General features: G+C 25.6%; 1 protein-coding gene across 2 annotated transcripts; it reads left to right on the top strand.

The window, feature by feature from the left end:
• The first annotated feature begins 12726 nt into the window (after positions 1-12726).
• LOC145838006 (uncharacterized) lies at positions 12727-22284 on the top strand. Of its 2 annotated transcripts, XM_082945520.1 has the most exons (16): positions 12727-12841; positions 13117-13199; positions 13579-13682; positions 13904-14031; positions 14299-14416; positions 14639-14850; positions 15309-15344; positions 16068-16198; positions 16915-17038; positions 17264-17362; positions 18164-18346; positions 19586-19808; positions 20218-20306; positions 20666-20825; positions 21095-21228; positions 21590-22283. In XM_082945520.1, exons 1-15 carry the CDS (start codon positions 12784-12786, stop codon positions 21222-21224), a joined length of 1878 nt encoding a protein of 625 aa, XP_082801646.1. In that variant the 5' UTR covers positions 12727-12783; the 3' UTR covers positions 21225-21228; positions 21590-22283. The 2 variants fall into 2 exon arrangements, with proteins under 2 accessions (XP_082801646.1, XP_082801647.1); XM_082945521.1 differs by lacking the exon at positions 15309-15344 and having other exon boundaries at positions 21590-22284.
• The last annotated feature ends 49805 nt before the right edge of the window (positions 22285-72089 follow it).

Below are 72089 nucleotides of genomic sequence, written 5' to 3'. Positions count from 1 at the left end.
CAAAATATATGTCTGCTAAATTTTGTTCATTAAAAAAACCTAGAAACAAATTAAATTAACAGGTTTTTTAAGTATCAAAGTCTTTTATTTTTGCAAAAATAGCATGTAGAATTTCTTGAAAACGTTTTCATTTACTTTTTATATGTACTTTTAAAAAGAGTAATAATAATAAAAATTTAAGTGTCACAGAAACACTTATGCTTTTTAAATAAAATCAATTTAAAATAATTTTAAATTTTTTGGTCAGCGGAAGAGTAAAGAGGCTTCTTACTCTAATAAATTATTAAACTAAACATCGATGTGGAAAATAAACATATTTCATAGACAGGTAAATTCAAAAACAACTGCTTATATATTTGCCAATTACTAAATAAAAGTTTTAGTTTTCAAAAGCTGCTTAACAAATGATGGCTAATTTAAATTTTTCCATGCCAAAACTTCAAAAAAAAAAACCTTAATGAAAAAGAGTCACAATTACTTATAATACTTAACACAGCTTAGTCACAGCTTATTAATATATATTGTATATTATAATAATAATTAAGTAAGCTGATATTCTTTAATTTTCAAAGCAGAAAACTCTAATGTACAACAAAGTTTTAAAAATACAAGCTTTAAAATGTTGGTCAAAAAGAAAGATAGTTTTAGGATTTACAATTGTGTGTATTCTTGCGCTGTTTCACACTGCTAATATGTTTTAATCCTAACTTTCATATTGATCTTGCATATTGATTTTTTGTTTTACCATAAACTTTAAACTCCTAATGAGTTTATGAACTTCAGTAGATATTTCAAGCTCTGTTATAAGTTTTCTTTCCTATGTTTATTTCGGACTGACCGTTACGAAGATATAATAATTGTAGTAATCAGTTCTACTTTTCAACTTAAAAATAATTTACTCAGTACATTTATCAATGCTTATATTGATTGGTCTTTCAAACTATATTTATCTATATTACAAATAACCGTTATTTGGCTTAAAATTAAAGAAAAACTTCATGTTCTTTATAAATTTTTTACGATATTTAAAAAAAAAAAGTTTGTATAAAACTGTTTTTAAGCAAAGTTTTAGAAGTGTTTCTGTGAGTTTAAACGGCCAATGAAAAAACTGTAATTTAAAAACTGTTTTAATTTTTTTTTAATTTCTTCGATAGTCTGTTCTTACTTTAAGATGAAAAATCAAGTATTCAGTTTTTAATTTAAAAAGCATCAAAATGAATAATTTTGCCATAAAGTCTAGCGCCACATGCTTTTAAGTGTCATAAATCAATTAAGCAGTTAGCAAATACCTTGCTCCAATTGGGCGAGACTCAAACGGAAAAATTGTATTAAATATTAATACTTTAACGGTTGACAATATATTGAAAAAAGCTTAACGCAGTAGTAGAAATTTTGTTTTATTGCTCTGCTGTTTTTTATTTCAACGTAATACTGTTTGCATCAAAATAACTTTTTAAATTTTAATATACTACCTTAAATAAACTACCTTGAACACTTTTACTTGAAATTACTATAAAAATATCATCATATAAGAATTGTTTTCTTAAAATTAACAAAAAAAAAGTAAAGTAACATCTATTGTTGTAAAAGATTGAAATTTTTGATGCTTTATAATTTAAAATGAGTTTCAATTAGGTATATGAAAAGTAAGTTATTAGTAAGTATACTATGACTTTTAGTTAGATCCTTATTTGTCTATATACTTCTATCTATAGTAAAGCCTCTTACAAAGCTCGACACTAATTTTTCAAATGTCACACGGGTGTTTATTTTAAAACATCTATTGATCTTTTTCATCCTTTGTTCTTGTTTGAATTTTATTAATGATAGAATAAGGTATACTTTACGCTAAATTTAATATGAATGCGTATTTTTTGACTGATAAGTTTAAGTAAGTTAGTCGTAAAACCTTAAGTTTTTTATTAACAATTCAGTTTTTATCAACAAAAAATATTATTTTTAGGGATGTTTATTGAAATAACTATCTTGTGTTTAAACAAGTTTAAATTACATTAATACTTTTACCTTTTTAAAGTTTTATCGCTCACTTATGGTAGTTTACTTATAGTGAGAGTCATATACTTACTTGTACAGTACAAAAAATAAATAAGCTGAAAATTTTTTAAACATGTTAAAGTTGTTGTAATCTTGTAACTGTTTTGAAAATGAACAAAAAGTTAAATGTTGGTTAACAGAAAATAGCTTTTAAAAACTGTTCGCTTAGTTAATAAGAGGGTTTAACAATTAAACTTCCGTAAAAGTATAGTATTAGAAGTTTACTTATGCATATCCATTTTAGTTTAATAAAAAAAGTATAAGTGTTATAAAAAACTATGTTAAAGTATTTTTTTATAAGGTAGTATTAGTAGTGCAGTGTATAAATCACTGTAGTTCATATTTAATAATTTTGGTTTTCTTTTTAGTCGAATTTAGAAAGGTTACAATATAATTACAAGAAAAATTAACTAGTTTTTTTTTGTATATTTTTTTGTACATACTAAATTGTTATGAGCAAAATGGTAGTTTAGTTTACAATAAGTAAGTTTTTAAAAAGTAATTTATTCTTTTAGCAGTGTATTTTAGCACTTATTATATGTTCGTATAGCACTTAGTTATGTTCATATAACAATGCTTTTTGTAAATAATTTAACTTTTTTGTAGTATGTTCATGAATTAAATATGAAAACATACATTTCGAAAATAAAAGTATTGTTTGAAAGTTTAATAAAATTTTGGAATTTAAATCAACAACTTTCAAAACTTTAATGTTTTTACGTTGAAGTGTTAAATTTAAAACTTTTTTGAAACACTTAAATTGCAGTGAATTTTTAAAATAATTTTTTAGTTTAAACGTTATAGTTTTCATTAAATAGTTTTTTATTTATTTTACAAACTAAAACTAAAAAAAAATTATTAAAAAAAACTGTATTTAAAGCATTTGAAAAAAGTTTAAAAGTTTATACAACTCGACAAGGTTCACAAACTTATGTGTTTTTACAAAAACGGAAGGATACCTTTGTTATAACAACAGAGTGCTAAATTACTAGCAGCTTGTACAATAAAACCTGAATTAATTTTAAATAAAGTTTTTACTTAAATGACTTTATCAATAAACTTTTTATGTTAGATTTATAAGAAGTATAACTCTTTTTGTTTTAGATTCACCTATGGTTTAACTGTAGTTGTACACAGACTCTATAAAACTTTATTTAAAATAAGTAGATTATATTTTTTAGTAATAATTCATGTTTAAATCAAGCTATTGAAAGGATTGTAATTAAATATATACAATGTAATTTTTTTATTAAAGTATAAGTAATAATTATATGGTTGCGACAATTAAAAAATTAAACATATACATCATTTAATTACTAATGTATATTACAATTTTCTCTTTTATCATCTACGTTGAAATAACTAGAAAAGTGAAATATAATTTTTATACGTTTTAACCTATCTGTAGTTAGCACAGACAGGATTTATCTTCGTGTAAGAACACAATAAAAAAAAACAAAACATTATGTAAATACTGAAAAAAAATTATATGCAAATCAATAACGAAGCGCAATTGAAGTTTACCAAAAAGAGCACTTACGATTGCTAAAACGTTCATTTGCATTCAACAAACTAATTTCATTATCTTGTATAATCGCTATATGCTAAGCTGAAGCACAAACTTATATTTTCTCAAATTAAAATCAAGTAAACAGCTTGTTTAAATTAAAAGTTGTATTTTCAATCTTTAAGCGAAAAGCAATTCCCTCGAAAAACAGAATTACAAATAATTGCCATGCGCTGCACCTAAACACAGCGACACTGCTGCAAACGGCACATAAGATGTTTATCTTATTATGCGCGTCGGCTGCCATATAAGGGCGTGGGAAATAATCGCAGTGCTGTAATGACTCATGTCAGCAACACAAACATTTTACACTTTTGTACGGAGGCCCGTACATGTTCGCTGTGACTTTGAGTTTGAATTGAGTGCGCTTTCTGTGTAAACAACCTTACAATTAAGTACCAGAAGGAAATTAAATTATGTCTTTTAAGCAACTTTATAAAAATCTATAACTTTTAAAAAGTTTTTAAATAATTTTTAGGACAACTTTTTATAGTCAAACGAATTTTCTGAAGACTTTTAAGTTTTTATTTGAAAAAAGTTCTAATTAAACTAAGGTTATGAATTTTCAAGATTATAAAAAAGTATATAAACTGAAACTAAAGTATATGTAATAAAAGTTCACATAAAGTCTTTCTTTAATATCAATCTTTTTTCATTTTTTTATATACAATTATACTTTATACTTTTATATAAAAACGTGTAAAATTTCTTTTGAATATTTTATAGCTTTAAACATTTTTATTGAGATTAAAACAGGCGCCAAAATGCTTGATATTTTTATGATTCAGCATAGTTTAAATGCTATGTTTTAATAAAAACTTTACAGCTCACTTTTTGATAACAAAACTGTCTGTATTTTTTATCGATTCAAACTTAATTAGTTTTTCATTGCTTCAATTTTAATATCCAGTGAAATTTAATATTTTGAAACTGCTGCAAAGAATAACAAACAGTAAAATCGTTACGGTCAGGTATTAAGAGCTTTGCGGTTGTTTATATTCTTCAAATTGACGACTTTCCGAACAATACACACTAAACCAACTGTTTGCATTGAGATTTAGTGTAAACAAACATTTGTCATCAGCTTACTCGAAAAGTTTTGTTTACATTTCCTGTTTGTGCGGTGTTGCTTCCATCGTTTATAATGAACAACAAAAATAGAACAAGAAATTGTTTAAGAATAAAAATGATTGTAAAGCAGTAAGATTTTAGCTTAAACTCAAAGTTTTATAACGTTTCAAAAACACTTAAAAAAACGTGGAATAAACTAAAAGATTTACTTATCTCAGATTTCAACTAACAATGCATGAAATTTTCGAATTTAGACATTACTTTTAACATAGCAAAAGTACTAAACTATACAGATAAAACAACAAACAAGTAAATTTGGTAATATTTAATAAAGTAAAATATCGTTTATGTAAAAAATATTTATATCTTCTCGCTCAATAAAACGAATGGATTATTCATCAAGTTTTTTATATTGATGTATTTTCATTACATATTAGTCTCATTTTTTGCTAAAATATTATTTCTAACAAAGGCTAATTTCAAACTTTATTAATTTTTACCGACACTCTTTCATTTCCACCCACAGAAAGTGTGCGGGGCGGCCACATTGAAGTTCGGCTGCGACCCGGACACCAACTCGTTCGACTCCCGGGCCACCACCGACTACCACACGACCAAGATGGACTCGTTCGTGCCGATGAGGTACCGGCAGACGTTCAGGAAGTGGGTGGATGCCAACCAGATTCCGATGTGCAAGGATGCGGAACACAAGAGTGTGAACTACAAGGTAAAATGTTTTGTTTTTTTGTTTAGGCGGTTTATTAAAAGTTTTTGTAAGATTTGACTAAGGAGCCTTTGTCATAAGTACTTTTTTTTTAATTTAACAGCACAAATAAGTAAAATAAACTTATCTTACTAAAACATTTCCAGCTTTACTGATAGTATAAGTTGATAATATTGTAAAATTGTACATAATTACGATTTTTTTATTAAGAATAAAACTTAAATATAGCTTTCATTACTTTTGGAACACAGATATCACACTAATAAATTTTTAAAAAATGTCTAGACTCAAACTTGCGTTTGTTTTTATTACATTCCCTTGACATTTCTCATCTGAAATGTTTTAAAAGTTAGTAATTAGTTAAACATCTTATAACAGTTCTTTTACAAATGCAAAATTTTACTGAAATAAATATTAAAAATTACTAGATTGTTTGTCATCATTTGAATCATCTTTTAATTTCGAGCGTGGTATCTGAGTTTAATAATACTTGAACTTCTTACTTTTCTTTTTTGTCGCATTTGTTTTGAAAGTTTTTCTTAATGTCGTCTGTAATTAAGTAAATGACGATTAAAAAAAGTTTCCACATTTCATCAAAAAAAAAAGTTTAAAAACAAAACTGAAATGTTTGTAATAAAAGTAAATTATACTTTCATATAAATCACATGCATCTAGTTTTTCATTAAACAAACACCTATTCTAACAAATTAACAGTTACTTTATATTTAATCCCTATTGTTGTCTATAGCATGTATCAAACTTTATTTAATTTCGAATATTCTCATTTAAAAAAAAACTTGTTTTCAAAAAAACTTTAATACACGTGAATATGTTTGCAGTTTAGAAAAGTATATTAGCTAAGTAAAAGGAAATTAAGTATTTTTCAATCTATTTTACCTATTAACAATTTTTTTACACACTTATATACTAATAAAAATTAAGCAATGTCTATTTGTCTTCTTAAAAGTTAGGCTTTAATGGGATTATAATTAAGTAACTGTGTTGCTAAATAAAGCAACTAATAATAAACATGTTCTGAATTAGTTATAACTTGTTATCCGTCGTAGAAATTTAAGTGCTCTAAAAGAGTTGTCTAGTATATTTGTAATAAATTTGTTTGCATTTTTAATATTTCAATAACCATTTTTCAACACCATTTTATTAGACACTTTTCTCTTGTTACTTTCATCAATATTGCTTATACTCTGTTTAAAAGCTAATTATGGACAGACTATAAGGTCATATTTTCTTTTATTATTGTTCTTATTCGTTTAAAACTAAATAAAACGCTTTTCAGTATATTTTAAGAGAATATTAAATTTTCTTTTTAAACAATATTATTTAAGAAGTTTAAGCTTATTGCACTTTTATTTGTTTAATTAATTTTATTAAAGACAGTAATTTCAATTTTCAACATTTTTGTTATATGTAAGCTAAACAAATAATAAAAAGTACTTTTTAATACTATCTTTTTACCATCAAGTTAGTGACAAAAGTTTAACTTAAAATTTTACAACTCTTAAAAAAAATAAATTTTTAAAGATCTTAGTTTTTTTAAAGCTTAAATTGCTATCACATACATTAAAAAAGTTCAAAAGTTTTATATTTTCGGTAATTAGGTAGGAAATGCAATAAAAATAAATACACTCACACAAATTTATTTATTAGCCAAGTTTAAGTTTTGTTGTAAATAACATTTTGTTTCCTGTTATAAAACTTTTTCGAATGTAGTATAATTATCGTAAACAATTTATTGATAGTTTTAACAGTTTAAGTTGTCTTTTTTCAATCAGTAGCAGTAAAACAAAAACTGGTGTAAATTTTGAACTTTATTACCTAAGTAATAACTGTAAAATTAATTTTATTAAAAAGAAGAGCTTACAAAGCTGTTATTTTACTATTCAAGAAGTTGAGCTACAAAAACCGCAAAACATTATATAACTTGAAGTCACATTTCATAAAAAAATCAAGTTGCGAAAGCATTAAGCGATTAACAAAAAAAAATTCTGGATAATATTTTCAAAAAGTCATAAGCTCGTTACAAAGAGCTAATTCTCAGCAGATTTGTTCGAATGAAAAGTATTTGAAACTTCACGCTGGGCTTTACATCTCTATAGGATTATTACCAGTTCACTTGCAATAAATATGCTGTAAGAGGTTTATGAGTTAATTAAACCAAATTAATTTAATTCACATGAGGAATTGTGACTGTGTACAAAGCGCTTTTTTTTGTTGTTGTACATAAAAAGTTATACATTGTGCTTATAAAAGTATGTTTTAATAAAAACCACGTAGTTTTTAAAGCTTGAACGTATAAGTTCCAAAATTGTAGATTGATTAAATGCGTTTACAACCTGTGCAATCAAAGGTTTTAACTACAAAAGTGTTTTGCTGCCACTTTTTGACTTTGAATTAAAACCTATGTCAAAATTTAAACCTGTTCTAAAGCTATAAAAGTGGACCAGGTATCGGCACTAATAAATTGAGTTGTTTATTAGTTACTTTTTACCCTACAGCTAAGTAAATTTTTTTAAATTTCTCACAAAACGTAAAAAACAAGTACTTAATACTCGTATGAAAGAATAAACAGAATAAGCTAAATGATAATAGCGGTAAAATTGATTTAAGATAACTAAGTTTTGTAATCAAGATAAACAAATTAAATATATATTCCACAGAACAAGAAGTTGGAGCCACTGGTAACAGAGAACATGTACAGGTACCAATGGCCGTACAAGGATTACAGCAACATTTATCGCTTCGGTAGGCAATCGAACAACAGACGCAAGGAAAAATTTGTCAAATTTCAGCAATAAACTAATTGACTGTTGACTATTTCTTACTGATAACAAAGTAGAGTTAATAACACTTTAATTGGGTTACAAACTTTATATTGGGTTATGTTTTTGAAGTTAACTTAAATAAAAAATCTTCTAATTAACTGCAATTTTAAGAAGCTACACGTATTTATTTTAATTCGATGGCAATTACTTATTGTTGAAATTAGTTTACCACAGTAAAAAGCTTTATTTTTTTTAACATTTGTGATTGTTGAAATTATAAAAATAATAAATTAATAAACTGCTAATATTAAGTCAGCATGTTACGATGCGCTGTGTTCAACTTCTTGATAAGTGTTTTTCAAATTGAATTAATTACGGATTTTCCACAGAAATTCCTTTTTTTTTTTGTTTTTTATATTCTACAGCGCATTTAGATTGTTAAAAAAATGCCGCATATTTTTATAAGTTTTATACAGAGTTTTATGCTAGAAACAGTAGATAATTGCAAAACTAAAACTCTCACAGTGAAATTAAGTAAATAAATTTTGTAATAGTAGTTTAAATTATTGCAAGTAGCTTTTCAAACGCAATGATTGACTTATTTGTAATACTTTGATTAGTAAACTAAGAAACCTTAATTTATTTTAAAAGTTATTAACTCGATTGACTTAACCTTAACATTTTTAATGGATAATTAAATCATGCATTATGTTAAAATTTATTTTTGATAACTAACAAAAAATAAGTAACATCTCTATATTTTTCTACAATTTAAAGTTCACAGGACGAGTATTAATAAAAAACACTTTGTATGTTATCGGTTACAGCTAAATTACTTTTAAACCCAACAAAAAAAACATTATTTATTCACAATATAAATAAATTTTTGATAAAACTGAGAAGGTTTAAAGTTTCGAAAGACATTTTAATTACTAAAAAAGAAAAAAGGATAACTTTGTGAAGCAGAAGTTAATCCAAAAATAAATTACAATCAATAAATTGACGCAATTTCTCAAAGCCGAGCAATCAAAAGGACCATGTAACTAGGCACTTGAAGTTTCCAGGCAATTATAAACAACAGTGCTTGAAAAGCGCGATTAAAAGGACTAATTAGGGGAGTTGAAAAAAAAACGAGCAGCAGTTTCAACGTTTCAACTAAAAAGACCACTTTGGGCTGCGGCGCGTTGTCAGGGCTTCACTTCAATACCCACTTGACAACCGAGCTGAAAAACCCCACCCTTCGCAGCTTCAACTCGCTGCTCTTCAGTTTATAGTCGGCTGGCAGTAGGAGACACAAAAAGTTTCTGTTTGAAATTGCGCGCAATTTGTGTGATGTTCGCGCGATGTAGATTAAATTGATTTTAATCTGCGCTAATAAAAGTTTTTATTGAAGTGTTTTTTGTTGTCAAGCTTTCGTTTTATTAGCTCGCTGTCTGGGTTGTGCATTTTTGATTTTTTTTTATTGCAAATTGAAACTAATGTGTTTCTAAAGTTTAACGTCTTTAGTATCAAAAAACACCTTTTTGAAAATATGTTTTTGTAAACTGTATTTTATTTTTTGTTGCAATTAAATATGGTCTTGCAGTTATTTTTTCAAGTAATTAATAATAAACTAAAGTTGATTTTTTTAATTATAAAGTTATTAAAAATATACGAATAATTTTTAAAGCATAAATTAATATTACTACGCGAGACTAGTTTTAATTTTCACAAAATAATACTTACTCGTTTGGTATAAATGAACAATTTAGACTTAAAATTTTTGTTATGTTAATTTAATTTGTAAACAGTTAAACACTAAAAAAAAATTTATTGTTGTATTGTGTTTTGTATAATATATAATTAATTACTTAGTAAACTCTTTAAAAATGAACTTTTGTAATCTTAAAAAGTTATTATAAAATTCAAAGTCTGATAATCTATTTTACACACTCTTTATTGGTAGTTTAAACACATTTCATGTTATTTTGTTTTCTAATTAATTTTCAATAATAACAAACAAAAAAAAAAGAAAAAAGTTGTTTTAACCTTAAAAAAGTTTTAAAATTGTTTTAAAATTATTATTGCAACTCAACATTGAGATAACAAAAAGTTGTTAATTCTTTTTTTTTTCGATTTAAAAAAAAATTAACATTTTAAAAACTCTTGAAACATTATCGATTGAAATTAAAAAAAAAGCAAAAAAAAACGGGTGTAAAACTTTTAACAAAAAGAGCATCGCTTTTAAGTACCAGTGTGTCGTCATAATAGGCCGGCTGGTGCTCGAGTCCTGGACTGTGACGTGTCGTCACACCTCAGCGGTTTTTATTGTTCTGTCACAATGGCGCTTCAATAATGGATCTTTCCCATTGTTTGCTGGCTGTAAAAAGTTTTCTAGAATACTTTTGTGATGTTTTATTGTTGAACTTTTTTCTGTTTAAGATTTTATTGTACTTTAAGATACTTTGAGATTACATTTGCTCTTGTGAATTTTTTGTTTTATTTATTTAAATCGGTTCGGTAAGTGTATAAATTTTTAAGTAAAACTTGCTAATTAAAGTTTCGATTTAGTGAGTAATTTGTTGACAAGTTATTGCGTGTTCTTAGATTTTATAAGGAATATTAGTTTAAAAATAAAAAAAAATTGTTTAAATTATTTAAGTATATAGTTAAAGAACGGCAACCGTAAACATTGATTAGTTAATGATTGTTAAAAAACAATAGTCATAGGAAAAGAATCAGTTTTGTAATATAAGCCGATTTTTTCGTACATATAATTGATATTTTGTGTTCATGACGCAGACTAGAGAGTTGTGTTGAAATTTTACTTTTTTCCCCGCTTTGCCTGTTCTGTGATGATTCCTTTTTTTCTGCTTGTTGTCGCTTTCATTCGCCATCCTTGCTTTTACTCTGTTTGAAATGCAACAAGATGACGCGACTTAATCTGTTCAGTTTTTGAGTACAAAAAATATAGGTTTATGTTTGTTTACAACTCTTGAGTTCAGTAGCGCTAAACAAGATGCGTTGAAAGGAGTAAGCAGTATTTTTTACAAGGTATTAGTTTCAGAAAAGCGCTTGTCAGCAAAACCGCTTACTTTCTATCGAGCGATCTTAAAGTCAACGTTAGCAGTTTGGTTTTTGCAGCTTTGCAGTGAACAAGTTGTTGTGTTAGTCAGATTCGTCCTTCTGAAAGCGCACTGCACGCTTTTAACCAATTATGTAGTTTGTTCTATTTTTAGAACTTGTCAATATCACAGTTTTCGTGCTTTTTTGCTGTACATACTGTTTTAATTTTATGTAGAATTGATATATTAAGCTTAAAAGTTTATAGTTTTTTTGATAAAAAAGAATTGTTAAGACTGTTTGGTTTTAAATTCAGGTTTAGATTTTTACGACAAAAGCAATAGAATAAGTAGTTAAATTGTCTGTTTGAAAATCTAATTAACTTTTCTAAAAAAAGTTTTTATGTAACCTAGTGATATTTTTTTATATTTCATTTGTAACAATCAAAAAACTAAATAAAACTCAAATTTAAAAAATACCGTTTGTTTGCTTATACTTATAGTTCAATTAATTGTTATATATTTTTTAAACCATAGAAAGTTAAAACTTAATTTCAGTTTTATAAACTCTATATTTAGTTTGTTTTTTGTTGACATTAAACAAAAATTTATGAAAATTAAAAAACTTGTTTTTTGTGTCTAGTTTAAAAGTTATAGCTTATGGTAGATTTAAAATATGTTTTAACATTACTAAAGTGAGAAACAAACAAACCAAATTTTTTTCTAAAATTTTATTTATGTTTTAGATATTTTGTTGATTCATTCAAGTTTTTTTGTACCAAGTGTTTTATAACCACATATTCAAAAGTAATTACAATATAAGTTTTGTTAAATATTAATTAAATTAGCCGAGAGTTTAATGTTTTACGTTTTTGATTTAAAGAGTTTAAAATAAATACATTAAGAATTGGTAACTAATAAAATATTTTTTTCACAATTATAAATAAAATGTGTACTGTTTGATTGTTTGTTTGGATATAAATTTTTAAAAAATATTATTTGAAACTTTTATATGACGTAAAACAGTTTAAAGTCATTAAAATGTGCGCTTATTTTGTTTTAAAGGACTGTTTTAGTTTTTATATATTTAGTATGCTTTAAAAACTACCAATTAAAAAGAAAAATACTTAAACTTATATAATTATTTTTTTTAGTAAAGTTTACACTAACTACTGTTCGAGCATACCAAATTTAAAAAACGATCAAATTTGTTTAAGCCTTTGACACCTGACGCTAAAATTATCTAAAAACATTTTTGATTACTTAAATGTTTAAAATTAGTTTCCAAGACAAAATAAAGTTATACGACAGCCATAAAAAAAATCTCCATCAATTTAAAAATAACCCAAGCCTCGCAAAACAGTCACAAAATAATCCCACGGCGTAAAAACTTAATTGTGTTAAAATTTCTATTCATGTGGGAATTGCTGCGCGCACTGTGTTACAATCTGATGAAAAATATTTGCTCACGACAATAAACTTTACAGATTCTTTTTATAGATTGTGTTCAAATTAAAAAGAATTGTTACGACATTGTTAAAAATGTGTCTCAAAACGATTTCGTTGTTTTTGATTCTTGGTTTTATTTCGCTTGCACAAGGTTTGTTTATTTGTTTTGTAATTTGATTTTAAATAATATTTTAAACTTTTTAAGTATAAAGTATAGAAAAAAACAACAACAACATTAATATTTTAATAATTAAAAAAAAAAAAAAATTAACTCCTAAATTTAAAAAACACACATTTTTACTCTTTAATCACTAAGTAAACTCTTTAGCACAAACACTACGTTTTTCATAAACATTTTTTTATTCTATTTTTAGCATCATTACATAATATGTAGGCCATAGTGAAATATTTTCATTATTTTCAAAGGTAAACGCTTGAGTGCATGGGCGGGAGATGACGTAGAACTTCACTGTCTTCCCAACCATAGGCCCGGAACTAATGACCCTTTGGTTTGTTTGTTTTATTTTTCATATGACATTTTTTTTCTTTTTTTATTAATATAACACCATTTTTACGACAACAGTTCTGGAATGTCTAAGAGCTGTTTTGATAGTTCTCAGCTTTTTTGAATTACTTTCATTTGTACTAACTTATTGTTTTTCTCTATTTTACAGCTGAAAAGTTTTTTTTAATTTCATTCGTAAAAAAAAATGGTTGTTCTTTTATACATGAACTTTCTAACAAAGATATTTATAAGTCAGATGCAAAGTATTTAATTTGAAGTGTAAAAATCATTCATGCCTAAAAAATTATTTGAATTAATAGTTTTAGTTTGTGTTTAAATTCACATGAAAAAATTATTAAATTATTATGTTAAAACTATACCAGGACTGGAGCGAATTAGTTAAATGGACCGCCATTGTAGACGGGTACCCAAAAAGAATGATCATTCACATTAATGGCAAAGTCGATAAAGAAAACTTCACTAGGCCGTGAGTGTTAAAGCTTTATTTTAAAGTATTCCAATTCAATTATTTATTAACTTCTTTTAGTTACTAGTTTTCACTTACAGTTTACTAGGCTGTTAGTGTTAAGCTTTCACTTAAAAAAACAGTTAGTCAACTTTTTTAATTGTTTTATTTAATTAAACATGAGTGTAAAAGTTTAAATTGCTTAATACTTCAAAAAAATGATAAATTTAATTGCTTTACAGCTACGAGTACGATCCGGACACGCACAGCATTCTTTTGGAAGATGTCTCCGAGGAGGATAGCACGGGTTGGGAGTGTGATCTTGACAACAGCAACTTGTACGCCGGAAAGGTGCAACTCGACGTCTACAGTGAGTATACTGAAGTTAAAATAGGAATTGAAGTATTTCAAAATTAATTTATATAACAAAATTTGTACTGTTTTTTAAGTAAATAAAGTAGTGCAAACATCTTTGCTTTTGTTAATAAATGTTTTACTTTAAAGTATAGTGACAACAGCAACTTATCGATATAAAAACAAATATGTAAGTATATTCAAACTTAGTCGTTATTGTAAGAATGACAACTAAAGATATAAGAAATATAAATTTTTAGTATGATTAACGAATTTTTTAAAGGCAAACCTGAAATTGAAGTGGTTCAGGAGGCGATGCACCTCGAAGACAGTGGTGAACAGACAAAGGCAGTGTGCACAGTGAACAACATGAACAGGAACTTCGACTACGAAGTCTTCTGGTCAGTTTACGAATTCGTGATGTTTTTGACTAAATGAAGTCGACTAAATTAAAAGCTTTCTTTTTGTATTTAATAGTATTATAGTTAGTTTGAAATCAGTACAGTTTAAGAAATTTGCAAATTTTGGACAATTTCATAAAACTTAAGAACATGATCTAAAAAAAACAGTATATTTTACATTTATACACGTAGGTAACTTAAAAAAACTTTCTATTCAAACAGGACTGGAAATCTGGATAAGGCGAGCATCAGCGAGCCCGAAACTGTCGATAATGAGGACGGAACCTTCTCCGTACGGACCTCGTACTCCGTGGACACGGACCAGGACATCACCAAATCGGATCTCACGTGCAACCTGAAGCTGAAGAACTGGAACGGCTCGGCGGGCGTTGAGAACTTCATCGAGAACAAGTCCATGAAGCTGCAAGTCATAAGTTTGTTGAGCAATTAAAAAATATATTTTTTATATAAAAGCAGAGATGTTTTTAAGTTTTGCTTAATGTTTTTCTTTAAAGGTAAATGTGTGTATGTATTAACTAAAGTGTAAACAAATTAACCTTGAGAAGGGAAGAGGTGGTCAATGTTACTTATCAACATTGATTATTAGTATAGCATAGATGAATAATCTACCTTAGATTTTAAAAGATGTTTGAAAAAGACTAATTTTATTGAAAATGTATAGTTTAAAAATTATAAATGCAAATAAAAGTTTTTCTTTTTGTTTTAGAAAAGTATATATTTTTTTATACAATTATTTTTAACGTGCAAGTGTAATACATGTGATGCACTGTTGCAAACTTGTTGCTTTTGCTTCACAACAGTGAACGTATCTTGTTTAACGTCGTAACGCAGTTTTCTTTTTATCTCTTCCAACTCACTTGCTTTCTTTCAGCCACCACCACCCAGGCTCCCACGACGCCGACGCCCGGTAAGTTGCTGCTATGACGTAATAATTCATTTTCACACAACAAAAAATCATTCATGTTTAGTATACAGCTTCAAACTTAATACACATACAAGCAATTGAACATGACTAATGATATGAGCAAAGCTTTTTACAGAATTTTAAAAGATGTTTTTATTGTTAAAGTATGTCAAGCTAATGCTGCAACTTTTTGTTTTGGATTTTTGCACTAATGCTTTTTAAACTATATTGTAAAATTGAATTACATGCCTGCTTTAAAACTTTCTTTTTTGAAAATTACTTAAAAACTGTTTGCTTAAACTGTCATTAATTTTTAAACTGTAAAATGAAAGTGGTGCTTAAAATCATTTTTTTGCATAGCCGTTTTAGAAAACTTAGTCTTAGCTCTAAAATAATTGTAATTAGCTAGCGGTAGTTTTTCAATTATTCATTTAAAATGAAAACTACATGTTTACTGTACTGTATGTAACAATTTTATTGCATCTTCTACTAAAAGTTACTCTTAAAAAAACATATATACATTGAACTAAGTCTGTTTTTCAAATATTTATAAGCTTAAAACCTTCTTTACTCAAAAATTATTGAATTTATCACCAAAAAAAATTTTTTGAAGTTAAGTTTATAACGCTTAAAAAAAATTAACTGTTTATTTTCATTCTATTTTTAATTGAGACTGGTTTTAATTTTAAAATTTCTAACAAATAAATATAAAAATTCTATTCACAGTGGCACCAGTGATCAATAAAAATCATTGGGATGACGTTGAAGTATTCGAGGTGGGCACATCGAGAGAGTACAAGTGCAAGGCGAGGGGATCTCAGGACATCACATACGTGTGGCACAAGAACGGAGAAAAAGTTTGTTTTGTCAATATGTTTTAGTTTTTAAGTGAAAAGTAAACATATTTGAAATATTTTACACGCAACTTAGTATAAAAACTAACAGAAAAATATATATTAGATTTTTTATCACGTGTTCAAGTTAGAAAATTTTTGAAAAGGTTTAATTGAATACACAAGCTAGTTTATATCAAAGAATAAGTTTTGTTTTTAAATTTTTTTTTTAATAAAAAAGATAAAGTAAAATGGTAAAAACACTTTACTTGCAAAGTAGTATGAAATTAGTATGAAATATTTTACAAGCAACTTAGTATAAAAACCAACGAAAAAAACTATTTTTTATCACCTGTTCAAGTTAAAAGTTTATTGAGAGGTTTAATTGGATACACTAGCTAGATTACTATTAAAGAGTTAGTCGGTTTATTTTGATAATTTGTTTTTAGTAACTTTTAATTAAAAAATATAAAGTAAATATGATTTTAAACACTTTACTTGCAAGTTAGTATAAAACTATCAAGAAAATTTTATAGATATTTTTTATTAGTAAGATCTTCAGGAAAGAAGTTTTGTCAATATATCTAATAAAACATACAAGCTTAGATTATTATTCCACTTTTAAACAGTTTTGAAAGTTTGGAATACATTTAAATCAGTTTATTTATGTAAATATAACTTTAAAAGACTAATTGATAAAAAAAAAATTATTATTTTCTCAATATTTAATATACTTTTAGGTGAGTACGAGACAAACTATAACCATAAAAGTAGAATCAATGGAGGAACACGGAGATGTGTACAAATGCATCGCTACAAACCAAATTGGAACCCAATATTCACAGTTCCAGTTGGATGTTCAAGGTTTGTGTGGTTTTGTTTTAGCCATTATGAATAAGTCTTAGAAAGGTATAATTACATTTTTACAAGGGCTTGTACCTTAAGACATGTATTACGCTTTAAGTTTAGGTTCATTTCTTTGCTTGAAACTATTTTTTTACTTAATCCATGCGTTACAAATCAGAAATGGTAGTACAGTGTACATTTTCTTCTTTCTCTAAAAAAACTAAATCAAGTTAACATTTGTAGGAGAACCGCGTTTTGATGCTGCTGAAGAAAAAGTTTACATGGAACCTTCTGAAGATAAGAAAGAAATAGTTTGCGCTGTAAACTCAAACCCTACAGCAGGTATATTAAACAATACTTAAACGTTTCAACACTAAAGTTTTTATTTGAGAAGCTTAAATGTTAGTTAATTGTAGAAAATAAAAGGCTTTGTACCTTCGAAAAACAAAAAGAAATAATCAATGAAATACTGTTTTTAAAATAATTTTAAAGCACTAATATTTTTATTCGAAAACTTGTTTTTTGAACAAGACTAGTTACAAAAAAGCTTAGATTTCACCGCGTTTTGCGTATTACACAAAGTTGAAAAGCTTAATAAGTTAAGTCGTGACTCGAATAAAAGATAAACATTGTGTTCCTAAACAGCGGTACATACCAGATTACAACTTTTTGCTTATTCTCTTGTTCTGCGAGTATGAGTCAGAAAATTGTGTGCGTTGTTTTTCCTTCAAAGCCTGCTAGATTTAGCTATTTTTAGTGGGATAAATTAATTATTTAAGTGAAGTTTCTTGTCGTCCATACAAACTTGCAGTTGTAAAATCTTCTTGCTTTGGTAAAACATCTTATTAAAAACTTTTTTAATAAATTAATTTTGTTACTATTTTTTTTTTATACAAGACTTAAATGGGATTAAACATATACTATCAAACATATCTTAAAGCTTTTGAAACTCATTTTCACTATTAAATAACTTAAAAATTTATTAATACAATTGAAAAACAAAATTTGCTGAAGGATCATAAAAATTTAACACCTTAAAACAATATTTAAAATTGAGGACTAAAACTACTTTAAAATTTACAAACCAGCTACTACAAAGCTATTTATAAGACGTTGTAACTAATCACAACTTTCTGTCTGCAGATAAATTTGTTTGGACTGTGAATGGATCAGAGGTGGAGCTGCAGCACTTTGAAGAGGAGAGCATGAAACAATCAACTGTGATTCTGGTGAGAAGCGAGCTGAATGAAGAAGGTGTGAACAAAATAATGTGCACGGCAGATAACGGAAAGGGTAAAGCGACGAAGACCTTCATAGTTCACTTAAGTTTGTTTGTTTGTAAATTTAAAAATGTACATAGCTATTTATTATTTGATTAAATTAGTACTTCACTCAGAATTTATTGTCAATCTAAATTTATTTATAAAATTTAGTTAAGGGAAACAAAAATTTTATTTTATATGACAAAAACTATCTTTTATTTAGAGAAAACGTTTTTGAAGCAAATATTTTGTTTTAAAATCAACTAAAGAGCTAGGTACATTGTGAATAGTATATGTTTCTAAAACTAATTAAGCACAACTAATCATAAACTAGATATGTTGTAATAATTTAAAACTAATTAGCTGTTTAAAACATTTTCTTTCTGTTAAATTGATTTTTAATGAAACAAACTAATTTATTAACATGTTGACAGCTAAATGTTGCTCAATCAAAACTTTTTTGCTGCAACAATTATTTTACCAATATGCAAACACTGTTTACTATATGAGTACAAAGAGGCTGAAATATTACATAAACTCTTACAACCCACTCCAGAAGTGTGGTTGAAAAATGTTGCTTTGATGTCGTTACACTTAGGATAATTACAAAGCTGCAGCAAACAGAAAAAAACAAAGCTAAATATGTTAAGCTTAATTTATTGTTAACTATGTAATCAAATAGTTAACGAATACGTGTACTTAAAAAAAGCATGGACAGTTTGTAAACTATCCACAGTTGGATAAGCTTTTATAAAATTGAAATAAAATCAACCTAAAGCATTAAACGATTATTTTTTTAACTTCGTGGAAATGCTTGAACGAATGTTCAAATAAGCTCTACCGTTAAGTATGCAGCATTAACACAGCTGAATATTAAAAAAAAACAGTTTAACAATATTTCAAAGTTTTTTTCAGTATCTTTACCAGAAAGATAAGATCAAGTAATTGAAAGCTCTTTTATCTTACACTTTTGAACTATCTAACTTAATATTAAAGTTTAAACAACAGTTAGGATCTAACTATCTATTATTCTCCATTTTTTTTATCATTCAAAGTCCTTTCGAGAGCCGGGGGAAAAACTTCAAGCATTACATTCAAACTTGCACCCAAACATTTTAAGTTAAATACCATGATAGTTTAATCTTGCTTTCAAGAATGCATGCTAGTTGTTATGTATAAAAAAACTTATAAACTAACAAAAATAAAAGTTTAATACAATCAAAATTTCAACTCTTCAACTATAGTTTAGAGATGACTCCAGTATTATTCAAAAGAAAAGATAAAAATACAAATAATATTTCAGAGTCCTCGCAAGTGATGAGCGGAGGCATGATCGCGCTGGTCGTCTTCATCGTCCTCTTCCTGTTCGGAGCGACGGGAGCGGGAGTCTTGGTGGTGAAGAGGAGGCAGCAGCAAGGAGGAGACCAGGACGTGGAGCAGAACGCGTGCTACAGGGGACTGCTCTGCGGCAAGGCGGGAGCTGATGAGAAGGAGAAGGAAGAAGGGGAGGAAGAAAAGGGGGAAGTGTGAGTGGGATAAATATGGATAAAATAAATAATAACTGTAGTTTGTATTTACTTTAGTGAATTTAGTATTTTTTGCTTGAAAAGTTCTTACTATATTTTTAGGTTAAGCTTTTATAGTCGCTTTAGATTAAAAATACTTTTTTTTAGTTGTAATTTAAATACGTTTTACAGTTGACTGAAAATTTTTACCTTTAAAAAATTCTAAAAAGCTATAAAAATTTATGGTATATTTTACCATCTTTATTCAGACGCCGGAAAATATTGAAGTATGACAATATTTTAACTAGCTGTATGTTTTGTAAACATAGCAAAATGTTGAGATAACTATTTTTTTCAAACGATTGTGCAAATTGATAATATCATGTATACAGAAAAAAACTATCAATTTAATTTCTTATTTTTATTTCAGAGGTCCAGCGGAAAACGACGATGTTAAAGAGGAAGGTGACGCGGAGAAACAAAAATTGACTGAAAAATCCACAGAAAATGGAGATACAAGTTAGTATAAAAAATATTCTGTTTGAATGAAATTTTAAGAGTATATTTTTCTAAATTTATTTTCGACATTTATAATTTTTTAGTTAATGTTTATGTTTTGTTTTGTGGATTTTTATTCACTTTTAGACATTATTAAAAAAAATTTTGAATGGAAATTAACATTTAGAGTAAGAAACTTTTAGTTTTATACGAAAAGATAAAACAAGTATTTTAAGAATTATTTTAGCATTTATTATAATATTTTTTGTAAAAAAAAAGTGTAAATTTACAATTCTTAGAAATAGTGTTTTTTATTTCAAAGTTATAACAAAAGTTTTAACCATAATAAAAACGCTTAATTTTAACAATAAATTCATAAGACGAAGAAAAGACCGAAGAGGCGGGTGAGGAGGAAGCCATGCTGGAGAAGGGGGAGGGGGAAGCCCCGAAGAAGAAGAAGAGGTTTCAGGGGTTGAGGGGACCGCTGGGGTGCTGCAAGAAGAGCAGGAAGCAGCTGCAGGAGAACGAAGAAGAGGAAGAGTGAGATTTTATTTTGTACTTAAACGTGAAATTGTTTTTCTTAGCCATGACTGGTGTAGTTGTGGGCAGTTGGAATAAATTTTAACTGGAAGGAAACATAACTAAAAACTTTAAAAATTTTGATAGTTCTTGAGTACAAGTTTGAAGTTTAAAAAGTTATATTATTAAAAAATACATGTTTTTCATAACATTCTTATGTTAAGAAAGGAGCATTAGCTACTTAACTCAAAAACAGTAAAATAACTCATATTGACAATTTATTTAACCAGCAAAGTCAATGAGGAGGGAGATCCTTCTCCTCAGGAGGAAGTGAAAGATGAGAAGGAGGACGAATCTGACAGGGACAGCGGAAAGGGAGACACCCTGAAACCAAACATGGAAGCAGAAGTTGGCAAATAATTAGGTGGATAAATATAATTACTATGAGCTATACATATAATAAATATTATTACTATAAGATTGTAGGGATTAATGATTTTGAAGCTGTTCCTAAACTTAAAAGTTCTTTTCGATTAAACAATCAAACAGAACTTTTTAGAGTACTTGAACAAACTAAAACATTTTTGAGTACTTTTAATAGAAAATAACAGGTTACAAGTGTAATTTATGACTGTGTTTAAAATACTGATAATGCTGTTTTTCAAAGCTTAAGTTAAATACCATAATAGTTTTGTCTTGTTCTCAAGAATAAATGCTAGTTGTTATGTATAAAAAACTTATAAACCAACAAAAATAGAAGTTTAATGCAATCAAACTTTCAACAGTGAATCTTCAACTACAGTTTAGAGATGACTCCAGTATTATTCAAAAGAAAAGATGAAGATATTTAATGTAAACAATGTTAACTTTTCAATAAGCTATTGTGTTTAGTTTTTATTTTATGATAAAAAATCTGCATATCATTAATATCAAAAAAAAAACAGTACAAAGTTATATTGATCAATGAAAACTTGCATTTTAAATTTTAAAATGAATCGTAGTAAGTACAAGACAAAATCATTTCTTGTTTAAATTATTTTTTACTATTTTTTGTATATCAAGCTTTATATAGTTTCATTGTATAGCCTGAAAAGTATTTCAATGCCTAAAATGTGCCCAACTTGAGAACAATGTCGCATTTTATTTGTAAATTTGGAACATTCGGTTGAGTTGTCATCTTATCGTCTTTGTAATTTTACTGTTGTGTCATTTTTGTTTGCTTTTTTTATAGATAACAAGTTTTTAAAACTAAAAATTTCTAACGGCTTGGTTTACTAAAAGTTTTTCAACTAAGAAGCTGCTAGAATAAAAAACAATGTTTTAAGTACTTTTTAGTTCATGACGTTTTAGGTACAGTTTTAAATATTTTGTCGAAAAAAATGTTTTATTGTTGAAACAAAAGCTTATTTTCAGTTACATGCTTTACAGAGCTTTTCCTCTAGCATATGTTTTGATAGATTTCATGCATAAAGTGTAATTAGTACGTTGAATAAAACTTTGAAAATTCAAACCAATTTGAGTTGTGTTCATTTCTATTAACAGCGCAAACATGGCGTTTTGCGAACCGTCGCATATAATGGATCAGATTAAAATGAATAATTCATCTTTTTCCTTCCACAACTCACAAACAAAGAGAATAGGAAACAAACCGACACCTCATAATGCTTCTCATGCGACTCTCCTGCAAATGTGCACTAAGAAATCCTCAAAAACATGAATTATTGATCAGATCGCATATTCTGCTTTTTGCATCACAGCGACCGTTGTTGCACGCTCTATTTTTCTGCGCTTCCCTTGCTTTCGAGTCGAACATCGCCCATCAGTGTTTCGCGGTCGGCGGTGGAAGCACTCGACAAGGCTTCAGTGACGTCACAATAGATCGCTGAGGGCAAACTGCGCGCAATTTTCGAACTTTCGTTGCTTCGAAATTTTGCTTTTCACACACATGGCGCGCTGGCGGAAACTTTTAAGTTTGAAAAGTTTTGCTTGGTTTAAGGATACATCTTTATCTGAGTCAGTTTAACTAATTTACGGAACTTGATTTCTTTTTGATAACTGTTTTGTTAATATTTAGAATCTTAGTTTGAGTTTCATTATTTGAATATTAAAACAAAAAAAAGTTTAAACCGTTACTAAACAAATATAAAACATTGTAGTCTTATTACAATTATTCATATCTTTTAATTTAATTGCTCAAACTCGAAAAGAGTTTATTATTAAATATTTTAAAGGTAAGTTAAAAAGATTATTTGCGTAATTATGATTAATGTTCGTTTTTTTACCATCTTAATTTAAAAATTAGAAGGATAAATCTAGTGATATATAAAAACAAATGCTAAAGAAGATCTTAGCAAAGTACTAAATAACGGTAAATCATCGTCAACTAAAGAAAAGGTTTAAGAAGCCTTTAAAAAAACAATAATTAAACTAAAACTTAAGTCGTTTAGTTCTAGTTTAAATTCAAACTTTTTTTAGTTCAGAGCAAGAAAGATAATCTTAGTTTGTAATAGTGTGTGAAACTTTTTTTTATAGTATTCCTAGATTAGAAATTTAAAGCTAATAAACTTTCATTAAAAAATTCGCATGTAGATGCTTTTTAAAAGTAGTAAAAAAGTAGATTGAGCTAAATAAATTTGACCACAAGAAACTTAAAAGTAAATAGTTTCATGTTCATCCTTAACTTGATTTATTCAAATATAGTTGCCATAGGTAAGAAAAGTTTCAAAGCGTGGTTTATAAACTACATGTAAATTAGTAATAAAAATAATTAATGTTGAAATTTCTACCCTTAACTTGTAGCGTTCGGTGTATCTTTTGCTTTGAGTTTTGATAAAATTATAAACTGAATCTATAATTGCAAGGCTTTAGTAATTAAAAAAAAGTAGCTAAAAACTTCACTCTAAAAAGGTATACAAGTTAAAAAACTTTCTTTCCTATACCATCCTGTTTAAATATACTGAAAAAAATTACTTAACTTCAATTACGAACTTTAAATACTTCAATCACTTATGAATCACACGTAAACTTTATGCTTAATATTTATTTTTGAATTTATGAAGTTAACAAGAGCATATTTGTGGAGATATGTCAAACCAAAATTCTGCAACAACTCATAAATTACCAATAAATTATGCATAAAGTTAGATAATAAATAAATTTATAGTTAATTAAATTATTCATGTTCATGCAATACATCCTGTACAAAAACCTTGAACTGCTTTTTGTTGATATTTTTGTGGGACAAATAATTTACATATACAATAATAACTTGTTTTTGAGAGCTTTAAATTAACTTAAATTAAATAAGACGTTCATTTTGTAATTAACACAATTCAAGGCTAATTGTTTATACGTATATTACTAAAAATATGAAAATTATCTAAATTTGACTGAATTTTTTTGTTGACTATCTTGGTATCTTTTTTGTTAAATTAGGGTTATCATAAAAAATCATAAACTTTTTAGAGCATTTATACTTTTTTTATACATTGATTTAAGTTTATAAAATTCAAAAAAGTTTAAAGTGTTTTTGTTAATAACTAAACCTAACACAAAATACACTTAAAAAAAATTGTTAATTTTAAGCTTTAACTTCAACCTTGCAAATTTTTAAGACGTTTAGTTTATAGATAGAACAAAAGTTTCTAATTTTTTACTTATAATAATTATACTTACATAAAAAAAATTCTACGTGAATTAGTTTTTTATTCACATACTTTTAATTTGTAGTTCTTACTTATCTAAAAAATTTATAAGAAGTTGATAATGAAACTACTTTATTTCAAGTAAAGTATTTTAATACTTTTAAGTCAAATACAAACTATAGCATTAATAAAATAATATAATAAAATATAATAAAACAACATTAATTAAATAATAGCTATAACATTATTTAAAAATTTTGAGATATATTACTAAAAAATAAAATAAACTATTTGAAAATTTTACAAACAACAATTTGTATTAAATGTGATTTTTATTATGCATTTTATTGTCTCAAAAATTATTTGCTTTAACTACATACTGTTTTTCAAATAATTCGTTTTTATTATCTATTGTACTGGTATACAACTTTAAATCTTTGTTAAATTAAATGCTCAAACTTAATTAAGATCAATGTGACCGTATACAAAAAAAATTAAGAAGAATGCATCAAATAATGTTTAAAAAGTTCAATTTTTTTTTCAAATCTTCATTATCAACAGCAAAATCAAAATAGTTTTAAGTTCAGAAGTTAAGAAGTGGAAAATAAGAAATGTTTTTAAAAATGTTGGTTTAGATTATATACTTTTCATTGTTCAAATCGTAACTGTGGTTTTTTTCCAATGACTCCAAAAAGTTTCCTTCTTCGAAACTTCCCGAGCCAGTTTCCCTATCATCTTCATCTTTTTCATCTTCAGTCTTGTTCAACAACTCCTTCTGCCTTTTCCCACCTTCCTTCAATCCCCTCAAGTTCTCCTTGAGCTTCTGGAACTGAACCCTCCTGTTGTTGATCCTCTTCGTCTGGTTGAGCGCCTTCTCCTTCAGCTTCTCGATCGCCCTGTGCTGCTGCCACTTGTCCATGCCCGTGAACAGCTTCACGTTTTCCAACTCCCTCTCCCTTTCGCTCTTCATCCTACTCTGCTTCTGGCTTCTCGCGAGCTGGTTCACCTTCGACTCCGCGAGCTTCACCTGGCTCCTGATCCTGCTCAGCGTCCTGTTTTGAAGTTATGAGAATTTTTAATGAATTTAAAAACTTTAGTACGATTAAGTAGTGGTATGAAATATGAATCTACTTGACAAAAAAAAAAACGTGAATTGAAACTTTACTATATGTTTAATTTCAAAACCTGTAAGAGCTGAAATTGCGTTTAAAAGTGTTTGCTTTTATAACTACTGGTTCAAGCAAGATTTTAAGCTTAACTTCAAATGAACTTTTGCAAAAAAAATTATTCTTAAAACGTTATTTTAACACTGCATCAATCCCGTTTTACCTGTTCTGCGCGTCAATCCTGCCCCGGAGCACCTCGAAGTTGTCTTCCTGCTTCCGCCTCCCGTTCTCTATCACTCCCACCTGCACGCTGTCCGAGTGCTTCAGCTCCCTCAACTTTCCGTTCTGCAACGCGTTCTTCGCCTTGATGCTTTCGATCATCCTTTCGGTTTTGTTGTTCTCGCGCTGGAGCGCTTCCACCTCCCACGCGATTTCTTCGTGGCCTCTCGTCATGTTCGTGAACGCCTCGCTCACGTCCTTCTGCTGGTGCTTGATGCTCAGGAACTTGTTCAAGAGCTTCGCGTCGGCCTTTCTGATGTTGCTGATCCTCGCGTTTTGATCTTTGTTCTCGTACTCGATCCGCTTTATTTCAATCAAGTTTTTCATGCCTTCTCTTTTCGCCTCTTGCGCGATCTTCGTCAAGTCTTCGCCGAAACCGGACGCCATCTCTTCCATTCTGACGTCATAAAGCAAAAACTTTTGGTTTACTTTTTCGATCTTTCGCGCGAACCCTTCTTCTTTTAGCAGCAAGCGTTGCGCCTTCTTAGCGTACTGGTCATCTAAGTTCTGCAGCTTTTTCATCGTCTTGTTTTCAAAATTCTCAATTGAGTTTTTGATCTTGATGCTGGACTTTTCAAAGTTTTCGAACACTTTGGCGCTCTTTGTTGCGTTTTTGCGAACTAAGGAAAACTTGTCGTTCACGTTCAGTTTCAAAGTTTTGTACTTGTCGTTGAGCTTGAAAGCCGCCTTCCTCACTTGCTCAACTTTTTTCGTTTTGTTCATCACGGCTTCGATGTTCACGTTCTGCCTGGCGTTCTGCACCTGAAGGTTCCTTATCAACTTGAAGTTGTGCAAACTGCTGTTGCTTTTTTTCTTTTTGAACATGTTCAAATTATCCTTGTACGATACTCCGACTAACTTACTCTCGAAGAGTTCGAGCTTCTCGGAAAGCCTTTTTATCTCCTCCTTGTTTTCCCTGTCGCACTGCAGAACAAACTTGAGGTAGTTCTCCTGGTCGTTCAAGCGGAACTCCATCAGCCTCAGCTTGATATTCATTTCGTTTTCAGATCGGATCAGGTCCCTCATGAGAACCTGGTTGTCGCGCTCTATGTTTCTGAACAGTTCCAGCAGGACTTTGTTGTCGGTGAGCAAGCTGTCCTGGTTGGAACTGTGGGTTTTTATGGTCGCAATTTCACTCTTTGTGACGTCATTTTCAACGTCTAAACTTTTAAATTTAGAGACCAACACGCGGTTTTCGTCTTCGAGTAGTTTGACTCTTCCAATAAGTTTATCGATTTTTGTTTTAGCAGTTTGACTGGAAATTCTTTCAGATTCAGTTGAGGATTCATCGAAGGGTGTTTCAAGTTTTACAGAAGAAACGCAAAAAAGCAAAAGTCCGAGACAATGTAAAATAAACGTTTTCATGTTTTGTAACCGTTTATAACTGATTTTTTTTCAAAATTTTATTTATTTAAAAGATGAAATTCTGCATAAATGTTTGAATTTTTGTTCAAGAATTTAAAAACGTTTTTTTAGCCTTTGTGTAAATTAACTTTTTCATTAAAACTATATCCTCGTAAAAATTTTATTCAAACTTATTTAAGTTGAATAGTTTTTAAAATGTTTAAAAATGTTTGTAAGCTTAGAGTATACTAGAAAAATAGTTGTTTTGTTTTAAAAACAGTTAGTTTATTTTATCTCAATTTTTCTTTTTTGGTGAAACTATTTCAAAGTATATAGTCTTTTTACTATCAATAGCTTGGGAAATAAAGTGTTTTAATTAATACGGTTATTTGATGACTGAAAACCTTAAACTTCAATTTAAACAGTTACATGACTTTAGAAATTTTTAATCATTTTGTATAATATATTCTTGTTTATAAAAAAGGTTTAATTTAGTACATTTTGTTTAGTTTCCACTATAATATTAACACAGTTGTTTACAAACTTACTATAACTATATTGGTATGAGTTGCAACTTTATTTACTTACAATATATAAAAATTTTAACTAATTAATTATTGAACAATTAGCAGTTTTAGCGTTATATTTTTAAGTAAAACGAAATCGGTCCAAATTTTAAGTAATTTTTTTTGAAATTTTCTTGTTTAATCTTTAGCTTAAAATTATGCTTAATCCAGTAGCTTTAAAAACAAGACGCTTGAAACATAATTTCAGCTGTTAAGAGTTTTAAAAATTGAAAATAAATTAAAGTTTCAACTTACATGTTATTTTTCAAACTTTTTTCAAGTAAATTCATAATAGTACTCAGATAAATTAAAGTATCAAAAAGTTAAATTTAAAACTGCTTTTTCATAAATTCAAAATTGTTCTAAGTTTTATAAAAGCATTTTCTTAAACGTAAACTTATAGTTTTATACAAATAATAATTACTATAAATGTGTTTGCCGGCTATCAAGAATTTTAAATTATACTATTGCAAATATTAATTTCTTTAAACATAAAAATTAACTTTAAGAAAGTAAAAATACCTATGGTCGTAATTTTAAAACGTAATGTAAGCTATAAAAAGTAGAAATTATTTTAGTTTTCAAAAAAAAACTCTTTACACAAAATTTAATATGTTTACATAAATTTTTTCATTTTTTTTCTAAAGGTAATAGCTGCTTAAGAATAACTTCCATAACTTTTTTACAGAATTTCATCTGAATAAGGTTGTATAAGATAAACTTTATATTTATAGTACTAACTTGACTGTTGACATATTTTATACTTTTTTTTTGTCTTATAAAATACCTTAATCTCTCGACGTACTAAATTTCTTATAATTATTTCGAGTAGTTCAAGTTATTGTGATAACAAAAAAAAAGTTTACTCGATTCAGATTTTTAGGTCTTAAACATAAACCTTTAATTAAAGAAAATGTTTAAAAGAATGTTAAAAGTTATAGTACTTTTGTTTTTGTTTTTGAATTTAATGTACGCATGTAAACTTAGACAAGTTCTTAAAAAAAAACTATACAAGGCTACATTAAGTATTAAAACTTAAACATTAACCTCTAAGGTACTTATAATGTAAAATAAAGATGAACTTTTAAGAAACCAGTAAAAAAAGTTTACAAAAAATATTTTTTAGTTGTATACATTTATAGCCTATAAGTGTTAGTAAAAAATTACCCTATTACTTGACCACACATGTTTTTAAATTCTAAATTTTTTTAGAACTAGTGTTATTTGATGAATATCAGTCTAAGCTTAGCTCTATATTAGCAATTATTAAACTTTTGCGAAACTAAACCGATCGTTCAAAAATAAAGAAACTTAACATAAATATTTTATTTAAAAGTCGACTTACTTAGTAAGCTTTTTGAAAAACTGGTACCTTTTAATTCTATTTCTGAAAATATTGGAATGGTGTTGTACTTTTAAGAGGGAATTACATGACATTAGTTGTACAAGATTAACTAAAATCTCTTTATTTTAGGAGTTCCACCGAATAGTTATTAACAAAATGCTCATGAGCATTTATTTAAATAAAGCATAAAACTTAAATTATAACGTCACACATAAAATATATGCATGTTGAAACTAAAGCTAATGTGAACAAGTTTAAACTATTTTACCAAAAAAATTAAACTACCTATGCTTTTTACGTTTTATTTTTTAGTATCTAAACACTAGCTTAAGACTACAAAAAAAATTATAAACTTTCTAAAAACTAACTTTGTTTATACAAACACTTTTGATGTGAATAATCTACGATCTAATACATAACGTAATTATGTACTACTATTCATAAAAAAATAGGTTTTCACTTATGCATGTATTTCTACTGAAGTACAAAAATTAACAATATTTTTTTTTCCAAATTGTACATGTAATTTAAGACCAAAATTCCAAGTCCTTTGGGCAAAGCAAATTAATTGTGTATTATCAATGGCTTTATATAATTGTGTTTAACTACTTTATTGTTGTACAACATCTAAATTGAAAAAGCGCCGGCTAAGCTTTTATTATCTTTGCAGTAAGAGGTTTAAATGTGAGCATTGCATGCAGTTTATTGTAATTCTATCTAAAAATGGCTAATTTTCATTAAAATATTTTTAATTTTATTTGTAAATTAAGTTATTCCAGTTCAACTTTTTTATATTTCAAAACTTCGTTTAAACTCCAATTCTAAAACTTGTAATTTTTTTTCTTTATAAAGACCTTTTTCTGATGAAAATTTCAAAGTTTTTTTTTCTATACTTTTCATATTTTTTTACAAATTACATTATACTCAATAAAACGTACATTCTTAGATACATATACAAACATTTTTTTAAAGTTCTTTATATCGTGTTTTCATACTACTACTTATTACTAACAGCATTCCTTACTTTCATTAATCGTTTAACGTCTTAGTATTTGTGTAATTATTATTGTAAAGTTTATAGTTTTGTACTTGTTATTTGCTTAAACATAGAGCTGTTTTATGAACTTGTAATGTAAATTAATTTTAGTTCTAGATACAAAACTTTTCTACTTGTTTTGAACCCTTGTTTTGTATAAAACTTACCTAACTTTTGTAGCAAAATGAAAACATAAACAACAAAATTGTCTATAATTTTCTTCATTTGCTCACTTTTACACTTTGGCTCAGTCTTGAAATATGAGATAAAAATTATACAATCAGAGGCAATAAAGTAAAAAACTATTAATAATAAATAAATCTACAAAAAATTATATAATAAAGCACATGTTTTATAGTTATTCGCTATATTTTAAACTGAAAAACATAAAATATGTTTTTAATAACTTTTAAGCTGTTAATTAGTTATTCATAGTTTTGAATTTAGCTTCTTAAAAAAAATAATTTTTTATCTAATGTTATTAATTTTTTTCATAATTTAAAGAAACTATTGTAACTAAACATTCTAAAAGCATTTTTTTATAAAAGTTAAGTTTTTTTTTCATTTCTTAAAGATTTTTTACAACCTTTTTTTTTTAAATATTAACAGATTAAACTAATTAAAAAAATAAACATCAATGAATCCAACTTTAGTTAAAAGGTTTTTAGATTTAGGTTCAAATCAATTATTCTTAGTACGTTTAGTTTTAAAGCTGTTTGAGTAGCTTAGTCTGAAAAATCACTTAGGGTAAGACTTTATGACTTATAATTGGAAATAAACAGTTAGTTTGTCTTATAATTAATATTCATTATTGTTAATTAGAATCATTGCTTTTGAATAGTTTTAAAAGAAACAAAAACTTATAAAGATCTTTGAAAAGGTTGTCTAAATTCAAAATATATGAATATTTTTACATGCGTAACCAAAAGTTAAAAAAATGTATTTGCTATATTTAATTGATACTACTAATACTATTTAAACACTCTGAAAACTTTAGTTAAAGAAATATTATTTTTGCACCTGATAGATGTTATGATATTAATAAAACTTAAAAATAAGTAAAAATTTAGTTTTTTGTTTTTTTTTACTTTTGAAAAATTAATTTCAATTCTTTATTTTAAGTTAAAAAAAATTTAACTCAAGTTACTTAAAAACCTTTGAATGAAGCTTAACTAAAAACGAAATTAAATCAGTAGTAGAACTTTGTTTTTTATTCATATTGAGTTATATTTTTACTTACGTTATCATAAGTTGTTGGTTTGGCTTACCTTCCTTATTAAATATATAGGAAAATAAAGCACACTATCGTATAAAATACTTAAAAATACCTTAGTCATGCAAATAAACATCTAAGAACACATAAGCAACTTTAACTAACAACTTTTAATAGTTCTAAATTCATTCTAAAACTTTTCCCTCTGATTACTATATTATATTTCAATGATTAAAGATATTGTTTTTGGGTTTTTCTCGTCAAGTCAAAAAATATACGACCCTCAATGTGTTTAATAGCAAAAAATAAAATTTGTTCAACATACGCAAAATAAAGACTTTTAATTTAATATTAATAAAAGTAGTACTTAGATAAAAAATGTTTTATAGCAACTTTGGTTTAACAAAAATATTGTTTATGAAGTTTTTTTGAAATCAAATGACTTCAGAAATTTTTTTCTAGAAAACTTTTCCTTTACTTGCGCTTAACGACTCTACTCTACTTAGTACAATTATATGTTTATTAAGATTTTTAAAAACGTTCTAAAGTCGTACAAGCATAAATAATAAGCGAACATTTTGCAAAAAAAATTGACACTAAATTAAACTAAAGTGTTTTATAATTCTTTACAGATGAACGACTGTTTTGTAGAATACTAACATACTTTGTGTGTTTTACGTAACAAATTGAAAATGAACTTTTACATAAAAATAGTTTACAATTAAATGTTTTTCCTTTGTTGCCTAATGAACTGTAAAAATTATTAGTTTCGCGTGCATGAATTCTTAAAATTTATTAAAACTACGCTTAATTCGGTTCAAATTAAAATTAAAAACATAACATTTTCGTAGTAATGAATAATGAGTGAATATAGCTTGTGAAAGTTGTAAAAGTCTATTAGCATATAAGAAACAAATTTTTTCCGTGTTTATTTACTCTCATTAAAAGTAAGCTAATTGTTACTTAGTTCAATATACGCATTTTAATTAAACAATGCAAAAAAAAGGTGATTCTAAGATATAAACTTAGTAAATGTTTTCTTAAATTAAGGCTCGTGAATTTGTATGTTTAAATATGTCATTAAACCAAGTAAAAATCAGAGTTGTTAAAATGTTATTTTTTCCTTTAAGTAAACTAAACTTTTACTTTTTTTTGAAATTTTAAATTTTAATTTTGACTTATAATGTTAGAGCACTTTTTATTATTAAGTATAAGTACATTACACATAATATTTTGGTCATATTGTTACTTTACAATGGTCAAAGCAAGTTTTGTTTAGAAAAATTACTTATAATAAACAGTCATATGTAGATAAGAAATAAATTGTGTTATTTAAATTTTCTTTTTATTTAAATATTATACCTTGCTGAATTTTTTAATTTATACCTTAAACTTTTACTTAAAAAAGTTTAAATCAAAGTTTATGATTTTTATATAAGATACGCTTACACCGCAAAGCTTTTACTCCAAAAGACCACAATTATTTTCTTCAAAAAAAAAATGTTACGCTTCTGCAAAAACAACAATTAGGTTTCTTAACAATGTTTAAAGAAGCCTTCTTTTTTTATGTCTCATAAAGGTTATTGAGAAAAAATAAAATGTATTTTTCATATTGAGTGTAGGAACTATTTGAATATAGTTATCATAACCCAGCCGTGTACATGTGTTTTAAAAGATGTGTTAAAATATTTTGTTTGGTAACTTTTTGAATGTCTTAGTTTATAAAGTTTTGAATTTAGCTTGTAAAATTTTTCAGTTATACTTATGATACTCAAAAGCTTTTAATGATAGATTAAAGTAATTAGATTTTGTTTTAAATCCGGTTATATCTTTTTGTTAGTTTTTTTGTTTTGATAAAAATTGACTTAGTCTTAAAACTGAGTCATTCTTTACATAAAACCTCTATAAAAACATTATAGTGCATATATTGATTTAAAACCTTTGGCTACTAATTCTCTTTGCTTTTTACTTTAACAGTTTTAGTAGTATGTTTTTTGATATGAGTAAAAGGTATTAAAGTTCACAAAATTTATCTAAGTTTACTGTTAACTGCAACAAAACAACTATTTAAAATTATTTTGTAGATATAAGAACATACTGAAGTCTCCTTTGATTGAACTTTTTTTCAGATTGTTTTATGGTTTAAAACTATATTACTAAAATTACTCAAAAATATCGTTTCTAAATAAATAAAACAAATATATTTTTATTTACTGAATATGTTTTTAGTAAGCAACTTAGTTTAGAAATTGATATGTTCAGAAAAAAAAGTATTTATTTTATTTATTTTTTGGTTGTATATTTATTTTTAACTACGCAACAAGGCTTACTTTATAAAACTAGTTTACAAAATTGATGTTCTTACTTCGATTATTTTAAACATTTATACTCAATCAAGATCATTTTTTCTAAACATTTAAAATATATTTTTATAAGTTATCTTAACAAACAAAGAAATAACTAAGAAAAAAAAAAACACTTTATTCACATTGAATGTTATTTTAAACAACCTGAAAACATTACTAAGTCACTAACTAAAATACGTTTTTTTTTTAATTTTTTAATTCATTATTATAATTAAACTATATAATGCAACTTATGATTATGAAAAGTTTATATAAAGTTTAAAATAATGTTTTTAAAACTATAAAACAATGCAAATGCTTTTAGCAGTTTAATTAAAATTTCAACAGAAGTAGTCTGTGATATTTATTCGCAACTATCAAATAGAATAGGTTGAGTTGAGGCATTTGAACTGTTTTGCACTTGTTTGGTGAACTTGAGAATTTTTCAGAATACTTTTAATAAAACTTGTCTTGTAAAATGAAAAGACTAACAGTAAAAATGATCATCGTTTTCATAACTTCAATCAGTATTGGAAGATCAGAAAACGAAACCGAAGGTATAATTTATGACTTCTAAATCAAAGTTAAAACTTTTGTTTAAGTAATAGATTTGTATAATGATACAATACTTACTTTGTAACGGTTCAGTTAAAATTACCTATTTATTGCCAAATTTGAGCATTATTATTAAAGTTTAATTAAAATTTCTCAATTTCTTTTTCATTGTAAAAACTTGCTTTTTTTTTTGTTATCAATACTTTTTTATCTTTAATTGTATAAATTAGATATTTTAATATTTTTCTTTTTCAAGCTTGCTTTTAGAGGTAATGCTTACAGTTAAGTAAGTAAGAACTGCAAACTAATAATTAAGTATTTGTAATTTGTTGTTTTTTGTTTATTTTAGACTTTGAAGATGAAAAACTGAAAAAAGCACACACAACATTTCTTTTTAGTACCGAAAACCCAACAACAACAACAACAACAACAACAACAACAATAACAAAAAAAAAACGGAAAAAAAAGATGACTGGTACAATTCGTTTTTCTTGGAGATGGAAAAACTTCGCAAGCAGACTGAAAACGTAGAAGAAGAAACGAAAAAGGAACACAAGGAACACGAAGAACCTTCGCACAAACCGTTGAAAATTAATATGAAATACGTCATGTATTTTCTTCTTGGATCATTTGTGTTTTTTGGCATGATACTTCAGTGCGCGTACTATCGAGAAAATCCACGTGGGTACTTGATCGGAGCTGGTCGGGCCACTTCACTCTTATAATTCGTAGCTTTTTGTTAATTTCTTGTTGCTTGAGTTAACAGAAGGGAAAGCTATAAAGATTTCTGTAACATACTTAAGGTAACTATAGGCAGTAAATCTTTTTAGATAGTTCTTAATCGAAAACTTTGAGTTATACATTAAATAATTTTACCAATTAGACTGTTAAATTTTTAACAACGCTATAATACAATACAATACAAAAACCTATCATTTTTTCTGAAAATTTTAAAACTAGAAATGCCTTCGTAGATTTTCAAAACTGCAAGTAGCCAAGTTTTTCAGGTAACTAGAAACTGCTCCTTTACACCAACTACCAGAAACGAAACTAACAGTCACTAAAACAACGAAGTTAGAAACAATCAAAACAACAAATTACTACCGCCATCCCTATTGTTTCGAGGCCAAACCATCAGGTCCAGTTCAATATATAAAAATTAACCGCTAGCTGACAGTATTAAGCCGCCCACAAGTTGTGGTGAATCACTGAAGATGATGACTGAATGACGTAACTAATTAGGGACCAGCAAGTTTTGCCGGGTTCGTGCGTAATACTTTTGATGGGTTTGCTGCTTTGCTACTGACATTTTGTTTCATTAATTTTTTATAGTTTACAACAAAAGATTTATTAACTTGAAAGTATTAGAATTTTTTCATTGGTTTAATTCAGACAGTCATACAGTAAAAAAGTAGTCTGATAAATGTCATCGCGTTTTTTAAATAAACCTTTTATTTTAATAAAAAAAATTTTAACTTATAAGTTTTCTTGCTGTTTTTGTTCAGATTTTAAATTAAGGAACATCTACCGCTAAGACAATACTTAATTACTATTACTTAACACGTTAACTTAGAAAATTAAGATATAAAGCTTAAATTGATATCAAGAAAGGTTATTAAAGTATTTCTTTGTTATTTTGCTAGTTTAACTTTTTCAAGACAAACGTTTAATTGTTTTTAATAGTTTACTCCAAAGCTAAAAGTTTATTTGGTAGAATTTCCAAAGTAACTTTTCTAAAAGCTATATTTTTTAGAGTAATATGTTTGAAAATATTAATAACTTGACCTTACGTATAAATCTATTTTTTTAGTTACTTGTTTTTTACTTTTTACTCTTTTTTTGGTACTTACAGCTTACTAAAGTTAAATTTTTTGTCTAAAGTGTACAAAATCCAGTTTAAATTATAATTAAGTTTACTTGCTTAATAAAAACTGTCAAATGCAAACTTAGGATTTGACCAATAAATTCTATAACTTTAAACTAACTCATTTATTTATAAAAAGCTAAACTAGTTTGTGTGATAATAAATTTTTGCAGTGTTAAGACGTAAAAAAATTATCAAGCTACAAGCTGATATTACGTACTAATCTTGTGTAGCAACTTAATTTTAAACCAAAGTTTTTTGACAACAACTAAATTAAGTAGAAAACGAATTATTCTTGTGTTTCATGAGGTGTAATGCTAATTATAATTACAAACGACACAGATTAAACTGTAGTAAAAAACTTTTAAGTTTAACCTTAAAAAATTGCTTTTAATGTTTATTTTTTTTAATCTTATTAACGCTAAGAGATTAAAAAGGTTTGATTGAAAGTTTAAAAAATAAAACTTAAAATTGATTTGTTTATATTTTAGTTTATAGGATTTGAACTTTAAACTTAAGAAACTGAACTAGATCATTCTAATAATCCTAACGCACTTTTAAGCAATTATTGAAGTAATTTAAATAATAAATTTAATTATAAAATAAAGTTTTAAGTAGAAATTTGTTTTTATTTAGTTGTTTAAATGCTGTTTTCAATGACTGTTACAACATCTTTTCAGATTTTTCACTTAAGCACTGACGAGGTCTTTGACCGAAACTTAGTTTGTAGATTAAAGTCTTGAAAGAATAAATTCATAAATTTTGCTAATAACTCATAAAGTTTGCTTTAAACAATTATAGTTGATTTAAAATTAGGTTGAAAATTGCAATTTTACTTTTAAACTCAAAAATAACTCTGTTTTTTTTTTATAAAACAAAGTCAATATGCTACTTTTTAGTTGCCAACTGAATTTATGGATAATTAGATTGTTACAATACTTTTATTTTTATAAAATTTTGTAAAATTTTACCAACATCATGTAACTAAGGGTTAGTTTGTAAATGACTTTAGTTGGTATACTCTAATTGTAATAATTGGAATTGGAATATTTCAACTACTTTGCTATATGTTATTAAATTACTTGCGGACAAAACCTATCTTTAAAGAAATGTTATGCAGGTATTTTAAATAAAACATATTGTTAATTACTAAATAACCTCACTTAAGAACAAAGTCTATGTGGTTAATGTTTGATAAATCAATTTTATTTTTCACACAAACAAAAACTACGATAATGACTCTTGGTTAACAAATAGAAACTGGATTTAGTTTGTCACAAGAACCGAATAATGATTCATTTTGAAATCGACTTTTTTAATATGTACCTACCGTTCTAAATCAATTTTAGTATGTAATAAAACCAAGTTATTCTAGATACTTTTCATAAAACATTTTGTTTTTTCATTTAGCTTGAATTAATTATTTTAATTAAATTATTTAATTATCATAAGGAAACAATTTCAGAAACGAAGTTATTTTTTTGCTAACGATTATTAAGTTTTAATATATCTGCAAAACATAACTATCCCATAAGTTAACGATAAGAAATATGTAAAACATCTATTATAATAACTTAAATTTTTGTTTTGTTTCCAGTTTTGTTAGTTACTACAATATAATTTTAAGAAAAGTTTTGCCTATTTTTTGTAACAAAAGGTTAAACAGTCTTACATTTTCATTTGTACTTGAAGTATTTTTTTGTCATTGGTTTTTTTAAGTAGTCCAGTTTAATATATTTTAAAAGCTAGTCTTAACTATGATAATAAATACGCCAAGTTACAACACTGATTGTATATTGTAAAACGTGAATAAAGCATGGATAGTAGGGCACATACGTTGCCCGACCTTAGAATTTCGCTCATTAAAATTTTTTGACGAGAGAAATTCCATAAATAAATATCACAAAAAATTTAGCTTCCTAGCTTTAAGTTATGAAAGTTTTACTTTTGAAAGTTTTGCTTTATATCGGTATATCTAAAATGGGGAAAAACGACTTATTCACTAAAAATTAATTTTCTCCTACGTTTGTTATGATAATTATCTGAAACGGTTAGAAAATTTTGCTTGCCATATATTGAAAATTCCATATAAAAAAAATAAAATTAAAATAAATAAAATATTATTAAAAAAATAAAAGTAATTTTTTTTTGTTATTATTTCATAATTTTTTTTTTAAACTTTGTTTGTACAGACTTTTCTAAATATGACAAGGAACATTTTCTAATCGTTTCAGTAATAATTTATTGACTTCACTGCAAGATCAACAACAACAGCATCTGAGACATCCTACGACCGGTTTCGTCCTAATTAGGACTAACCGTTTTAGGTGATCATCTCAAAAAACGTAGGAGAGAATCAGTTTTTAGTGAAAATTTTTTCCCCTGTTTAAATATACCGATATAAAGCAAAACTTTCAAAAGTAAAACTTTCATAACTTAAAGCTAGATAGCTAATTTTTATTGTAATGTGTATTAATGTGATTTCTCAACGTCAAAATATTTTAATGATCGAAATATTAAGGTCGGGCAACATATCTACCCTACTGTTCGTGCTTTACTCACGTTTTACAATATACAATCAGTGTTGGAACTTGGTATATTTATTATCATAGTTAAGACTAGCTTTTAAAATATATTAAACTGGATTACTTAAAAAAACCAATGACAAAAAAATACTTCAAGGACAAATGAAAATGTAAGACTGTTTTTAGTTGTTATTCAAAATTTTTGTAGGATAATTAACTAAAACTAACTTTTTTAAAATATTTGCTAGTATTAGCATGGTATTTAAGAGTTGAGCATTTAGCTTTCAATCTCTTGTTACATTTTTTACACCTTGCATGGTATGAACTAAATATGTCAGGCATAATCCAGTCTATTAGTAAATTCATATTCTGTGTTTTATAAATAAGTCTTATTTATATAAGCAATAATCAACTAGTTTAACTTTGAACTCTGGAACATTTAGAAATATGTTTTTGTTTATTGTTCCTGGTAGGTGCTTCAATTTCAACAGTTATCATTTTTAACCAGCATTGGCAAAAAAATGTTTTAGTGCTTTATATTAATAGGTAGTTATAAAATTAAATATCATAAAATAACTAACAATATTTTTCAAGTGTTTCGGATTAAATAAATCTTTGGAATAATTATTGAACATATTACTTTTTACTTAATACTTAAACAAAAAGTCATTAGTTAGGTAGATAGATGTTTCTCGTACTTTTTTAAACAACTTACAAATGTATACTTTGCTTTTAACTATTGTAGCTACTAAGTTCAAGTTATTATAAAATAACTAGAGCTAATAATAATCAGAATTGCCTCTCTTTGAGACAAAATAGTCAGCATGTGTTACCTCAGACTAGTTAGAGTTTATAAAAAAATAGAAACCAAACGTTTTTGTTACCAAAACTTTGAATAAAAATATTATTAACTAAGTTTAAATACACAAAAATACCTAAATAATTACAGAACAATTTTTAAAAATCAATATTTGTTAGAAATAAGAAACATTTTAAGGCAAAAAACTGGTATGAGATACTTAAAGGATATCAAAACTAGCATGAAATTTCAAAAAAAGCTTATACTAGCCTAAGAGTGCCACAGACAGTATGTATCTGAAACTTATTTGACTGAATATATCTTTTAAGTTTGAAACTGCTTTTTATTGTATAGAAAATCTTAGTATAGCGTATAAAACTATAAAAAAAATAATCTATTTATGTGAAATTTCTACATGATACAAACAAATTTTAAAACTGAATCATTAATTTTTAGCTCAACCACTTCATCTAAAGCCCACCACAAAAGTTAATGTACATTTTTATTGACTATTTGGATGCTTTAAAAACCATAATTTAATTTTTTGCTCATATATTGTAGGATATGGGAAACGTTAGTTGAAAAATCTTTTAATGAAGCAAATGAATTTAAATTTTTTAATGTATTATTTATTAAAACTATTCTTAAGATTCTTTTTTATAAGAATTAGATGATAAAGATCAACTATATAACTATTGTTTTAATATACTTATTTTACTTTTACACAAAACTTATTTTCAAAATGTTTAGAAATTAATATAGATAATACATGTTATTTATTTTTTAGTGAATAAAAAACATTGTTTAGATTTTGATTTTAACACACCGGTTTTGAAAAACTTGTACACTTCTAAACTTAAGCTGAAAACTCATAACTTCTAGAACTTTTGAAAAATATGGTTTATCAAAACCGAAATTGAAACAGAAATATTTATCAAATAACAGAAGAATTTTTTTAAGAAACCAAAAAAAGCTTAAGTAATTAATGTGTTAAATATTAAAAAAAAAAACATTATTTAACTTTAAGTTTTAATATAATAGGTAAAATGTTTTTTACTAGTCTAAAGTCTATCTAGCTTATTCTTAAATAAATAAATAGTTATACATTAAAAAACACAATTATGAACATTTGTAGGCTACTTTGTATATGGCTATTTTGCAAACAGTGCTAGACTTTAATAATGCAAGTCATTATTAGATTAAACTTTGCAGATAGGTTGTTAAAAGAAATATTATTTACCCATTTAATTAAGATTCAATCTGTTGTTTTTTTTTCAGAAAAGAGTGACCAGCAAAAATGTGCAAAAATTAAGTCAAAGAAGATATTTTTAAAAACTACAAAAAAGAAATAAACTTTATTTATATTTTTGAAAGTATGATATACTTATGTTTGAATAAATAGTAGTTTGAATATAGTAATGTCTTGTTTATAAACTGTATTACTTGAATGAAATGATAAAATTCAAAATTTATTCAAGTCATTTTAAAATTCATTAAAACACAAAAATATATAAAACAGAACAGAAAAACTAAATTAAAAAGAAATCTGTTTGATTAAAATTTTTAAGTATTTTAAGACTTTAATCATAATTTATTGTTTTATTTGTACGATATTTTATTTTTTTATGATAGAAAACCACCAGACTTACTTCACCCTCTATTTTGCTTCTTAAAATTAAATTGAACATTTTGTAAGTTTCAAAGTTTGTATTTTCATTGTAATTAAGGATTTGACAAGGTTTCATAAACAACTTACTAAGCTCAATATTTTGATGGGCGTCTTATTTCGTCTTATTTTCGTTAAATAATATAAAAAAATTCAAATAAGTTTAAAATCACAGCTTTTTAAATACATTATTTGAATTTATACCTTAAAAAATTAAAAATATATATAGCTAAAAGAAATTTTAAAACATACTAAAAAATGGCCTTTTAATACTGATGATTTTTTTTTATATAAGGTTTGAATATGAGCATTTTTTAATATTTTCAAATTTAGTTTATTTAAAGAACAGTGTTTAAAGTAATTGTCACAATTTAAAATTATTATTTAAGCCTTACAAGCATTGTTACTACAACTTATAAAACTTGATAAGTTGTCTTTCAAAGTGTTTTATATAACGGGATTCCCCTTTACGTGATTCCCTTATAGGCCGTTATGCTACAAAAATCAAATTTTGGATTAAAAAAGGCTTATGCTAAGCTATGAGCTATAGTAAAAAAGAGCTGATTTTAAGACAAATTTTCCGCGTTTAATCTACATTTGGAATCTATGGTTAGGGGTAACAGTGAAAGTATAAAAAAAAAACTAAATAAAAAAATTTAAAGTCAATACATAAATTAAAAAATAAAAATTTAACTCGTGCAAAAATATCTCCTGTCTGCTAATCCAATAACTGTTTGCTAGTGCAAAACTGTCTTCGTGCAAAAGTAACTTCGTGCAAATTAGACAGCTACCCAATAAATTAATTCATTATTTAAAATACGTGGTGCTCTTAAATATTATGGTTTTACTAAATATTTTACCGTAGTGACTTTACCATTTCTTTCCTCTTATTTAATTTTGAGTTTTTTATTGCTTCTTTGGTTGCTCTTGTAGAAAAAGCAACAAGAAAAATGTAAATGATCATAAGAATCAGAACCGAGGGTATAAGACAGTGTGGGTGAAGCCCATGGTAAACTATGGTTTCCATGGTCAATATTGGCAGTAATTTGTTAAAAAGGGTGCTAACCATTTTTATGATCATTTTATATATAATATTTTTTTACCAGAAATAAATAAAAAATAAAGAAAAAGAGACATAATATATATTTCAACCCACCATTCAGTCTAAATATAAGTTCCAAAATAGGTAAACAATTCTTAAACCTGATTACCACATCATTTGACGAAAACCACCCATTCCATAAAATATTCAACCGAAACACAATTAAAATATCTTACAGTTGCACAAACAATTTTAGAAGTAAAATAATAGCCCACATCAATAAAATATTGAACAAAAGCAATATAGACGATAAAACTACCATAAAAGATAAACTTTGTAATTACCGTAAAGAGCCTTGCCCTTTAAATAACGAATGCCTAGTGTCAAATATAATATATAAAACAACAGTCACATCAAATAAAATAACAAAGCAGTATTTAGGATCCACAGGAAATACTTTTAAACAAAGATACAGAAACCACAAATCATCATTCAACAATATTAACAAAAGACACACAACAGAACTAGCGAAATATATATGGAACTTAAAAGATAACAATACAGACTACAAAATTAAATGGGAAATATTAAAAAGGACAAAATCAAAATTCAATACTAAATTCGGCTGCAAACTTTGTAACTTAGAAAAAATAGAAATCGAAAAATCAGATAAGAACGTAACACTAAACAAGAAAAGCGAAAGACAAAACATATGCATTCATTATCAAAAATACTTTTTTACCAAAATTAAAACCAACTAAATATTAAAACAAAATAAAATTGAAGCGGCAAACACGAGTATTTTATAACATTTTTTCAACAGTCTAAAAACTTTTTCTAATAGCTTAAAACATTTTTCAAAAATAACCTTTCAAAATTTTCCTAAAAAGCATAAATTAACAATTATAGCGTATTATTTCAATTTCAGCTAGTCGTACAATAAACTTTACCATTACTACGTCACAATTATTATAAAAAATTTCAAAATCTTAGTTTCTGTTAACTATTATAACAAACTGTAGCTTACTGAGGAGCACATGAAATTTTACATTAATGTGTGAAACAGTTGTATAAATTAGAGTTTTTATATAATTAGTTAATAATAAATAAATAAATATATATATATATATTTATTTATTTATTTATTTATATAATTACTTGTTATGTTTTTTTTTCGTTTTTTATTTATTATTCTTTTCAAACCAAGCTAATAGTATTAGTTACAAGCAAATGGTGCGCAGCTCATGACTGAAAGGTCTTTCTGCACGAAGTAAATCAATCTTTATAAAGTAAACTATTATATACTGATAATACATTAAAAAATAATTCATATTTTTGTTTAGTATAAAATCAATTTATATTAAGTAGCTGTACCGTATCTTTTCATTATTTTTTTACTTTTAAAACACTTTTCTTATCTTTAGCTTAATTTTGTACTTAAAAGGACATCTAAACTTGTTCTTTAAAAATAAAGTGTGAAAAAATATCATATAACTTAAAAGAAATTTTTATAAAATCACTGGTCACCCTGTTTATCAAATAAAAAGTTGTAAAAAGGTGTTATGGAATGGACTACAGACCGAACTAATAAATTAATTACAAATTCGACCTTATATTTTCCTAAGTTGGTTTAATGAATCAGGCAAATTGACTGATATTTTTTAAGTATTTCTTTTATTTATTACAAAACAACACTCGTTCATGTCAATATTTAATTCTATAGTTTTAATTTCTCTCTTTATTAAGATTTGTATACTTTGCGATTTTTTTTAAATAGAGTTTGATAATTTCTCTAGTCAGTGGGAAATTTATATTGCTCTTTTAATCTTGAATCAACTACTTTACTAAAAAAAGCAATATTAACATGGAGAACGTTAAGAAAATTGAATTTAAATACAGCCTAAAAGACATCCCGTTAGCAAGCAAGAAACAATACTTAACCGGAATGTACGACGCAACTACAAAATTTTAAATAGACTAGATGGAAGGTTTTCTTCCACTACAGCGTTAACAACGACCAAGAAGAGCACAGAGAAGAGGACATCAGTAAAAGTTCCAGATCAGCACCAGCATGTGAAGAACTTTAAGCGTTCAAAAACGACCTGTTTGATGTAATAAGAAAAATAAAGTTTACCGCCTATAGGTTTAAATTTCAAAAAGCTCTGCAAAAAGATTTAAAGCAGATACTAACTAAAAATTAAGTTAAACTTTTCGCACATAAAACAAGAAAACCTTTACCAAACCCAAGCAAGAACAAAAATCTCATAACTAGCATTGTAACTAAAACTTATGAAATCTCAAACGAAAACCTAATCGAACAAAAAAATGTCGAACCTTAAGAAATAATCACCAACAGAAAATACAAAAACAAAAAATACCCAAGTTCTTAACCTCGGACGCCTTTATAACAGTAAAGGATTACAAGAAACAATTCTCTCTCAATGTTGAGTACAGACTCTTAAACACAAACAAGAACGAACATTATAGGATGAGTAAAAATATCTTTGAAAGAACTGTGACGAAGATAAATTCGTCAAGATTGGTCCAGTGGAAAAACTAGATTAAAGTAGTCGATTGGTTCAATAATGTCCAAAGTAAAACAAAAAAATGCTTTTTTTTTGAAAAATTTTGATGCTGTGAATTTCTACCCCATTCTATAAACTTTGCAAAAAAATCACTACAGCAGTAGACAGAGACATTAAATTAATAAAGCACACATGTAAAACAATTTTTAACAAAAAACGTGGATGAAAAAACACAACAGCAATATGTTCGACGTTCCCATGGGCTCCTTCTTCGGTGCCGAGTTATGCGATCTAATCGGACTATATGCATTAAGCAAGCTTGATTCTCTTTATGACCTTAAAGAGATAGGCTTATATAGAGACGACGGCCTTGCAATTATCCAACCAAAAAGCAACCAAGATTTAGAAAACAAAAAACAAACATTAAAAATATTTAAAGACATTGGTTTTAAAATAACGATATATACCGGTGCAACTATATGCAACTTTCTAGACATAATATTAGACCTCGCAAACAATTTATTTAAAAAGTACAAAAAAGAAAATACAGGAATTAGATACATCAATAGAAATTCCAATCATCCTAAAATAATCAAAAAAAACTTACCGGCAATGATAGAAAATAGACTTATTAAATTAGCTAAAAACAGAAATATTTTTGACCACAATATTTGCACAAACCAAAACGCTTTAGAGAAATCAAATTTTAAACACAAACTGACTTATAAGGAAGATATTTACGAACAGAAAAAGAAAAGAAACAGACCAAGAAAAATAATTTATTTCAATCACTCATTTCGCAAATCAGTAAAGACAAATGTAAGAATTTTTTTACGAATTAATAAACAACATTTTTAAACAAAACAACAGTCTAAACAAGTTAATAAATAAAAATAACTGCCAGTTGTCGTATAGTTGTATACACAATATAAAAATGTTAATTCATAGACACAATAAAAAAACTTTAAATAATCTAGAAAAAAACTGAAAATACTAACACAGATTAGTCACTCTGCAATTGCAGAAACAAAAACCTATGCCCACTCAAAAGCAAAGGCCTTACCAAGAACGTAATCTATAAAGCTACGGTTACCACTAAAAATAAATAAAGGAGTATGTGGGAAGCACGGGGGGACCTTTTTGAAACAAGGTGGTATGACCACATTAGAGATATGAAAGTCCTCAAGGAAAACGGCACTGAACTGTCAAAATATGTTTGGAAACTAAAACATAATAATATTGATGACAATATTAAATGGAAAGTTTTACATCACATCGGAAAAATAAGTAATCTGCAAAGAATCTGCACGACCTGTACCTATGAGAAGATGGAAATAGTGAACGCTGACGGAGGAACTTTTTTAAATAAAAACAACGAATTAATATGTTCATGTGTACATTTTGAAATGCTTTATTTTAAAACTTTAGAACATTTGATAAGTACATCATTAATTTAACTTGTACAAGCAAATATTAAAACCAATTTCAAATTCATAACGCCATTAGATTTCATAAGCACAATTTTATATTACGTCACAACACGATAGTTAATAATTTTAGAAAAAAAATTTTAAACAGTATATTCTGTCTAATGCAGTGGTTCCCAACCTTTTTGATGCCCCGCACCCCTAAAGTCTCTTAATTTGATCTTGCACCCCAAGCACTATATGCTATAATTATTTATTAATAATTTGATCATAAAATAATTGATTTCATTAATTTATTATTTGTATTTTAATTTTTATGATAATGTACTATATTAACAAAAATAAAATACTTGGAAATTTGAAAACCTAAAAACTTTACTCGAACAAGTTTTATCTATTTTTTATAAGGTAGAAAACATCAGAACTCACTCTTCCCTCTGCAACGATAAACGTTTTCTGAAGGTTAAGCAAGTGAGTTTGGAGCTCATCACTTGTAATTCTACCTGCTCATTTTTAAACTAACTACAAAAATTAATTAATTTTCAATTAAACGAAAAAAAAAACAAATCTATCTTTGTAAAAAACTTTTTTTTTCAATTAACATTAACAAAAAACTAAACTAATCTTATATATTTAAAAATAAAATCCTAAATGACATTTCGTTATACTCAAAAAGTATTTAACAAATTATTAAAACTCTATTGATGCAAAATTATTTTGAAAAGATTAAAAACTTAGTTTTAAATCTACTCTAAAGTTAATGACTTTTTTGTTCCTGTTTATTGCACAAAACTTTGTCATTTAGTTTTTTAATATTTGAAAAAATATTAGAAGTGAGGAAAAAGCACTAGAAAAGTAACAAATATTAGGCTTAAACTTAAACTAAACTTTTTATACATTTTGTTTTGAATATATTTACTTGAAAAATAAAAATCAGCTGTTCTAAGTTAAGCTTATGTAATGTTTTTTTTTAAACTATTAGCAGTTAGGAGGTTTCAAAATAACAAAGGTTTGAGTTAAGATTTTAAAGTTGAAATATATTTAATCTTAAATTTCAAAAAGATATGTATAAAAGCAAATACAAAAAAAGTTTTTATGCTTACAATATAAATAGAAAAAAGTAGATTGAAAAAGGTAAACGGTTTAAGTTCAAAAAAGGAATGAATAGAAATAAAGTTGATGCAGTGAATACTTTTGCTGATCTAAAAAAATTGGTTTCATTAAAGCTAAAAATAAGTATTCTTAAATGGTATAACATACATACATTGCTGTGAACTTTACAACTTACTGATGTTAAATCTTTAAGCACCACTTTCTGCACAACTAAGCTAAATAAAAGATTACATTATAAATATAATAGACTTAACAGAACCTGTTCTTAACAGCTAATAAAGAACTGCTGAAGATACTAATTTTTATCTAAGTATTTCAATTAAAATAGATTTTAGCTCATAAACTATTTTAAACAATTAATAGCTAGTTAAGAAAATAAAATATCTAAAGAATTGATGATTAAAAATCACAGGTGTAAAACTCTAAGAAAGCTTTACTGAAATGTTAATTCTAAACTAACAGCTATTAAATGAAACTAGTAAAATGAATTTACATCTAGAAAAGCGCTCTTGTTCTATGACGTATTAATAAAATTAATATATTCAGAAAATAAGCGTCAACTTCTTTTTATAACAAAATGTACTTTTTAACTTTATAAACTTTATCAAAGAGTGAAAATCTCCTTACATATCATACAAAAATGAAAAGCCATCTCGCACCCCCTGGAATGCTGCCTCGCACCCCCAAGGGGTGCGAGCACCCAGGTCTAATGCTTTAGTTGCAAATATTGTTTACTTTTTTTTTCAAATTTTACAAGCCTTCTAAATGTAAGTGTAATTATTTGTTTGTTAAAATTTTAAATTATATTATTATTTTGTAGCTTACTTTTATCAAGTATTAAGATAAACTAAACTTATAACACTATTATTTTCCTAAATTGGTAGGTTTTAACTACAAGTTTTATTTGGTTTTTTGTTTTAGTTTTTTATTTAAAGTTTAGCCTAATGTCTTCTTACATGTTTATATAAAAATTTTACAGATTTTATTTAACTAATGATCTCGTTTGATTAGGTTCAAGCGAGTGAAACAGTGTATGTACATTAAAATGCAGTTCATAGAAATTAACTAAATCTTGCCAAAAAGTATTATTTGAAAAAGAAATTTTATACTTAACAAAAACTATTAAATCTGTATCAACTTTTGTTACTTTAGCTGACATTGTTTCTCCTAAAAAGATCTTTAGAGCTTTTTAAGTAACAATATTAAATAATTAGCCTCTAATGTTGAGCACTCTAATTCATATAGCTTCTAACTTATGTAATCAAAAACTACATTAATATATGTCATATATAATGTTTTACATGTGTCTGTACAGACTTAAGTATTATATGTAAAAACATTATTACTAGGAAATTGTGCTTAACCTACACTAAAAGTAACTTTTAATTTAATAAAGACTTTTAATTTTTTTTAAATGTTTACAGCGAAACCGAAATTAATCAAATTATACCTAACTAACGAAAAAAAAAATTAAAATTTATTTTTGCTCAGTGGGCAACATTTACATGCTCGCGGGCCACAGAATTTTCTTTCGCGGGCCGCATTCTATTCAAAAAAGAAACGTGCTCGCAGGCCGCAGATTTACCTTTTGAAGGCCGCAGTTCGCCGACCCCTGGTTTAGTTGTTTCAAGCGGATTTGAATAGATAAACATATGTTATTATATTATTCTATATAATAATTTGTAATAAAATATGAATATTATTTAAGTATTAAAATAAATATCCCAGCTTTTTGTAAAAAACTAAACAATAAGGCATTTTGAACAATATCAAAAATATTTCCAATAATATTTAAAATTCAAAATTATTAATAAACCTTTAGATTAACCATTTAAATCTAAACTAATCCATAAATATAATTTTTGATTAGTTATTGTAAGTATGGTCTAAATAGTTTTATTTAAAACTAAATATAAATTTTTGTTTAGATTACTTTTCTATAATTTTTTTCAAACTTATTTGTGATTTTGTATTTACGAATTAATAATGTAACTTAAGTCTGTGTAATAACAACAAAAGTTATTAGGTTTTGCTATTTAACCAAAAAGGTTAAAAATGTAACTAAATTAACAAAAACAAGTTAATAATTCATCATTTTATTTAAAACATCAATGAGAAAAAAAAGTTAAGTATATAATATTGTTTCTATTTTAGATAAAAACAAAGTAATACAAAAAGTCATAAGTAATTTAATCCTTGTGAATTAGTTGTTCTTAAATAAATTCTAGCTTAAAACTATATAAAACTAATAATAAAAATTAAAAATCTTTCAAAAATTTTTATTAAATTAAATCGGAAATAAGAACTATCAACTGTGTGAGAATTTATTTATTGTACTCTAGAAATTTCCATAAAGAAAAACTAAAGATTATCTAACATAGAAATTTAAAAGCTCTTAGTATTAAATTATTCTAATTGTTTTTTATAAAAGTAAGACAGGTTCAAAACTTAATTTTGATTATACATACTTTCTACGCTTTGCACTAAACCAATCTTTATAATTAAATACAAACATTTCATTCGTTGAAATTCGCTTAAAACATTATATTCAATTTATAAAAACAAAGTTTTAATATTGAAGCATCTTTACACATGAAAATTGTTGAATATTTTTCAGAGCAACACATGATTTTTCAGACCATTCATTTCTATCAATATTATAGCATGTTACTGATAAACTATTTTGAAATATTACAACTTTATTTCCAATTGACATAGCTTTATTCAAACTTGAAATAAAAGGTGAATCAAAAGCAACAAATTTCTTAGAAACATTGTCAAAAACCTCACAACTATTTCCTAAACTAATAACAAACAGTTTATCTTTTACAACAACTAAACGATGTAAACTGTTACCACTTTTCATATTTGGCATTGGTGACCACTTATTAGCTAATACGTCATATGATTCCACTCTGTTTATCAAATATGCATTAGTCGTATTTCCTCCTGAAACTACGATCTTTCCTTGAAAAGCTGTGCAAGCAGCAAGTCTTCTTGCTCCAGAAACTTCACTCCAACTTTTTTCTTTTGTATCAAGTTGTAAACATGAATTTGTTGTTGTACGTTTAATATTATTGTTAATAATATCACTATAACGACCTCCGAAAACGTATATTTTATCCATAAATGCACAAGCACAAAACCTTTCACGTTCATCAAACATGTTAGTTACGCCATTCCACGTGTTAGTAGAAGGTGAATATTTTGCAACAGATTTTACCATTTTACCATCATTATCATAACCACCAAATACATAAACTTCTCCTTTTAAACAAATAGATTCAAAATAATCTCTACAATGATTCATAGGAGCGAGATCTTTCACAAAGTTCATGTTACTTCCATTAATTTGCTTTACTTTACTTACAAATTTTTTTAATCCTGCATCATAACCACCACAAATTAACAAATTAAACTGATTTTGGTTACAATACCTACTTGTGTAATAAATACTTGACTCATTTTTAAAGTAGTTGTTGTTTACTAAAACTTCTTTTAATATGTTTTTGCATTCATTATTTTTAGTAACTGCATATATTTTATCTGAACAATATTTTAATGCATGTTCTGACAACAAAGGAAGTCGGATTTTTAATAACAATTGTTTTGCATATTTGCTACGTTCTTCACCGTGGTGTTTTAACCAAGCAATTGCTGCATTAAATACTTCAAGTTCTGAGTGAATATTCAATTTAGAACTTGAAAGTATTTTGGTAACGAGATTGAATTCTAAATATAAAAAGTTTTGAGTTTCAATTAAAATTGGGAAACAACGTTCAATGTAACTCAAAAAACACTCAGAAGTAGTAGCTGTTTTGTAAAGTTTAGCTAAACTATGAAACGTCAAAACATTATCTTTAGTCATTTTGTCTTTTATGAAATCGGAAATTATTCGACTTTCATCTTCATTCAACATCAACTTATTAAGTTTCAAGGCTACTGATATTTTTTTTTCTTCAATCTTTGTTATATCTGAAGAATAGAAGAATACACAAATGTATATATAAAAATAGTTTTTATAATTTTGATAACCTTTGACGCATTTCGTTTAGATATTTATTAAACCTTAAATTTTCTAGTAAAATATCTAAGGTTTTGAATTGATATACGATACAGTTTTGACAAAGATAAATATTAAAAATAAACTAGATGTAAAAGTTTTTAATTTAAAGTTAACTTTTAAGGTTATAAATATGCTTTCTATTTTAGTATTTTCACAGTTCGTTGAATATTTGCTTATTTTACAATTATTTATTTCTGGTTATTATACAAATATGTATATGTATTATAATTTTTTTTTCTAGTTTATTTAAGGAATTTGTAATAGCTTCGGTAAATTTATTTTACTATGAATAAAACTTTATAAAAACAATATTTTAAATAAAAATTGATCATTTTATTTCAATTATACAGATTTTTACTCACTAAATGAGGTTTTAACTTAATAACTATTTAAATAGTAGTCTTATAGAAAAAGCTTTGATTTTTATGTTTTTAAAGAGTTTAAAGAATTTATTATTCTTATTACCTCGTTCAGCATTCTCTAATGAAAATTTTGCAGTATTTTCTTCAAATTTTTTCTGTGCATTCCTCTTGAAATTATCTACTAACTTGTACATGACTAAAAACTTTATTTTATTATTTTGTTGAACCTGAAAGTAGTATTGTTTTGTATTTCAAAATATTTATTTAATGAATATTAAAAAAAAAAGTCAAAATATCTTGAGTTATTCTATTCTACTTGAGATATTTTAGCATTTCAAAGTAATCTAAGTAATCCCGAGTATCTAAAACAAGAAGAAAATGCAAAAAACTATCCTGTTATTTAGGAAAAAACAACTAAACTAGCTTTAGTTTTGCAACAAAATCCTAATTATTTAGAATTATCCAAGAAAATTCAAAGAATTTAGCAACTCTGAACCTATAGAACTTTCAAAACTCCATTGCACATATTTGATAAGTTATTTTAAAAAAACAAAGTAAAAAGCAACTGGTAATTAATTTAAATAACACTCAAAATAAACAATTTGCCCTCCCCTTAAACCAGTGCTTCTGAAATGGGGTTCCGCGAAACCCTAGGGTTCCGCGAAGCCTTTCGAAATTTAAAAAATAAATTTGAAAGAAAAAAAAAACATAAACCATAAAACTTCAAAAAAAAATGGAAAACATATATAATTATAGCCTTCATTGATCTGCCTAGTGTGTATCTAGTTTAGATGCTGACCATCTGCGACTTCTTTATCACAGCGAAGTTTGCTGGCTGTCGAAGGGGCGGACACTGGTTCGTCTCGTTGAATTAAAGAAGCAGGTGTTCACCTTTCTTAAAGATGAAGGCTCAGAATTAGTGAAGTTCTTTGAAGATGATGTTTTTTTGGCCAGGCTAGCTTATCTCACCGATATTTTCGAAGAATTGAACTTTCTGAACTTAAGCATGCAAGGGAAACAAAGTTCCATTTTTGTCATGACAGAAAAGGTTGAGGCGTTTAAAAATAGAATTAACTTATGGAAGAAAAAGGTTAGCAATGGTAATTTTGCGATGTTTCACGGGTTTGATGAGGCCCATGAAAAATGCATAGAATTCAACTTCTCTGACGAAATATACAACCACCTTGATCTTTTGTCTATAAAGTTTCAACATTGTTTTCCTGAAGATGTTCGCATCGGAAATTTATGGATTTTGAATCCTTTTATGTGTGACATTGCTTCAGAAGAAGTGAATCTTCCTACAGATACAGAAAACGAGTGACTGCAACTATCTGAAGATAGCAATTTAAAATTAAGTTTCAATAGGAAGGAGCTTTTAGATCAGTGGTTCCCAACCTTTTTGATGCCCCGCACCCCTAAAGTCTCTTAATTTGATCTCGCACCCCTTACACAATAAGCTATAGTTATTTATTAATATTTTTTTCATCAAATTTATACAAAAACAATGCTTCAGCCTATGACTTCGTCATTTAGTTTTTTAAGATTTGAAAAAATATTAGAAGTGAGGAAAAAGCACTAGAAAAGTAATAAATATTATGCTTAAAAACTAAACTTTTTATACATTTTGTTATGAATATATGTACTTAAAAAACAAAAATCAGCTGTTCTAACTTAAGCTTATGTAATTTTTTATTTTCAAAACTATTAGAAGCTAGGAGGTTTCAAAATAATAAAGGTTTGAGTTAAGATAATTAAAGATTATTTGATCTTAAATTGTGAAAAGATATTTATAAAAGCAATTACAAAAGAAGTTTGTATGCTTACAACATAAATAGAAAAAAGTAGATTGAAAAAGGTAAACGGTTTAAATTCAAAAAAGGAATGAAAAGAAATAAAGTTAATGCATTGAATACTTTTGCAGATCTATAAAAAATAGTTTCACTAAAGCTAAAAACAAGTTTTTTTAAATGGTATAACATACATTAATTGCTGAGAATTTTACAATTTACTGATGTTAAAACTTTATGCACCATTTTCTACACAACTAAGCTAAATAAAAGATTACATTATAAATGTAATAGACTTAACAGAACCTGTTCTCAACAGCTAATAAAAAATCTGCTGAAGATACTAATTTTTATCTAAGTATTTTAATAAAAATAGATGCTAGCTCGTAAACTGTTTTAAACAATTAATGGCCAATTAAGAAAACAAAATATTTAAAGAATAGATGATTAAAATTCACATGTGTAAAACTCTAAGAAAGCTTTACTGAAATGTTAATTCCAAGCTAACAGCTATTAAATGAAATTAGTCAAATGAATTTACTTCTAGAAAAGCGCTGTTTCTCTATGCAGATTGGTAAAGTTAATTTATTCAGAAAATTAGCGCTAACTTCTTTTTATAACAAAATGTACTTTTTAACTGTATAAACTTTATCAGAGAATGAAAATCTCCTTATTTATCATACAAAAATGATAAGCCATCTCGCACCCCCTGGAATGCTGCCTCGCACCCCAAAGGGGTGCGAGCACCCCTGGTTGGGAACCCCTGTTTTAGATTTTTGGATATGTGCAATTTCAGAGTATCCCGTCTTAGCAAAGCGTGCAGTAAAATTTCTTTTACCATTCACCACCACCTATCTTTGCGAGTCTGGCTTTTGCATGTAACAAACATTAAAACGAAGGCAAGAAACTGTATGTTGACTCCAACCTTATCTGCCTGTCTCCGTCTATCCAAAATCCAGCCGCGCACTGACATGCTTGTTGCTAAGAGACAAGTTCAAGTTTCGCACTAAATGTTTTTTAGTTATTTTTCTTTAGGCATCTTACCCGTTTATTACAGCAATCTGTGAATTCGATTAGGTTCATGTTTATTTCTTTATTGTTTGTAGCTCTTATTTTGTTTTTATTATGCAAGAAAAGATTTTTATGACGTTGCGACTAATCATGTTTGTTTTCGTTTATTTGACATAGAATCATAAAACACCTATTGCCTCTAGCGCACTTTGAGTTTGACTCGACTTAATACCATTACAATTGGTATGATTTCTAACAATGATATAGTTTTGCTAAAAAATTCGTTTTTCACTGAAATTCTTTTAGAAAATATTATATTAAACATTTTATGTAAAGTTAAAATTAGGGGTTCCGCGGAAAAGTTGAACTATAGAAAAAGGTTCCGCCACTAGAAAAAGGTTCAGAAGCACTGCCTTAAACAATCAACATTACAATAAGGGTGGCCGCTTAATTTTGAGAAATTTCTTCAAGGTTTTCTAATTTTCTTCCAGGTATAATAAAATATACATATTTGGATCTATTATTAGTTTGAAATTAAATTAAAGGCAAAAAACTATGTTTAATAGCTTATAAAAATGAAAAAAAAAATTGGAGCTATATTAAATGTGTTTTTATCTAAAAAAATTCTAATGAAAGTTTTTTATCTTTATGGTAGATATTTTGTGTCAAATTAAAGTTTTACTTCTTAATATGTAAAAATTGTTTATGATTCAGGGTTTTATAGTGATTTTTGTTCAATATAACTAAGTTTTTCAGTTTTATTTTTAAATATCTAATTCTATGTTTTTTAGCCTTAATTGTCAAATTCCAGGTTTTACCAGGATTGTAGATTTTGTAGCCATCTAGTATAATACGTGTAATGTATATATAATTTTAAATAAATTTAAGTACTATTTATTAAGTATATCCAAGGTTTTTAAATGAACTTTTTTTCTCACCTGTTTTAGTAGAAGGTTAGTCATAAGGTAAAGTTATATTTCCTAAAGTCTTTAACTACAGCAATGCTAATTTAAGCTTGTTTAACAATCATTAACAATAAATTGTGTATATTCCTTTATTCTAAAATAGCGTTAATTGTATGAACACAAATAATTAAAACTCGAGGTTATTACATGAATTATTTTTCACAAGTACTAAATTTAAATATTTTTCGGAATTCAAAATAAAATGACTTGTTAGAATAATAACAAGTACAATGAGTTTAGTGAAATTAACCAAACTAGCGGAGGTTTTGCAAAAAAATCGAAAATGAATGAGTTTATTAATAAGTAATTAAATCTAGTAGTAAATCTTAAAACTGCTTTTTTGGGAATATTTTTAATGTTATTTGTTAAGTAACTAATATTGTTACTAAATATTAAGTTATTTATTCAATAATTTAGTTTAACCTTATGATTTTTTATAAATCTTTTTTAAGGCTTTAATTATAATACAACACAATATTAATTTTTAAAGTGTCACAACTTTAATACATGAAATTTTAATTATTGGGTAATATAATTAAAATTATGTTATAAAAAAAACTATTAAACTTAAACTAGACCCAAAAAGTATACTTTATACGACTTGTAAAGAAACTCTGAAAACCTGGAAGAAATCTCTCAAAAATAAGTGGCTACCCTAATATAATGTTAAGTGTATAAGGGGAGGGTAAATTATTTATTATGAATTTTATTTACATTTATAGCAAGGCTACAGGTTTGTTTTTACCTTGTACTTACTAATTGTTTAGAACTTACCATTTCAAGTAACTTATCAAATATGTGCAATGAATTTTTGATAGTTTCATAGGTTTAGGGTTGCTACACACTCTAAAAAACTCTAAACATACACTACTGAAAAATCTGTTGCAAGCAATTTTTGAATACTTAGTTTTTTTTTCTAGGCATAAAATAGTAACTTTTTTTGGTCATAAAAATTTAATTTTCAATTCTTTGAATTTTCTCTAAACCCGATTATACTTCCAAGCAGAGATGCCATAATTTAAGTACTATAAACTCGTCATGCTTGAAGAAAGCAAAAGTTGCTAGAGCTAGAGTAAATTGAGTAAGGAGAAAGTAGTAAAATAGAGCTTAAATAAAATATTAGAATAGAAGTTCTATCTACATTTAAACTATTGATTTTAGAAAACAAAAAAAAGTTTATAAAACAGTTTAGACGTGTGAAGCAGTGATTTAATAAAAAGAAAAAAATGTTTAATTCTTTTCATTACATGACATATTTAACTTTAAAATAAAGTGAATTATAAAAAACTTATTGCAAATAAAGTGATTAATTTTAATTATTTTCGTAAACGATTTGTGAAACATGTTTGTTAACAATTTAAAAAATATGTTTATTTTTGAGTACATTATTTTTAACACAACACAAATAGACACGTAGAAATTTCTACTTAAAGGAAACAGTTTTACGAGGTTTTATAGCATAATTTTAATATCAAAAATAAAAAATTAAGCTCAAAAGTCTTAGCAAAATAATTAAAACTTATTGCTTAGCTTAATTAAAAACTAAAAATTTAAGATGCAGATGAAATCATTTAGAATTATTCTATATAACTAAGTGAAATTTGATATGAAATATTTTGGATGTAAAAAATGGCAATAATTTAAAAAAAATGTTTTTAGCTTGAAGAATTTTTGTTCAAGTATTACAAATATGTCAAACAGTTTAAAGACAATTGTATAAAAAGAAAGAAGCTTAGTAAACACAGAGTTAAGAAATGTTATATATGTTTGTATTAACAGAAAATAATATAAACAGTTCAACATTTGAAAAATTCAGTTTAAAAAAAAACTTATACAGAAAAACTTATACAGACTATTATTTAGATAGCAAAAAAAAACCTAATAAAAGCATAATTTTAATTTTTTGCCAAGGTTTTGTAATGTGTTTTTGTTTATCATATAAATGAAAAACATGTACATTATAGCTTTTAAAATTTCATGCTTTTTTTCATACTTCTAACTAAAATTTAAACTATAGAACAACTTTTTTAAGGTACAAAATTTAAAAGGTTTCATAAAACAAACCAGTTTAAAAAATCAAAAACTGTTAAACTGTAATTTTATTATCAAACTTAATCAAAGTAAGTAAAAATAAATTTAAAGTTGTAATTGGTGAAAAAATTTGTTGTGTATAAACTACTGAAATACAAAATTAAAATACACCTTGATTTTCAAATGAAATAAAATTAAACATAAAACAGGATAATTATGAAAAAAAAAACAGTTTATATCTAGTTCTCTTAGTTTGAAAACAACTGTTTCGTTCTATTAAAAAAACAATGGCGACGCGTGTCTTTTTATAGAGGATTGGCATTGTTAAGTAAAAAATATCCTAGTTTAAAAGATTAAGATGAAACTCATAATAGTTTTATAAAGAAAAATCCAATAAAGAAATAAACAATTTTTAGCTTTTAAACAAAATTGTCTTGAACATACTACATTTAATACATTTTACTTGAAACATAAACAAAAAAATACATTGAAAAAGTTTTTCATGACTTTATATACAATTTTTTAATAATAAACTAAATTTATTTAAAAGTATTTCATTACACATAAGATTAAATAAATGTATTCAAATGAAGCAAATTTGTTATTAGCTACTAAACATTGTTATGATCATTCAGCTTGTAAAATTAAAATATATCATAATTTGAGAAAAAAATTGTAGGAATAAACATAACTTGAACTCAGGAACAAAATAAGTATGATTGTACAAAAATTAAGACTAAAATCCTTTTTTACAAACAAACTAAAATAAGTACATGTTTCTAAAACCCAAAAAGTTTTCAATTTACTACACAACATTTTTGTTCATATAATATGTATAAATTCTTTTTTTTAAGTATTTTTTTCTGAGGTAGAAAAAATCAAATTACATGTTGTAAACAATTTACTACCATCAAGCTTTAGAAAAAAAAACTAAGCTTTTGTTTTAAAAGCATTTTTTAACTACAAATTAGTTGGAAATTTGTTTTTTCTACATAATTATGAAAATCAATCAAAGTTGAGCATTTAGAAATCAATGAACTTTTAAATAAACAAAATTTAAATAGCTGTAGTTTGGCAAAATTAAAACAAAAAATAAACATCAGTAATAATTTTTTGTAGATATCAAGTTGACTTAAAATGTAAAGAAACTTTTAAAGCAATTAAAAAAACTGCTTTAAACAGTAACTTTTATTATAAGACACTTAATTAGTTTTCAGAAGTAACAAATAACATCCAAAATTGATAAAAATAACACAAGAAGGAATTTTTGATTGAGACTTTCACCGCTTCAACATAAAAATCTTTAAAAGTTAATTCTACAATAGAACTTTTTTATATGTTTGATCTTTTTATAAACATGACCATAAAAAAAACACCAAATATCTACTTCTTTGTTAAAAAATAAAATAAATTTAAACGACCTAATAAAACAAAAAATAAAGTTCTTATTAATACATTTAAACTTAAAAACAAAAATAGTTATATATTTATTAAATTTTTTGATGAAATATAACTCTTAAAACCTGATAAAAAAGAACAACATTTTCTTAATATTTTAAACACAATAAAATATCTTTAAAAATTATTTCATCTAAATGAATAAGTTGTTACAAAAAAAATTATATGATAAAAATATAAATATGTACTAAACTATATAAGTACAAAAATGATTTTATAATTACTCTTTTTCTAAAAAGTTATCTGAAAAATATTAGGAAAAAATGACTTAAGTACTTCAAGTATACCCTGATTTAGAAGAATGTTTTTTTACAGATAACATTATAATTAAAATTACATTAAGTTTAGAAAATATTATAACTTGGATAAAACAATTATTTTTATTAGCAAAAAGACATGCGTAAAACTATAAAATTTTTCGTCTAAATAAAACTTTTAGCTTAAACATTTAAAATATTTTTTTCAATTAAAAATTGCAAACCTCTTCCTTTACACCTTTGTGAAATTGTAAAATCTAATGTGATTCAACTGTTTTGAACTTGAACTTTTCAACAGTTATGTAAGAAAAAATTTTCGGAAAACTTGGATGTGTTTGCTTGAAAAATGAAGATGGTAAGTTTTTATTCAGCTGGTCATTTTTATTTCCTCTCTCTTAAGAAAATTATTGTGTTCTCCAACTTTTACCATTTAACTGTCAAAATTTAGTTTGTAGATCAGTTAAAAAACAACTTATTGTTTACTTAAAAGTCTACAAAGTAAGATTAAACTTAAAAAGTTTATTTTATTAATTTCTTGATATAAATTTCTACTTCAATTAATCCATTCATGGAGTATAAGAAAAGTTCTTACAATTTTTTTTTCAGTATTATCAATCTCCACTGATATTAAGTAATTTTTGGAAGTAATCGAATTCAAAGTTTATATATAAAACTTAAAATTTTTGATCAATATTGATTTAGTGGTTATACTAAAAAATCAAACCATTTTAAGTTATAGTTCAATTCTTTGAAACTTTTAAAACTTTATCTTAGTGTGCTTAGTATAAAATCTGTAACAAAGTTAAGTAAACATTATTTTCACTTTAAAAAAATAGTTACAATCAGTGCTATCTGTACATTTCTGTAAACTGGGAAAAAAAAAATTTTAGCTGTAAGAAAAATATCGGTTTAATGATTTTTCAGAAGAAACTCTGCTTTTGAGAGCAAATGTATTTTGAATGTGTCTTTTATAACATAGCTTTAAAAAACATTAACATATTTAAAAGACTATTTGTTACAGTAATTTACTAATTCTGGATACTTTATAAAATTAGAGCAAAGTTATTTTACTCATTTTAATCATCTTGTATTTAGGTAATTCAAGTTTTAAGTTCATAAGTTTGTTGACTTTCACTTTTAATGTTGAGAGTTTTTCTGTTAACCTGGTAAAAAGTACAATAAACCTTAAACATTTTATTTGTTGTCTTAAAGTTAATTCCTTATAATAAACAATTAAAAATAAAACTCAGGAGAGGTTGGGGTGTTAAATACTTAATAGTATATTCAATCATAAAGGACCTAAACTTCACAAATATCAGTTATGAATCTATATGTTTAGAAATATCAGTAGGAATTAATAGTAAAAACAGTATAAATATTTTAATAGGATGAATTTACCGTCACTGTAAAGCTTCGTTTCCTGAATTCACTAAAAAATTCTCAATATCTTCTTAGAAAATATAAATAGTTATTAAGAAATTTGTATATTTGGAGATATTAATATAAACTTTTTAAAAGATAAAGCTGCTTCAGTGAAAATTACATTAATCAAATAAATTACTTTGGTCTTACAAATATCATCAAGGTCCCAACTAGAATTAATAAGTCTGGGGGTACATTGAAAGATTTTTTTTTGCTCTACATCAGAAAAAGTTATTCAGTGCCAAGTGCTTATGTCAGATATATCAGATAACTTTCCCCTTTTTATAAAACTTAAAAATTGCAAACTAGTAAAGAATAATTTAAAGAATAAAAACCAATACTTTCAAGACTTTTAAAAAATCAATACCAAAAACTTTTAGCAGATGCTTCACTTATTTTTAGCAAACATGAAACTAACAATTTAATTCAATCTGAAAGTTCTATTGATTCAAAGTTTAATAACTTAATAGGAAAAATTAAGGAAATAACTTACAAAAATGTTCCAAATAAAAAATTATCCAAAGCTTAAATCAAAACCTTGCATAACTGAACCAATATTAAAATCAATAAAACAAAATAATAAACTATACAAAAATATCTGCAAAAATAATTTTAATACAAAATACAAAACTAGAATACAAAAAAACAAGAAATAAACTAACAAAAATTAAAACAATATCAAAAAAGGCATACTATGAAAACATGCTTAAAAAATCTAAAATAATACATCCAAAATTTTGAAAATAATAAATAACATAACCAATAGAAAGAAACAAGAAAATCAAATCCTACTTCAGCTAGATATAAATAAAAATTTTTATGCCAAACCAGTTGAAATATTTGATAAATTAAATAATTATTTTGCTAATATTGGCTTACAGACTTGTACAAAAAAAAAGTGATACTCTGAACTCAACTAACAAAATAAAAAATGTTAGTAACAATTTTTTTTTGGTTTAATGTAACAGAATGAGAAATACTTAACATTATAAAAAACTTGGATTCAAACAAGGCAAATAGTTATGATAAAATCTCAGTTAAAATTCTTACAAAAATTAACAGTCCTGTCTCTAAAGTTTTAAGTGAATTGATTAGTCAAGCATATAATGAATGTAAATATCCAAATGGTTTAAAATTAGCAAAATTATTTCCAATACTCAAATTAGGATCAAAAAAATTACCAGCCAACTATAGACCAATCTCAATTTTATCTAACTTGAATAAAACAATTAAAAAAGTAATATACAATCGTTTATATATATTTTTTACCTTTTTTTTCTTTTTAATATTATAGCTTTAGTTAATTTTTTGCTTATTTTTTAATAGCTTGAAATGAGTTAAAAGTAGAGTCTAAATTCATAAACATACTTTGAAGAAAATTTATTTATTAAATTTTTTCTTTTATTTAATTTAATCTCTTCTTAAACTCATATAAAAGGTTAAATTTACTGCTAAAATGTTGATAAATTTTGAAATAAAAGACATTTCAGATAAAAACTTTACCTTTTGACATAGAGTTCAATATATATTTTATGTGTATATAATGTTAGATTATGTGTACAAAAAATAGTTTTAACTTTTCGAAAAATTATTATTGTTGTGAATTTAATAGGTTCATTTTTCATTGAGTTTTTCGTTTCAGAGTTTAGATTTTGATTGTCAAGTTTTTTTTTAATTTGTAAATCATAATTGTGATTAAGTTGGGTATGCAACTCGCTAACTGAGAGATATTTTTGGTTATCCAAGTCCTTGAACCAAAAAACTTTGGAACAATTTTTTGTTTTTGTTCAATAAACCACTATATTAGCTAAATCAAATATATTAAAAGTTTTACAATGCTGAAGAGTATTATTAATTTATTAGATATCAATTACTAACTTTCTGTAAGGTGGTAATACTTGTAACTGAATTCGAGAATCAACATCCCATATTTGTATATGTTTGAAAAAAAACTCATATCAGGGTTGCCAATTTTTTTTGAGATATTTCTTCTAGGTTTTCTGAACTTCTTAAAGATTTTTAAAAGTACACATTATTGGGTCTATTTTTACTGTAAAGCTAAGATTATAATTGAAAACTGTGTTGCGTTGTATAACAACATTGAAAAGATACTGTAAAGCTACTTTAAGTCTATTTTATAATAAAAAACTTTTTGATGATGACAAAATATTTTTATTAATATGGTAGATTTTTCGTGTCAAATTAAGGGCGTAGGGGGTCAGACATTTATTTTTACTAAACATAACATTGGATTTTATATGAAAGCTTGAAGTACAAACTACAAGCCAGTTTTTATAGAACTGAAAAATATTAATTTATCATTGAGATATTGTAGTTTCTATAAATATTTTGTGTTACAAACGTTTATGCCGCATATTTTTTTGAGTCAATTTTCTCCGAAGTTTAAAAAATCACTAAAAGTCTACCTTCTTCTTCATTATTTGAGCTAGAGACCTCAAACTTTCAGGAAACATTCCTTTTATAGTTTAAAAGAATTTGAATGTTTGAATTATAAAAATAAAAAAATAAAAAATTTTAGATTAAAAATAAAAAAAAAGATGGTTTTTTTTATAACTTTTTTGTTTTCTAATATAAAAAATTTTTGCATTCAATCTTTTTAAAATTTAACAATACACTTTCTGTGTGAATTTGAAGAAGATTGCAAAAATGAAGGAGGAGATAGATTTTTAGTGAAATGGCCTTTTTCCACTTTTACTTTATATACTACATTATTTGTATTACAGTTTCAGGTATTAAGTTAAACTGTATTAGGCAAAGTTATTAATAATCATGGAATTTGCAATAATGATTTCTTATTTTTTCATAATAGTGCATACACCCAGCTGTAAAACTTAAAACTTTAATTCAACAAATATAACACTATATTTTTATTTACAAAATACTTCTTAAAAATACAAAAAGCACATTACAAATGTTCTGTAAAATAAAAATAACTTTTAAACTAACCATAATACTCTATTTTTTGTTATTTCTTCCAGGTGTTGCTTTTTCCTGCAGCTTTTAAACTATCGTACAAAAAGAGGCAGAGACTTTGTTTTATATTTAATGCTATTAAAAATATAAAGATATAAAACTAGAAATATAAACATGCACAAATATTACTAACTATATAGCTAGTTTGTTAGTGAGAAGTAGTAAATTATAAACTTACAAAAAGTGAAAAAATATTTGAAAACAATTTATACTTTTTTTTAAGAAGGGAAAGTTGAAATACAAAATTAAGGTCAAGAAGCAAGATGATTATTTCAGAAAAAATAATACTGTAACTTAGAAAGCAAAAGTCAAAACTTTTGTTGTTTCAAGGTTTGTTTTAGGCAGATGTCAGCAAATTAGTACCTGCCAAATAAATAGTTAGAGGTTATTAAAGTCTTTTATTCACTTGTATTTCAAAACTTACTTTGAATTTTTTAAACAGTAAAGAGTAGCTTATTAGTGAGTGTAAAAAATGTTACTATCTTTTGAAAAAAATGATTACTCAATAAAACTTTAAGAATTCAATAATGTTTATTTATAAAAGCTAAAATAAAGAAGAAAATAAAGTCAGATTTACTAAAAAAAAGGTTTGTAGGAAATCTTTTGTCATTGAAATAATATTTAATCATTAGTAGTATTGAAATCTTTGTAGAAAAGTAAAAAAAAAGTACTATTGGTCTTTTCTAAATATCAGTCTTTTTTTTTGTTTTTTGTTTACCCTAATGTATTTTATTTCAGTAGTTTTAGAATTTTACTTTTAAGAAAATATTAAACTTTATAACTAAGGTTCCTTAACATTTGAGGTAGATAATTTTAAGAAAACATTTAAAATTATGAGAATATATAAAGAAATAAAAGTTTGTTTCATGTACATGTATATGCGGTTATAATAATTAAATATTTGGTGATTTATGAAAACTTACTTATACTTTTTATTTAGGTTTTATATAAGATCTTATGTTGAGGTGACAAAAAAAGGGTTTCAATACTCTTTTGTAACAAAAATTAATATTAACTCTTAAATGAAGACTCAAATTATAGATTATAAAATATTTTACATTGAACACTTGAATTGTACTTAAGCATAACTTTGAGGTTTAGTTTAGTAAAAAGTTTTAGATACAAACTTACAATGAAGAAGTTTTTTATCTCCAATTTTCAAATATTTTAATCACACAGTTTAGATCAAACAAATGTAATAAAAATTATTTCTTTTCTTATTTCTTAAGAAAATGTTCCTTTCATTATAGCAAAAGTTAAATAATAAGAACTTCAAAACATTTAAAATATAAACATTTTTTAACCAACAAGTAAAAAGTATTCATATAGTTTTTTTAATTAATTTACTCATTTTTTTAAAAGCTTTTTATTGATAAGTCAATGTTAGACTGAGAATATTTAAGAATGATTGCTTATAAACTTTATGAGGGAAAATATTTTTAATGAATTATCTACTTTAGTTATTCTAATTTTAATAAGAACTTAATGAACTCTCTGACTTTCTTCCCTTAAATGTTAAAAATTAATTTAAGCACAAATTAACTGTAAAAACTAACTTCTAGCCAAACTAAAAACCTTAAATTCAAACATTTTTTTTTAATATGAAACCCCTTTTTGGCCTTAACTATTGTGTAAAACAGTTTCTTATTACCTTAATTAATTGTTTTTTTATGAAACTTGTTAAAAATTTAACTATATCTTTGTAATGTTTAACCTGCTTTTTAGTTTTGATTAATTTTCTTAAATATAAAATATAGGTTAAAATAAAAGTGAGTATTTATAAATACAACATCATTACAGTGTAATTACTTCAATAAATGCTGAAGATTGTTTTTTCATTGGAAAAAATTAGATGGCATAAATCTAAACACTGCTCCAACACAAACAATTCTTTGTAAAAACATTTAAAATTTTTGGGATATGTTGTTATACTTACAATCAAGATTTCATTTTTTTTCTCTTAATAATGTATAAGAATTTTACAACTTTCTAAACTTTAACTTAAAATAGTACACATATTTGCTTTTACAAAGTATAGGTCATTACTAAAAGCACTTTTATACATACATTTCTTCAAAATAAAAAGTTTATATTATCAGACATGTTGATAAATGAAGAATTATGAAGCCATGGTTTTTTTTTTTTTTTGTTCTAACTAATGTATTAAAAATATTACGACCACCTGAACCTTACCTTAAGAAAAACCTACAATTGTCCGGTTTTATTTTTAAAGCAAAACCATGTAAAAAAAAACCTTAACAAAATAGTTGAATTATACTTGTAAAAAAACATTAAAAGAAAATTTTTTAAATGATAATTTTCTTCTTTTTATATAACTATTGCTAACTTATTTGTTAGGATTCACTGATTATGTGCTCCTAGAGTAAATGTAGTGAAGTTGAAAATCCTAAACTTAAATTTTAACTTTAATAATAGTATTTCTTAAACTCTTTTTTTTAATTTTTATAAGATTTTGGCAACATAGTTTTGAAAAAAAAAAATATTTTAATACAAACCTATCTTATCTGATAATAAGTTGTTTATTGTATAACATTTTTTAAACAAGTCTATTGAAATTTGTAATGTTTCTGATGATTAAGCAGTTATATTTTGATTATTAAAATGAGATTTTGTTATTAAAACAATAAAAACTATTTAAGAAACTCTTACACACAACTTTAGTCAGTCGAAAACAATTCTTAGGTAACTTAAGAATAAACATTCATATACAAAAGTTTAAAACATACTTTTAATTTTTATAATCAAATTGGAAAAAAAAAACAAGAGTTATTCTTAACTCATGTTTTAGAAAATTTTACTGTTAAAACAAGATACATCAATATAAGCTTTAAAAATCTAATTATTGAATAACTTACATGTTTTTTTTTTACTTCAGTTGTACTCTTTTTCAAGTTAAAGTGTGTTTTTATAGGATTCTGTATATAAAAGTGTACTGTATTTCAATATCTGAAGTCATGTGCATTTTGCAGACAGATTTTTAATTCCTTTGGTAAATCCCCTTTTTCATTGATCTTAGTTTTGGCCTTGAATCTAAAGTCGGATCCCATCTATGCTTCCAAGGGTTTAAAACCTGAAAATATTTATAATTTGACAGTTAAGGCAAAAAACTTTGAGTTTGCAAACTTTTATAAAAAAACGGGTATTTTGATCAAAATCACTAAAAAACCTGGAGTTCTAAACAATTTTCACATGAAAAGTAACAAAACTAACCAAGATATTAAAAAAAATACTTATATACAATGTTTTATAGAACACTATAGAACACATTTAAAGTACCATTACAGTATCTTTTTACTACTTGTATACCAGTTAAGACCTTAATTTTAGTTTTATACTTAAAACAGAATAAAAAGTTCACTTTTAAAACATTCTACTTTTTTTAAATGCTGTAAAGTAGTACAAATTATGGTGAACACCTTAATTGTTTTACTAATTTAAGCTAGACTTTAAGTTTTATTGAACTTACTTTAGGGAAAAAAGACGATTTTAACTAGTAAATAAAGAAACTAGATAAACTGGCCTAAGTCTTCAAGTTATCATGAGAGAGTTATCAACTCTGCTTATAATTTTTAATTTCAAATTTATTGTAAATCAAAAATAATGATCTCAAAAACAGAGTTGCCAAAGGTTTTTTGCAATTTTTTTTTCGGTTTTATGAACTTCTACCAGGTTTTACAAAATTCTACAAAATTTTTTGTTCATTTTAAGTAAAAAAGTTAAACTTAAGGTAGGAGACTGTTTTTAACATTTACTGTAATGCTACTTTAAAAGTATTTAAAACAAAAAGAATAGTACCTAAACATTTTTTTATAGACTTTTTGTTTAATAAAAGCTTAGTTATTTTACATGCAAAATTTGTTTCAAAATCTAGGTTTTTTTTTTAATTCTCAAATTCCAGGTATTTCAAAATTACTTTTGCTTATATTAAGGGTTCCACTGGTTTTTGAGAACTTTTTCAAGGTTTTATGAATTTCTTCCAGGTTGTTGAAACTAATTGTTTTTGAGTCTAATTTAAGTCTTAAGTTTAAACTTAAAAACTGTGTTAAGTAGTATAACAATATTCAGGTTTGCCAAATGATTAAGGCAAATTTTCTCCATGTTTTATATTTATCTCAAGGTTTTTAAAAGTACACATCTTTAAGTTTATTTAAAGTTTACAGTTAAGTTTTTGGTAGGAAACTGTACTAAAAAGTATATAAACATTGAAAAGATACTGTAGAGCTACTTTAAATGTGTTTTTCAATAAATGATGATGACAAAAATTTTAATCTTTATGATAAATGTTTTGTTTCAAATCAAAATTTTACTACTAAACATGTTAAAATTGTTAAAAATTCCAGGTTTTTTCAGTTTTTTTTTTTTTAATTTTTCAAATTCTAGGTTTTTACAGGTATTTTAGTCTAACTTGTCAAATTCTAGGTTTTACCAGGTATCAAGGCTTTTTGGCAACAATGAAAATTTCAAAGATACTATAAAGCTACTTTTAATATGTTTTTTAACAAAATAAATTGATGATGAGTGATGACAAAAAATATTTTTCTATATGATAGATTTTCGTGTCAAATCAAATGTTACTACTAAACATGTAAAAATTGTTTAAATTTCCAGGTTTTCAAAAGAATTTTGTTCAAAATTCTAGGTTTTATTTTTCAAAATTTCTCAAACTCTAGTTTTTCCCATTTTTTTAGCCTAAAATTTCAAATCAAGTTTTTTCGGCAACCCTGACTGTATAATTTTTTTTTCAAACTAAAAGAAATAATTCATCACAAAGAAAACTATTAAACTTTCTAATTAACCTTAATAAGTTTATGCAAAATTTAAGTATTTGTTTACATAGAAGCAATTTTTTTCACAGTTATCAATTTATTTTTTTTTACTTTGATTATATCATTTTATCAATACAAAGTTCACTAAAAACTGTTTATTTAACTCTTTTTGGGGACAATATTACAACAGATTTTTTTAATAATTTTCTGTCTTAAATATCATATTAACTTAAAACTAATATTGTTTTATTATTCTAAAATAATACAACAAAAAATATGTCAAGCTTTTATAGTTGTTTTATTACAATTAAACATTATTACATAAGAAGGTTACCATTCTTTGAGTCCTGATTGACCTAAAAATTTCTTAAGTCATTCTTAGTTTTATCTAATCTTTTTTCTTAATATTTAATAACTTTATAAAATCTTTACAAATCATTTTTATCAAAAAATGGCTATAAAATAACAAAATATTGAAATTTAACAAATTAAATATTTCTCAAAATCTATAAAAATTGTTAGAGATTTTTAGAGGTCTAAAAACTCTAATGAGCTTTCTTTGAAGAAGTTAAATTGTCCTGAGTCAGCCTGAAATTAAAAAAAAAAACTGACTAAATATATTCAAACTTAAACTGAGTCATCCTGAAATTTTCATGGACTTTAAAATATCTTGAGTGTTCTGAGTGTAAGGCAACCCTGTATCATTTAAAAAATATTTAAAACTAGAAATGCAAATACGCAATTTATTTTAGGACCATTCAAGTTTCATCAAATTTGGTTTTTAAGTAAATAATTTAATATTATTTGTATAATTTAAGTGGAAGTTATATTATTAACGTTATGTTTAAAAATTGGACTTAGCATTGTTTTAATTTCTAATTGCACACTATTTGTTAGTAAATTTTAAGAAGAGTCCTCGTCCTGGAAAGTAACCATACTAAATGCATATTAAAATTGAAGTTTAGCTGGTATGGTATCAATTTTTCACGCATGATTATAAACTGTTCAGTCATTAGTATTATCAACAATAATTTTATTTTAAAATCCAAGTTAAAAATTGGAACCAAAGTACATTGAAAGAAATAAGGAAACGAATCAGTATAAAAATTAAGTAAATACTTTAAAAAAATTCTTAAGAAACTTAACTGAAAGAAAAAAGTTCTTTTTTTTATTTTTAAAATATTAATAAACAAAACTAACGAAGTTGAAAATGTTGAGGTAACTTAAAATTATGGAGGGAAAAGAAAACCTACCTATTTGTGAAAAATTATTAATAAGTTAGATTTTTTACCAAATTGTTTAAACACTAGTTTGGAAGCTAAATTAATCTTTATTACTACTTGTATTTCATTGAAAACTTTAAACTTTTGTTTAGATTTTAGCAAGAAAAAAAATAAAAAAGTTGTTTAAGTAATAATCTTTAAAAAATGTATTGAGCATACTTGCCTTATCAATAAAAACATTAAACTAATATGTTTTTTTACTTTTTCTGAACATCATTTCGAATCAAACTCATTAAAAATGATATTCAACTAAATCTAGCTGTTTAAAAATCTTACATATATGAACGTAGTTCATCCAAACTGATGATTTTCTGCAAATATTTTTAATGACAAAGGTGAAAGTTTAATTACATTTGATTTATTAATTAATATAAGTTTTAATAATGGTTTAAAGTTGTTATTGTATTAAAATAAATTTACTAGTTTGTTAAATTAGGTTAAAAACGTGTACAAAAGTTTTTAAGATTGTTTTTAAAATTGTCAGCATGGAAGTAATTTGTTTTTGATAAAAGACATTATAGTTTACGAGTCTTGTTGTAATGTAACGGTGTTTCACCTAATATTTGCTGAGTCAGTAAAATAAAAAAGTTTTTTTTTAATTTTTATATTTTTAGTCACTAAAAACTTTTTTTTTAATTTTAATTTGTTTAGGTAAAGTGGGTTAGGGTCTTAGGGAGAAGAGTTGATTTTAATTTAAATTAATTTTTTCTATTTAGCTGACTCATCTAATATTAAAAAACACCGTTTCATTACAATCAGACCCGACTGTGCAACTCGATAACTAATATTTTGTGAGTATTTTTGTCGTTTAATTGGTAATAAACAATTTATAGGACTCAAAAATAAAGTTTGTTAGTGTACATCGCTAGTTAAATAATTTATTAACAAAAATATTTTTTTTAGTTTGATTTGTTATTTTACTTTAAAATTAATTTTTAAAATTAAATAAAATATTTTACTCAGCTGTAGTTTAAAAACACTTATTTATGTCCAAAAAATTTACTATAATTTCAATAACTAACGTCAATTTTATGTTATATTTTATTATTATTATGTATTTTTTATTATATATCAGTCACTGTCACTAAAAAAGTATTTTAAAACATATCCCTTTTTGTTTTGTATAAATTAACTAAGACTAATTGCTTCACTTCAACTTGTATAAACTATTAGTTAAATATTACCACAAAATTAGTCTTGCAATTTTGTCTCGTTCGATTTTTGACACAATAAAATTTTAAAATAAAGTACTTGTCGTATAATAATTTATAACGTAAAAAGTAGTTCTCTATTTTATTTTGTTTTATATGTGTACTGTTTATTTTTCGCTCTGATTAAATAAAATTTAATTAGTTTTTGTTACTTTGTATCTGAGGGAATTTTGCTTGTAGTGGAAATCTAAAGTGACCAGTTTTTTTTAAGTAGTCTAGCTTAATATATTTTTGAAACCAGTCAAGTCTGTTAACCAAGAGTCATTATGGTAGTTTTTGTTTGTGTTAAAATAAATTTGATTTATCAAACTATAAAAACAAAGCCATTAAATTTTAAACAATTGGTAATAGCTTTAGTTTCTACATTAATGGTTCTTTTTACTTTAAGAAATTTCTTATGACATGCTTTTATGTTGGAGTATCTTTTTTGAACTGATACACTTATGATAAATAGGTCATACAGGGGTCTATCTTTTTTTTTCAAGTTGGTCTTAGTTTTTAGAGTTTTATCTTAGCTATCAACCACTTTTTACTAGTAATTTTGGGACAGGAGAAATCAAATTTGATAAGTTAAGGCCATAGGGGGGGTAGGCCATGTTTTTTACAAGTTGATCTTATTTTATAGAGTTTTTACTTAGCTTCAAGTTGCTTTTTACCGTTTTTAAAAATTCGAATTATTTTTTGAGATATGACCGGCCAAAGTCGGGCCGCATAACAGGTTCCTTATGGGGAAGGAAAAACTAAAACGGCAAAAAAAGACTAATGCATTCAAAATCTATCTCCTCCTTCATTTTTTTAAGCAATCTTCTTTAAATTTTTACAGTCTATTATTTATACAATAACAAAAAAACGTTATTTGTGACTTTAAAAAATTTCAATAAAAAATACCTTTTTTTTGAAAAAAAAAATTTTTTTTTGATAAAAAATCACTTTTTTTTTTTTTTGTCATAAAATTTTTATTTTTTTAAATTATTAAAATTCACAAAAAACGTTTTTTTCTCATAATGTAAGGAACATTTCCTAAAATTTGAAGAAGATTGCTTGAAAAATGAAGGAGAAGATAGATTTTAAAGCCCGTTTTTAAAAACTCAAGAAAAACGGCTTTAAAGTTACCCTTTATATACTCTTTATAAAGACAACCCTTTATATAACCGGTCATAAAAAAAAAGTTACTTAATATTTTTAAAATCTAAAAAAAGCATCTGAAAGATTAAGAGATTTACTATAATATAAGTCTATATGTTATTTTTGGTCAAA

This window comes from Thalia democratica, chromosome 6 (assembly GCF_965202585.1).
Source record: "Thalia democratica chromosome 6, ktThaDemo2.hap1.1, whole genome shotgun sequence".
NCBI lineage: Eukaryota > Metazoa > Chordata > Thaliacea > Salpida > Salpidae > Thalia > Thalia democratica.
Note: the sequence above shows the minus strand (reverse complement) of the source record. Positions and strands in the feature narration are given on the sequence as shown.

Excerpts from the sequence above, each read along its gene's own strand:
- LOC145838006 (XM_082945520.1), top strand. The coding sequence starts at position 12,784 with ATGTGTCTCAAAACGATTTCGTTGTTTTTGATTCTTGGTTTTATTTCG. Across the intron at positions 12,842-13,116 it reads TTTTATTTCGCTTGCACAAG|GTAAACGCTTGAGTGCATGG; the intron begins GTTTGTTTATTT and ends TTATTTTCAAAG. Across the intron at positions 18,347-19,585 it reads GACCTTCATAGTTCACTTAA|AGTCCTCGCAAGTGATGAGC; the intron begins GTTTGTTTGTTT and ends ATAATATTTCAG.